General features: G+C 35.9%; 3 protein-coding genes and 2 pseudogenes across 7 annotated transcripts in view; 4 read left to right on the top strand and 1 right to left on the bottom strand.

Annotated features, from left to right (window-relative positions):
• Positions 1-26,187: 26,187 nt before the first annotated feature.
• LOC143600014 (11S globulin seed storage protein G3-like) lies at positions 26,188-28,833 on the top strand (annotated as a pseudogene). Its single transcript, XR_013147401.1, has 3 exons — positions 26,188-26,483; positions 27,673-27,928; positions 28,001-28,833. The product of XR_013147401.1 is annotated as an 11S globulin seed storage protein G3-like (transcript).
• A 610-nt stretch (positions 28,834-29,443) lies between these two features.
• LOC143600003 (dolichyl-diphosphooligosaccharide--protein glycosyltransferase subunit 2-like) lies at positions 29,444-39,097 on the bottom strand (annotated as a pseudogene). Its single transcript, XR_013147398.1, has 21 exons — positions 39,047-39,097; positions 38,801-38,946; positions 38,161-38,347; positions 37,325-37,414; positions 37,153-37,218; positions 36,950-37,019; positions 36,130-36,194; positions 35,851-35,905; positions 35,637-35,639; positions 34,763-34,884; positions 34,550-34,665; positions 33,876-33,945; positions 33,673-33,774; positions 32,853-32,942; positions 32,628-32,770; positions 31,823-31,937; positions 31,658-31,741; positions 31,354-31,434; positions 30,879-31,103; positions 29,872-29,993; positions 29,444-29,760 (listed from the first exon to the last, which is right to left on the bottom strand). The product of XR_013147398.1 is annotated as a dolichyl-diphosphooligosaccharide--protein glycosyltransferase subunit 2-like (transcript).
• Positions 39,098-54,415: 15,318 nt separating this feature from the next.
• Positions 54,416-60,579, top strand: LOC143599982 (casein kinase 1-like protein 7). 3 transcript variants are annotated; one of them, XM_077077812.1, is made up of 14 exons: positions 54,416-54,500; positions 54,590-54,630; positions 55,328-55,397; positions 56,183-56,331; positions 56,426-56,521; positions 56,607-56,677; positions 57,495-57,554; positions 57,673-57,738; positions 57,869-57,953; positions 58,738-58,864; positions 58,975-59,048; positions 59,139-59,202; positions 59,727-59,809; positions 60,325-60,579. In XM_077077812.1, exons 1-14 carry the CDS (start codon positions 54,425-54,427, stop codon positions 60,577-60,579), a joined length of 1,317 nt encoding a protein of 438 aa, XP_076933927.1. In that variant the 5' UTR covers positions 54,416-54,424. The 3 variants fall into 3 exon arrangements, with proteins under 3 accessions (XP_076933927.1, XP_076933915.1, XP_076933921.1); XM_077077800.1 differs by having other exon boundaries at positions 54,425-54,500; positions 58,975-59,042; XM_077077806.1 differs by lacking the exons at positions 59,727-59,809; positions 60,325-60,579 and having other exon boundaries at positions 54,425-54,500; positions 56,183-56,209; positions 56,288-56,331; positions 58,975-59,184.
• Positions 60,580-64,166: 3,587 nt separating this feature from the next.
• Positions 64,167-65,981, top strand: LOC143599973 (large ribosomal subunit protein eL14y-like). The gene is made up of 4 exons (XM_077077792.1): positions 64,167-64,295; positions 64,800-64,929; positions 65,022-65,134; positions 65,806-65,981. Exons 2-4 carry the CDS (start codon positions 64,821-64,823, stop codon positions 65,857-65,859), a joined length of 276 nt encoding a protein of 91 aa, XP_076933907.1. The 5' UTR covers positions 64,167-64,295; positions 64,800-64,820; the 3' UTR covers positions 65,860-65,981.
• Positions 65,982-69,195: 3,214 nt separating this feature from the next.
• The window catches only part of LOC143599963 (glycolipid transfer protein 1-like), a 4,849-nt gene continuing 1,955 nt past the window's right edge, over positions 69,196-72,089 (top strand). Inside the window, exons 1-2 of the mRNA XM_077077784.1 lie at positions 69,196-69,344; positions 69,600-69,655. Coding sequence (XP_076933899.1) covers positions 69,227-69,344; positions 69,600-69,655 — 174 coding nt within the window. The 5' untranslated portion in view covers positions 69,196-69,226. The remainder of the gene's footprint in view (positions 69,345-69,599; positions 69,656-72,089) is intronic.

Raw genomic sequence — 72,089 nt, 5'->3', positions numbered from 1 at the left:
ACCACAGTCGTCCAACCTCTTCTAAACTCATTATTTCCATCAGATATCAATTAAGTTATTAAGTTTTTGTTAATTGAATTCTTATTAATTGATTTGTTCAATTGAGTTGTTAATTTATTAGTTTTTTTTGTTCAATTATAATTTTGCATAATTGTTCAAGTATTATTAGTTTTTAGTTGAAAAAAGTTTGTAGAATGTTTAAGATTATAAAAAGTCTATAGGAAGTTTTTAATTGAAAAAGGTTTGTAGAAAGTTTAGGTTTATGTCATCGGCTTGTGAGTTGTTTTAAGCTCGAGTTTTGGCTCGTTTCATTCATTATGTATGAGCTATCTACTTTCGAAAACAATTGAAGAAACTTTTGGAAGAAAAAACATTCACTTGGAAAATTGTTAATGTAAGTTTTATAATTTGCTAGCTCAGATGTATAAAATTTAGATTTATATATTTTTAATTGTTGCTGGATAATTTGTGTTTTGGTATAGAGCTTTATTGAAAGTTTTAGCAGTCTGCAGACGTTAAAAAACAAACAGTCTTCTTCTTACAGAGTGCAGAGGTTTGGTCCACCTCTTCTGCTACAGATGTCTGCAGATGTGGTCCGCAGACTGTAAACATTTTACCTCTGAAAAAACAAACAGCACCTTATTCTCTTATGTGTCTTTCCAGTTTAACAAATAATTTATCCACTTTAATCTAACTTCTTGATAGTTACCATTTTCATCATTCCGTAGTTTATTCATGTACATAACTTAGTTGTATATAATTACTATGTCAAACCAGAGGATATGATATGCGCATGAGTTCATCATCATCATCATCATCATCATCGTACTCAGTATATCCCACCAATAGCAATGCTATGGTAGGGTCTGAAGAGGGTAAGATGTAGACAGCCTTACCTCTATCCCATAGGGATAGAGAGGCTGCTTCCGGTGAGACCCCCGGCTCGATAGTAGTTTTGAATCAAGCCTTGGACATAAGACACATAACACTCAATCATCGGGACACTGGCTGATTGGTGCATGTGCCCTTGTCTTTCGGCTATCAACGCCACCACATGATGCCTGATTAACCTTCCGCCACTTTTAACGTTATTTTCACGTGATTAGTAAAATAACGTCAAAATTAGTGCAATTTTACTTTTGCCCACCGAAGGGTTCACACATATATACATTATATGTGCGCACCGCAAGCAGGGCGTTGCGGTATTAAAATGTTATGACAAGTATGTATGTTATGACAAGGCAAATGATGAATTTTGAGTTGTGGTATTAAAATGTTATGACAAGGCAAATGATGAATTTTGACCCGTATGTATTGTTAAAATAGATTTTGGTATTTACAAACTCATGATGTTTTAATCTATGCAGTCGATACCGTCAATATATCACCGATTAATCAGTGATATATCGGTTATCAGTCCCTTGACGATATATAAGTCAGAATATCGGTTCAGAATATCGGTACCGATAATATCAACGATATTGACCGATATTTGATCGACATTCTGACCGATATATCACCGATATTTCTGATATCAGTGTTTTAAGTTTTAATCATCAACTTTTAGTGTTCAATGTTATTGTTGTAAGTCTTAATCAATTCTTACTTGCTACGATTGTTAGTGTTTTGCAACTTGCAAAAGGTTAATTTGTAAATGGTAGGAGACTATGCTGAATTATTAGTGTTAAGTTGCTATATATATGAATTTTACATGATATTAAAATTACCGATATCCCGCAGATATCTCACTGCGATAACCGATATCTCAGATATTGGTCCTTGACCGATATCCGATATTTTTCCGCATTAACTGCTTAGGTTTTAATAGCTTTAAGTGGTAACCAAGTTGAGATAATGGTTTAAGTTGTGGCTTTAACCTATATGTTGTGGAATGGTTGATTAAAGATACGTAGTTGCTCGTGATTGATTGACCGAGTTGGAAAGACTAAAAGTCAAAATTGGGGTTGCAGATCGACCTATAGTCAGCGTAGCCTAATCCAGCGATGGAGTACCCAAAGTCGTGGCTTATGCCAGTGGCTGCCGTCATACGCTGGGTTGTACACCAATGTAGTTTTTGCACAGTTCATCACGAGTTTTTAACACTTAGTATCATAGTTATATTACTTAGCCTAGGCTAATGATTAGATGCATGTTTGTGTGTGTTCACAAATAGATGACCCACTAAGGGATGATCTTAATATAACAAGAAGGGTTGTTGATGTTATAGTTAAAGTCCCAAATGAGATAAGTTTAAGGCATGTTCATTGCAATTATGTCGTTAGATTTGCTTGTACGTTGTTTAACTAGTATTAATATTATGATATTATCTTAATGTTGTAATACCTTATAAGGTGAAGACCTAAACATGAATTTACATGAATCCAACGTTTTTCTGTTTTAAGTGTTGTTTTATATAAAGTAATATAAGATGATGCTAAATGTACCTTCATTTGTCTCTTTTTTAAAACTTATCCCATTCAATTCCTTCAGTTTTACATGAATGCAGTTCAAACTTTGTTTTGGGTCTTTTTTGTCATTTCTTATCTTTTATTATTATTGTTTTTAAAACACAACTTTTATTAGATTTTTTTGAACTTTTTGTTTTATTTCAAAAACGAATTTTGAAATAGCCACAAACACTTTTTCTTCTTATTTAAAATAAACATTTTTTATTATTTAAAAACACGTATTTTTTTTCTTTAATTGCTTATTTAAGAAAGTGTTAACTTTTAATAGTTTTTAGAGATATTTTGAACTTATTAAAACAAATTTCATATTATTTATTAATAAATAAAAAAAATAAATAATATATTTACATAATAAAGTGCACAAATTTTATGATTTGAGAATGAAATGGCCAAGGTTATATGATTATTTGCATTTAACATGAATATAGTGTTTATATTTAAAAAGGTAGTTTAACCTGGAAAAAAAATTCACAAATGTGATAATTTTTATTGTTAAGCCATAACACAAAAACATTTTTTTATATTTCAAAAGGTGAAGTATTAAAGGGAAACTATAAAATGAAAAAAAAAGGTTAGAAAGGAGTAATATGTCAAATAAAATTCTCTAAGGAATTAAAAGTTTGGGAAATAAGGTATGACAAGTAAAGGACAGGGTACGTTTAGCCCAGCCCAGTAATATGATATAATTCTATTTGAAGAGTGTTGATATCTAAGTTGCACAAAGTTTAATTACGTCATAGATAATGAAGGGAAATTTTGGGACCTGCTTTCCACGATTATATTATGATATAGTTTTAGAGTCATTTTAAATGTAGAGTGCTACATAAGTTATTTAAACATTACTAGTTGGCATCTTAATAATTTTATTACTTTACTTGTAAAAATTGTGGAGTAATAAAATTACGCTACCTGTAATTTCTATAGCGTAATTTCATTACTCTAGTTATAGTTTGCAACATAGTGTTATAGAAGTATTTATTAAAATGTCACTAACGTTTAATTTTTTCATTTAGTTTGCACGCTTCGCATCGAATAATAACCTTGTATTGATCCATCTCCTATAATATATAAAAGTTCAGCCGTATCATAATTTAAAACTCGAATGTTCCATCAAATTTCCAAGTTAGGATTATACATTTAATATATGCAATTATTAATTTATATATTTTTTAAAATTATATAAAAATAAAGAATATATACTAAAGAATTATAAATCAAATTCAAGAGCCAAAAAAACAAAAGGAAACTAAATTTACGTCTTGGAATCAAAAGAATCTAGCCGGCATATTCCTTACTGTTCATCACACAAGAAGTTATATTATCTGGATCATCATCACCCTGCATATATACAAACACATTTGTGCCATGTCTCACCTCCATGTGTTGATCTTTTCATGGCATAACCTCTTACATGTCACTTCCTCCTTCATCTGAATTCTTCACAGTGTCGAATTGTCACAATTATCAATTGTGTTGCGTAACATTAATTAGTAATTCCATAAAAAAGAATATAACTAATTAACCATTCTATACCTCATTTTTCTTAAAACATTAAAAGTTCTTATATAACCGTTTTTAACCACGTACCTATATGTAGAGTATGGGGCAGCCGGGGCCTAAAAAAGAAAATTATAATGTTATTTATACCTCAAAATCCCTATTGTATTTATAAAATTTTGGTTATGGCCCCGATCATCCTTTTTGAAAAAAAATTCTTATGTCGGTACTAATTAAGATTTACCCATCAACATAATATTTACCTAAGATGATGTATCACGTAAGGTCCCGGGACACCAATATTTTTTAAAAATTTCCTAAAGGCGGTATATTAAATTTTTAAAGTACCCAATATAAATTAGTAGATGGAACAATATCATACATGTTTGATATGGTGTAATGGCAAGTCTCCTATATTGCATTTGGGCAGGCCGCATACTCGACCCATGCACCGACTCATTTTTTATTGTTTTCCAATAAGGTATAAGAAATAATGAATGCCTTTTTTTCCTTTGTAGCCACTCGATGTTTACTGCATACTATTAAAAATAGATAAGATATTTTTTTTATAAATGGAATAAAGTAACTATTAATTTTTACTAAAATGTTATTTATTTATTAGTTACCTTTTCTTTCTTTTAATTCTTATTTTATTAATCAGGTTATTAGATTATTTATGATTAACTTTTATTCATTCATTTATCTTTTTCTAAGTTTTTCAATCCTTTCAACAAAATATATAAATTAAAGAATAATTTTTACTATTTAATATTTGCATTTAGATTTATTGAATTTGTTTGACTTTTTTTTATTTTTTTCTTTTAACAAAGTATATAATTAAGGAACATTTTTTAGAGACATGTTTTTGGGATAATACGATAAAAACAATTCAAGCTAAGCTTTTGATAAAAGATACTTATACGATGCTTTGGAGGTTATTTATAGTATAAAAAATGTTTATGTCGTAACCCTTTGATTGAAATGTTCTGGTTTCGCTACTGATTTTATATTAGTACTCGTATGTTATATCAAAAGAGAGCTTTTTGTCAACGTGGATGTCGAAGATGTAATGGTTCGTTTTCAAAATATGAAAAGTTGTAGGAAGGAACTTTAAACTTTGTAATGTTTTTTTTCTCTCGTTTCGAATGGCATCGTATTTTGTGAGTTTTCTAATGACTAATGATCATATATATTTCTTTTTATTATGATATTTTTATTATTTTTCTCATTTCGACCTGACTCGAATAACAACCGACCCAATAAATTTGAACACCTAAAATATAGGATCCCGTTGGATAAAAATCCTAGGTCCGTCCGTCACTGTGTATAGATGTGTGACACATGGCCAGTAATGGAAAAAACTTTCGAAATCACATATGAATTGCCATTAACAATCAATGGAGATGTCATATTAGATCATAATTACTAGGACTGTTCAAAGGGTAAGACCTTACCCCTTTGTAACACCCCGACCAAAGGCGGATTATACATCGGGGCGCCACATATTGTTTCATTACTCGTGACACTATTGGGTGTCAATATTTAATAAATACATTCATTCGCGCACGCGCATGTAGACACAAGATAACATAAAGCAACATAATTCAATATATTATAAGGCAAAATATTCGAACAACAATAACTTGTCTTGATACATTTTAATCTAGGTCCGAAAGTAAAAACGTCCTACGTGTCCGCAAGCTCCAAATGTAGCTACAGCAAACCTGAACATGTGTTAAAATAAACGTCAAACACTTGCGTGTTGGTGAGAAATCAAGTTTAATACAATACATAGATAACAATAAGTCTGCGCGCAACATGTGTATGTCTGGTTTTCAACAAGGGTGTATTCTGATCGGGACCAACTCTAAGATTCATAGACTGCCAGTGCTCACAATTGAGCTCACAAACAAGACAAACTGTGCATGTGCAAACAAAAGAGAAAATCATAAACGATAGTTCTCCCGTGTTCATCTAATGGTACCATGAGAACTGCGGAATAGACCGACAAGACGGTTAATGATCCACACATACAAATAAACAGCCAAGTCTACGTCCTCAACACATGGGATACTGCGCGACTAAAGTTCATAAACAGTTTAAGACTCTAAGTTTGTATGAACACATGAACATCCCAAAACATTAAAAGCAAAAAGGGATTAGGTACGAGATTACTCACTTGATAAACGATGCGGTGTAAGATAAAGCAAGAACCAACTTTAAACAAGCACAAGTTAACCTATAAATAAGATTATTGTTTTAATGATTGGTTTTAAGTCTTGATTATAAGTTAGCATAATTAATAAGTGAATTATTATATATATTACCGGAAAAGCAGGGCAGAACAGGGAGGAAGACGGAGGCAGAGAGGAGGCGGCAGAAGGACAATCGGCAGAGAGCAAAGGAAGAGAGATAATAAGTGTTTGTGTGTGTAGTGTTAAGAAAAATAAGATTATTATTTATAGGGAAACCCTAAGAGACATGAATCCAGAAAAAGGGGAAAAGATTCCAAGACAAACAGAACAAGACAAAACAAAAGATAACAAAAGATATCAAAAGCAAGTAAAAGATATCAAAAGATATGGTAGCAGGGAAAAAAGAGAAAAAGGCTGACAGGGAACAGTAAAAAGGCAAGGGCGGTTCAGATAAAGGTACAGGTCAGGCATGGAAAAAGCAGATCTCAAAAGATAATGTCAGTCACTTTTTCTGCCAACCAATGGGGTTGGTGCGCATGCTGCGCCGAAAGTAACTTTTCAGACATAAAGCAGATTAGGTCAACAGCTCAAAAGATAAGACAACACAAAAGCAAACGGCTAGATTAAACAGAAGAAAAGACTCAAGACATAGCGCGAGAAGGCTGGAGCGCGAAGGCAGACACAGAAGGTCAAGAGAGCGCGAGCGCGAAGGCAGACAGAACCAACCTTAACGCGTCGCGGAAAGAACTACATTTCTAAGCGCGCCGCGGGAAGAATCACATTTCTTAGCGCGCCGCGGGAGGAACTAAAATTCCTTAGCGCGCCGCGGGAAGAACTATAATTCTTCGCGCGTCGAGGGATGAACTACGATTCTTAGCACGCTGCGAGAAGAACTACAAATCCTTAGCGCGTCGCGGGAAGAACTACCGTTCTTCGCGCGCTGCGAGAAGAATTACAATTCTTAGCGCGCTGCGAGAAGAGTTCGTCTCGCGTATCGCTGGAGCAGATGGTCTTCACGCAGGCTTCCTTGAAAGGAGTCTGGCGCGTGGAGCTGCGCAGACAACCTTAGGCGGGAAGGAACAAAGGACAAGCAAAGAGTTAGAAGAAAAAGAGGGAAACAAGGCGTAAGGGCGGGACGGCGACAAGAGGGAAAAGAAGGCGGAAAGAGAGAGAGGGAGAGGCGGGAAGGAAATTATATATTATTATTAAAAGTAAAATATAAGTATAAATAAATATTAAATCATAAAAGAAAGAGATCGGATAAGGGAAACGGGTACCTGGGTCGGGTCGGATCGGGCAGATGTCACACCCTTTACCTAATACACTACTCGGACCCTTTACTCTTTTAGGAAGAAATGTGGATCCAAGACCCTACCCTCTAAACAATAAAAGGGTCGGGTATAAATAAGGATCTCAAGGGTCCAACCCTTTAAAGCAGTAATCGCAGCTTCTTTTCTGCATTTACTAGTTGCATATCTCATATTAACTTTAATATATGAATCCTAGAACAATTATGCTTTCATTTAATAATACAGTAAACTCTAACTTCGAAAGTTTATCAAACATTTGAACCGATGCAAATAATATTAATATTCATAAATAATGTAGAGAACAATTCAGTTATTTTCACACACACACACACATATATGTGTGTGTGTGTGTTTGCGATCAGTAGTATGACCTTTTATTTTTATTTTTCTTAGTAGTTGGGAAATTTATGATGAATCATATATAAAATACAAACCTCTCCAACATTTTAGATTAATCGCGAATCTAATGTATATCTATCTAGAAACTAGTAAAAGGGTCAAGGGTTTGAAAAAGGGTCGGACTCTTGAAACCCTTTTACCCTTTAAGATGAAATTTAAATCCCCTTTACCCGACCCATATTATATATTCGGGTCTAATTAAGGGTATTACGAACCGGGTAAAAGGGTTTTAAGGGTATGACCCTTATCTTGCTCACCCTAATAATTACAATTAATATAGATGCGGGACGATTCGTGTAAATAGGTTTATTATATAATCATTTAAAAAAAACAACCTAGACACAACAAATCAATACAACTATACAAGGTATTCAGAAGGTATTATCATGGTCTTCTCATTCGCCACAACACCAATTCTCATCTATGTAGGTCCTCTAAAAACTGGATCTAATATCAAACAGATTTTGTTCTTGATAAGTGATTGAGGCAGGTGTTGTATAAACAAACGATCGAACAAATAATATAAAGATAATATTAAACGACTCCGTAATCAATAATAAAAAATTCATAACATTAAACGAAACGATCCCACTCAAAATGAGCTCCCTTTGGGTGGTTGATTACACACTAGAAAACGCTCACAAATAAATACAATGCAAGTCCCTATTTATAGTAAAATAATAAATATTCTAGAAGCTCTCTCCCATTAAAGCTAAACACGTGCGCCGAACCTCTTGTTTGGGATCCGAATTTCTCGACAACTTTACCTTTGATTTACCAATATATAAATAACGAGTTTCGCCACATCGATATCGCAAGTAACAATTTTTGGCCTTACAATCACCCCTTTGGCTTGTGATATCAAAACTTTGTTTAACCGAGTCGCACCCGGTTGAACAATGACAAAAACCCGATAGATTTTAACTCTTTTAATCAACCTGAATTATAATCCTATCTCGGCTTAAAATTCATTGCACATAAGTGGCCCAAATAAATGAGTCCTTACAAGCATTGCATCCGGCCCAAAAGAAATTCTAGCAGCCTAAGTAACTAGCCATTTTTTTAGTAGGCCCAACATTTAATTAAATTAACCTGTTGCTTCACAAACCCTAGCATCATCCATAATCAGCCGCCAACAAAATTACCAAAGCCGCTTCTGCCGGAAAAACCTTGTTCCGGCAGCAGTCATCCATCACCGGTCACCGTTCTTTTGACACCCCCCCCCCCCCCGGCCAGAAAATTGAGCCATCAGTCATTCACCAAACTCCGTCATCCCCTTTCACCTTTAAACGCCACCACACATTGTGGCCTCCGCCGGAAAATCGATTACCGGTGACCTTTTGCCGGAAATCGATCTCTGGAGCTCCGGCACCTATTTTCGGCCACCAAACCTGTAACATCCCCAAAATTTCGATCCAAATTTGACAAGTTAACAAAAATGAAGGGCCAAAATTATTTTCAAGACAAGTAATGGGAAAAAATGAGATAAGAAATAAAACATAGTTAAGGAAATAAGAAAGTTTATCCCACATGGAAAGAAAGAAGAAGGTGAAAGCATTCCAAATGAGTATAAATAAAAAAGAGAATTTCCTTCCACATTGGAAAAATATAAAACTTGAGAACTCTTTATAAGGAAAAGATTTTCCAAAGTAATATTCTTATGTCAAGATGCACCCAGTGATCTTAGCAAAGGGTGCGAAGCACCTAACGCGCATGGGCATGGGCATAATGTGGCGTTTTGATGGCGCACGTTGCACTTCACACGCTTGCATTGTCACTTGAGAGCCTATAACACCCCGGCTTAAGCGGAAACGCCCGAGTGTGACGTACAGATTGTTCAAACACACGTGACACTATTTGGTGACAATAATAACATTAATTCATTTCAAACATCATGTAACACAAGTTCAAAAGTAAACAAATACATCCAAATAAAAGATAAACAATAATAATAATAATCCATTTATTTGAATACCCTAAATAAACTAAGCGTCTTCAATACGTCAACCTCTAATCACGGTACCTGTAAATATATATAAAATATGGTCAGCTATAAATATAGCTGTTGAGATTTCCACAGTTTGATATACTACGTAAAAACCATAGAATTCCATGAAAACTTGTAAAATGAGCAAGTAAGGGTTCTTTACACTCGATGCAATGGACCTGAGTGTAAAGAACAAACGAAGGTCCTTTCCAGTTGGGGCTACCAACGTACTTGGATATGAGGTCACTTTTCCACTCGATACAAATGGACCTGAGTGCAAAGGGGGGCGTATGATCATACTTATTGAGGCAACCACTTGAAATCCACATATATAACAAATAAGCAAGTAATCATACAAGTCCATGATACGAATTGTAGTTTGTAAGCAAAGTTGTAAATCTTGAAGTTTAATAATAGATACATATGCTACCCCAAAATATGAAAACATTTAAAAAGGGGTTGTGAAAACTCACTTTAGTAATTGGAGTAAAAAAGGAATAAGAATAACTCGAAGGCGTCAAAGGAAACCGAAGCGGTCAATCCGTACGCACTATAAATAAGAATAAACACGACTTTTAACGACTATTCTAACGGAATTTTAAGGTTGATTAATTGTATGAATAATTTTAGAAGTTAGTTATTATTTTATTATAATGTATTACCAATTTTATGGCTCTTTGATTATTATATTACTATTTATGTTTAATGGTAACTTGTTATTAATAAGATATAAGTGGTTTAACGGCGAGAATATGGAGTTTATACTTCCGAAATACTTTAACTATTATTTATAAGTCGTAATTATAATTATTGCTTTAACGAGACGATGTTTAGAAAATTAAAGTGTACGTTACGTTTAATAAACGATTTTTAATAATGGTTTACGGAAACAAGAAACTTGATTTTTAAATGTAAAATGGTGAGATGTACTTCATAGTTAATTTACATAATTTTTATTTAATTTAAAAAGATTTTTATAAATTTATTTTGATTTTTAATTGATTAAAATGATTAATTAAGTATTAATAAATTGGAAATTAAATTATAAAAAAACGTGTCTGGCCCGGGTTTCGAACCCGGGTCTGGAGGTTATAAGTTTTGTGTTTAACCAGTTGGACTAGGCCTCATGTTCGGTTCTTAATATTTAAATACAGTAACAATTTAAATGGATTTTGAATTAATAATAATAATAATGAAACAGTTTAAAAACAAAAAGAAAAGCTTGACTCGGGTTTCGAACCCGGGTCTGTTGGTTACTGGACAACGAATTAACCAGTTGCTCTAAAGATATATTCGTTTTAAACTTGGAAAAGATTATATATAATTAATTACCAGATTCATCATCTTCTTCATCTCAAACACATAAACCCTAATTTTCAAATTGAAGATTCTGTTCGTTGATTGTCAAAGTTACTTTGGGGGTTTTGTTTGTTGATTCAACGACGTTAATATGCATATAACAATTACCTTAAATGTTGTTGTTTTGGCCGAGACCCGGTTGCCGGAAAACTAAGAAGAAAAGCTCCCAATTATAGAAAATCAGTGTATTAGAGGGGGGTTAAGAGGCGAGTTTAGCTTTAGGTTATGCTTCTATTTATACTAGTAATCGTAGCGTATACGTGTTAATATTATTAATTTGATTTTCCGTAATTCCGGCAAAGATTTCGGGATTGATTCATGACTTTAAGTTCGTTATAACGTAATTAACAGTTGGTTAGGATTGTGATGTTGACGATTAATGTATTTTATATAATTTAATCAAGTAAAAAATGTTTTAACGGGGTAACGGCTACCTCCGACGCCAGATTCCGGTGGCCGGAGGCCCGTCGGAAAAGCACGACCAGGGAGGGCTGGGTAGGGTTTAATTTTTATAATAATATAATTTAAATTAAAGTTACACAATCAGCCCTTAGGGTTTGATAAACATTTTAAATGAAACTTAGTATCTTTAAAGTATTTAAAGTTTACACTTTTAATCCTAAACTTTATAATTAAATTATATATAGTTTTCGGTTTTGGATTACTTACGCGTTTAACCGGATTATCGATAAGCCTTAAGATTTCATAAGTAAATTGAACGTTGTAATAAATGGACGAACGTTGAACATAAATGTCGGGAATACTTTATTAATGGCAAATAATAATGACAAAGTATTCAAACGACCCAACGGGTCGGGTTTACAAATACAAATACGAATCGAAAATTGACGAATGTCACAGAGCCACCTTAGTATTTTTGGAAAAGTACAAGGACAAAAAGAGTAAAATATGAAATATTGATCCTTCGCGCTACGCGAACGGATAAGGATGCGGCCCTTTGCGCTACGCGAAGGAGCTGGAATAAAACCAAGGTTTGAACGGCATCGCGCTACGCGAAGTAACTGCCTGTGATTACTTCGCTTAATGCAAAGTAATTCTTATGCATGTGTGACATGTGGCAGCATGTGTCAGACCACGTGGCAACGCGACAGATGACTCATCAATATTGAGTCGGTTCACGCTACCCGAACGGCTTGATCTATTCTCCTTCCCGCTAAGCGAAGTATCATAAAATTTCCTATAAATAAGTGGGTCCATGGCACCTTCATTCTCACACCAAACGCACTCACCATTTACACATAGTTAGCCTCGGGAAGCGTGCCGAGAATCGTACAACGTGCCAAGATCCAAAGTTCTGATGGTTTAAGCTCTATAACGCGATAGAGAGTAGAAGTGCTGCTCGATCAATCTTAGGCATCTAACTCCGAAAACCCGTATAAGGTAGGGGTTCCACTTAAGTATTATTTTATTATTATTATTATTATTATTATAATAGATTAGACCATAGTCAGGGGTATAGCCCGAATCTTGATCACAGTTAAGCATAACATAACTTTTTATAAGCAGAAGTTATAGTCAAATATTCTTTCTTCATGATTAAGAAACGTAAGCTTTTACATACAATGGGTATAGTCAAAAATAATATTTCTTTATGATTAAGAAATATAATATTCATATACAATGGTTATAGTTAAATTAATGTTTCTTCATGAAGAATAAACCCAATATAGATGTTTCTTCCTAAATAAGAAGCGTAGCATATAATTGATAAACAAAGGAACTAACGGTTCAAATGTTTTATATAAGCAAATGATTTATCAATGTTAAAGCTATACAAAACAGACTACGGGTCTAAAGCTAGATCATTGATCTAGATATTTATACAAAGGTTATTCTCGTACTATAGGTCCGAGGTAGCAATCAGAAATCAATATAAGAAATCAATATCATAAATCAGAAGCAGAAAGCAGTGATCATAGAAATCAGTAACAGAAACTGATTACAAACAGAAAAGGTGAATACGCCCTAATCATTTGCAGACTCTTTAAGAGTCAAAATGTTTGCATAGGATCTATGAATCCTTAAATCTTGTGTTACAATAATAAGAAACAGACACTCCGATTAAAAGTAAACATGTGTCTAGATCCATTATACATGGTGACTCGGATTTACCTGAGGCCATGCATATTATCTATACACCTCTGGAAGTCAGCTGGGCTGTTCAGAGAAATGATATTGTGTATATGATTAATTGTACATGTAGTACATGTACTTAGGGTAATCACAACCCATTAAGTTGGGTGCCTGATGAGTTGTCACAAAGGTATTATTGTTGATTTCACAATGGTATTGAAAAGATTTTACAACAAAGTCAGCGTCATTCACCGGTTGTATGCTTACGTATATTCCCCCACATTTCAGGGAAACAATAAAGGTTAGATCAAACAATCAAGACAGATTAGAAGATTGGAAATATAGTCATTAGACGTCATCTGATGGCTCGGATATTTTATTACAGAATATTAATAAGAATCATATTTTCAAAAAGACATGTATTTGAATTATCAAACGAGTATTTAAATCCCGATTTTTCAAATAATAATATTTTATTCAAAGACTTCCGCTAAAAGAACGTAACTCTTATATATTTACAAAACAGATAACAACTAACGGGTGTCACGCCTAGGCCCTAGATCGGGGTGTGACAAAACCCCAACTCCGTATCACCACCATAACCTCCATGGTCTCACCATCACCTAAAATCCAAAATCCATCGGTCCGAATCGAAGACTGTTGAACGAACAGATCTTCGACGTTGTTGTCCGAAGTGAAGAATCGAAGACTGTTGAATGAACAGATCTTCACGGTGCCGGATTACCTATCTCCATCAGCAGTTGTCATTGCAACCCTTTTCTCTTTTCCCGTTTATCATATATTCCGGTGAGACTAACTCGTTCACCGACGAGGTCACCAGCCACCCTCCGCCGCCTAAGCGAGGTCACCGGCCACCCTCCGCCGCAAACGAGGTCACCAGCCTCCGAATCAGACCTGAATTTGTGCTTCTTCAACCCGAAAATACCAAACAACAACCTAAAGAACTTCACCTAATGTCGTGTAAACTTTATATCTACAAGACGAACTTCTAGCACAATTATTTCCAACTTTATTTCAACTATCTTCAAACTTTATTTCCAAAACTTCAACGGATACCATTTGTAGTTAACGTCTCGATTCGGATAATCGCGGAATTAGAACCTGAATATCAAGAACAAAGTTGAATCAGTTTATTCAAACCCGCTCTGATACCATTTGTAGGTTCCCTAATAGCCGGATCTATCATCGAATGGATTTTGTTCTTGATAAGCGATCGAGACGGGTGCGGTATAAACAAACGATCGAAAAAAGAATATAAAGATAATATTGAACGACTCCGTAATCGGTAATAAAAGATTCATAACATTAAACGAACCGATTCCACCCAATGTGGGCTCCCGTTGGGTGGTTGATTACACACTAGAAAACATACACAAACAAATGCAATGCAAGTCCCTATTTATAATAAAATAATAAATATTCTAGAAGCTCTCTTCCGTTGAAGTTAAGTGTGCGCACCTAAGCTCTCATCTCGGATCCGTATTTCTCGACAACTTTATCTTTGATTAACCAATATATGAATAATGAGTTTCGCCACATTAATATCGCAAGTCACATATTTTGGCCTTACAATCTACAAGCATTTATTGATGCCCACTGGCAGAGCACTTCGAATATGAAGCCTTCTCGAATGTCGACTGGGTTGGTTGCACGAATGACCGTAGATCCACAAAGGGGTTAGCTATCTACATGGGATCCAATCTTATATCCTGGATCGCATGAATTAGAACACAGTTTATCTATCATCTATAGAAGGTAAATACAAGACTTTGGCCATGTTCAAGTAAAAGTTAGATCTTCACTCAAACTGTCAGAACCATCAACTCGTCTTCTAAATCCGAGTTGGAAAAATTTTCTTGTGAGAATTCCATGTTTTTATATACTAGACGGGAGCCCGCGCGATGCAGTGAGAAACGCGGACTTTGGTAATCACATTACAAGTTTATGTGTGTTCATTGTTCGGTTTGAAACCGTGAAATTGTTCAAACCGGTCATTGGTTTGATTTCACGAGTGATTTTTTTTTCTTTAATTTTGGCCAGCCGATTTCAATTTTCAACAGGGTGGTTTCAGTTTTCGATGACACGGTTCGGCTCCCGGTTTAATTTAAAAATGATCAAACCAAACCGCAAACACTCATACGTAAAATGTAGTTTTTTTAACTGAAAAAAACTATAGCAATATGATACTCAAATTAAAGATAATAAAACGCTCGTTTTTATGGTGCAATGTTTTACTAAAAATATTAACGTATAAAAAAGTTATGACCGTTCAAATTTTGTGGTGGAAGTTGGGTTAAAAGTGAAAATAAAAGGAGTATATAGGTAAAGATTAAGGGTCATAGCTGTAAATATCGTTTAAATTTACAAAAGATGATTAAATTTAAGGGGGCAAAATTGTAACTATGTTTAGTGATTTGAAATTTCACGTAAAACTAATCATTCAAAAGACTATGCTACTCTTTCCAACATGCTTTGTTATATTGTAGGCTATGTATTAAATTTTGTAATTTACTTAAAAGCAAACGTCTTAATTTGCCCATCTCTCCCTCATTATATGTAGTATAGATATAGATTTGTGAAAAGTATGAGAGATTTTAAGAGAAGAATAGGAATGTCTTGTATAAAATTTGAAGCCTTTTGTGTGTTTATATATTTAAAATGTTTATTTATTTAAACATAGCCAATGACTATATTCCATCCACCAATGGGCAACGACCAATTTTTGGGAAAGAGGAAGTGGTCGTCACCACTACAACTGCATGGAGGGGTGGCGCCCTCTTAATTACACTACTACGAAATGGTGTTTGGTGCCCAGCCAACTTACATGGCCAAGGGGTGGCGCCCTCTTTTTTAAGACATTCTCTACAACTTTTAGGCACAAGATGCCTTATATAGTTTCTAAAATTAAAAACAAAATATATATATATATATATATATTAAAAAAATACATTCCAACCTCTTTCTATTGATTCATTTTTCTATTTCCACAAATAACAAACCATTATAGAATTTTTTTATCAATAAAATATTTCCATAATAAAATAAATATTTAAAATTAAATTTAATGCATTTTTAGTAATGTTTTAATTACATGTTTTTACACCTATATTGAATACATTGAAATATGTTGTGTAACCCTAATTATTTTCAAGAGATGGTCATACTTGTACCTTTGTTGTTTTAAATTTAATATGTTTATTGGATGATTTCTATATTTCCACCCGTGACGGCCACGAGTCAATTTGATTTACTTTCAAAATTCATATTCTGGCCAATTTTGCAAATCTAGATACTATCAAACAATGAAAGGTATCGAAATCAAAATTGATAACATTATGCCATATCCAACACATTTCATATTAACCTATTATCGATCAAATAAGTTGTGACATCCCTCGATTTCGGGTCAAATGGTATTTATTTTGTATTTGTTTTTATGTTGTAAACCGACCCGATTTATATCCCGAACATTTCAAATATATAAAATATTGGATTTTATGTTACTAAAACATTCCCGCTTGTCTAATTTGAAAAACCCCTTTTACGGATTCGAAAACGGACTTAAAACGCTTAAGATACATCAAAAACGAACTTCCGGACGCGAACCGACGTGCTGACCAGCAGCAGATCAGCAGCAGCCCCATTTTTTTTTTGTTTTTTTTTTGTTGTTTTGTGACTTGTCTTGACCCCTCTTGCATGCAAACCTTGATATCACACCCCATGCTTGACCCTTTCAACCCACCCTATATATACACCTCTATCCCCTTCATTAATCCTGACTCATTCATCTCTTTCTCTTCCAATTCTCAAGCATTCAAAGGTGTTCTTCATATTTTTTGGCAGTTTGACTTTCCAAAGTCAAACTGACCATAGTCTTACATTATAATCAACTTGTTAACACTTATTTATACTTGAAGATTGTTATACAACATATATATAATAGCACCCTTTGTACCGTCGGTGGGCATTTCTCCGGTCTCGGTCGGTTAAGTGTCCGGCCCATAAGACAAAGCTACATGGAGGACTCGTAGTAGTCCTTGATTCTATATATTTTCCGCATCTAACTATCAAACTTGTTATACTTGTTTAACTTCTGCTCATCTTAGTTCTATTTTACATTTTGAGTTCCATGGTTATGGGTTTGTAGAGACTAGCCTCAGTTATTCCGTAAATAGCTCCAAACCGGAAGTCGAACTCTTGTTTACTAGTTTGTTTAAATAGTTGTATAAACATGTTTTATGTAAGATTTGAGTTTCTAAAATCATTTTAATTAGTTCCATGGTTATGGGTTTGTAGAATCTAACCTCGGTCTTATCCCGAAACAAGATCCGAACCGGAAACCGAACTTTCGTTTAAAGACTTTGTTGTTGACTTTCTGTATGTAAAACTTTGGTATTATTATTTATAAATTATTTTACAAGTTCCATGATGTTTGGACATGTGTTAACCATTTTTGGCCTTATTCCAAGATAAAAACCGAACCAAACCGAACTAAACCAAGTTTACTCTCTTAAGACACACAAGTGTGTTTTTAACCATTAAAGCTTATATATTTCTTTAAAAATACTTTATAAACTGATTTTAATTATTTTCACAAAGTACTCAGAATGTTGAATCCAACTTGATCTTATAATAAAGTTTGGACCGATTAAACCGAACACTCGCTTAACGGACGTTGTTAGTTCTAAAACAATAGAACTACATACTTGGTTAAGTCTCTTTAAGATTTATTGAGTTATCTCGTACATTTATTATTTTGGGAAAGTTGACTTTGGGTTTGGTCAAGTCACCAAGACCCGAACCGACCACCCGAACACTCGTTAAAACCCGTTTTAGTATCTATATTATAAAGGGATTTGCTTTCTTGCATTTTTACCCACCTTATTACTTAACATAGGTTGAGTAAAATTAAGGGCTAGATACTTTAACCCGATTTCGAGCAAACTTACATTTTTAAAGGACTATTATTATAATTTCTTAAATATTTACATTTTAAACCTTAAACTTTTAAATTGTTTACATTTCTTATCATTTATTTTCGTTTAAAGACTTCCAAGACAACTTTTCTAATACAAGACTTCTTCTCCTTTAGGCTTCGTTCGTTAAAATCATTGTTCCGGTTAATCTCCAAATCATCAAATCTTTCAAGTTTATTACTTGAATGTGAGTACTGTCATCCCCCGTTTTCACTCTTTTATATTTTGGGGGTGACATTGCAAACTTATTCAAATCCAAATGATTTATACTTGAGTCTTAAACCACAAACTTTATTGTATACTTTACTTAAATAAATGCTCGATTTGGTGATTATATGCTTATATGCTTGAGTGCTAATGTGTTTACCGCTTTTGGATGGTTGATTCATAAATCCGAGTATATCTGGCATCCCCTTATAGAAAGGTGTCGTTAATGTATTCTTATTAACGTTTTCTTACAAAATCCGAGTATATTTGGCATCCCCTTATAGAAAGGTGTCGTTAATGTATTCTTATTAACGATTTCATTTATTTAAATTGTTGCTATTATTTATTATTTTGTATACAAGTTGTGGAATTTCATATTATATATCTATTGTTCAAAAACTATGAAATGGCTCACCAACCTTTGTGTTGACAAAATCTATTTATGCAATGTTACAGGTTTGACTTTAGGTTGACTCGAGGACTTGAAGAAAAAACGTTATCGAGGCTATTAGGATATTAGCAAAACGAACATTATATTATTTACTATGATTTGAATTCGGTTATTGTATGAACAAGTTATGTGACTCTTTGTGTTTTTATGAATTTAAATGAGTTGATTAAATATTGTCACTTAATAGTGTCGTGTGCGATGAACAATCGGTTGCGCCCCGATGTTTCCGTCATGGTCGGGGTGTGACAGACTGGTATCAGAGCCCATCAACTATAAGATAGGTGGTTAGACGTAATGACCTAGTATAGTTTAGGCTTTAGGGTCCTTATACGTGATGCTTATACATGTTTACCCTACTTGATTGTTTATTGCACTTATTTATTTATAAACTTGATTAAAATTCATTTTTAAATCATAAATGTACACATACACACACTTTCATAGTATTCTAAGGAATCCTTACCTTAAAACGCAAAAATTAGTTTTTTTTTATTATGTTTTATGGATCACAAGCTTAACTTGGATTCCGTTGTTTAAAATCTCCTTAAAGATCGGCTCTATAATATTCGTTGCGATGACCGTAGGTATGACATTTCCTACTTTAGGAAATTTCGATGGGAATCACGGCGTGGCGCGGAGTTTACATGGGAACGAGAAGACTCGATGAAGGAGAAATATCCATATTTATTAATATCATCTTAATTTCGGGACGAAATTTCCTAAAGTAGGGGATACTGTGACATTTGTCAATTTTGGGTTATTTTATACTTGTATTCTTAATGTAAACCCGACCCGTTTTGTTTCCCGAACCTTTCGATATTATCAAAATGATGAATTGTATGTTAAATATTTGTTTTATAGTTGTTGGATAAAAAAAACACCCTTTTCGGTTCTTAAAATTCCCCGAAAACGCTCAAAACGAACTCCAGGGATTAAAACTACCAAAATGGAGACTTGAATGACCCATTTGTAGTTTGTGCTTCTTGGGTCTATAACCAACCCATTTTCATGAAACACCCTTTATGAAAGACCCATTTAACTTACTCTATATATACACACCCATCTTCTTCATTTGTGCTTGCTCATTTCTTCATTTCTCTCTCAAATTCTTGATTCTAAGGTTGTTCTTCATAAGCTAATATTTCATTTTAACTAACTTCTCAACCCTTAAAGCTTGATGTTACAACATATATATAATATACACTCCTTGTTTACCTTCGGTCTTTCATTTCTCCGGTCTCGGCCGGTTGAAATGTCGGGCTAGTAAGGCAAGGTTACATGGAGGACTTTGTAGTCCTTGTTTATATATTTAACAAATCTAACCATATAACTTGTTATACTTGATTAAATTCTACATATTTTAGTTTATTGTTCATATTTGTCAAGTTCCATGGTATTGGGTATGTGGTGACTAGCCTCGGTTTCATCCCGAGTTGAGAACCGAACAAAAAACCGAACTTTTGTTTAAAAGCATTATTGTTAACTTTTTGAATGTAAAACTTGAGTATTATTATTTATAAGTTATTTTATAAGTTCCATGGTAATTGGGTATGTGGTAACCATCCTCGGTCTTATTCCGAGTCAAGGACCGAACCAAAAACCAAACTTTTGTTTAAAAGCTTTATTGTTAACTTTTTGAATGTAAACTTGAGTACTATTATTTATAAGTTATTTTACAAGTTCCATGGTAATTGGGTATGTGGTAACCATCCTCGATCTTATTCCGAGTCAAGGACAAAACCAAAAACCGAACTAAACCGAGTTCACTCGCTTAAGACACACAAGTGTGTTTATAGCCACCAAAACTCATATTTTTCTTCAAGATTATATTTTAAATCAATTTTAGTTAGTTTCTAAACATACTTGGCATGTCGGTAACCAACTTGATCTTATAACAAGTTCGAACCGATAAGGTCGTATACTCGCTTAACGAACGTTAAGGTTCGTCACAATAGAACTACATACTTGGCTAAGTCTATTTTGATTTTATTGAGTTATCTCATAACATTTATTATTTTGGGAAGTTAACTGTGAGCTTGGTCAATTATCAAGTCTCGAACCGACAAACCCGAACACTCGTTTAAACCTCGTTTTGGGTATTCTTATAACCAAGGGTTTTGCAATATCGCATTTTAACCCACATTATTACTTAACATAGGTTGAGTAAAAAAAAAGAAAAAAACTAATGAATAGAATACCGAGACCCGGTTTCGAGCAAACTTATTTTACAAAACTCGTTTATTTAATTTCTCAAATATCTACATTTTAAATCCTAAACTTTATTTCTTTACTTTATTTGTCATGTATTTTATTTTAAACCCTTCCAAGACTACCTACTAACACAAGACCCGTTTAATATAGGTCTTGCTCGTTAAACTGATCTCTCTGATTATTCACGACACTATCTTTCAAGTTACTTGTTAATGTGAGTACTTTTTCATCCCCCGTTTTCCATCTTTCATTTTGGGGGTGGCATTGCATACTTATTCAAATTCAAATGATTTATACTTGAGTCTTAAACCACAACACGTTTTGTATATGTTTACTTAAATAAATGCTCGATTTGGTGTTATATGCTTTACATGATTATGTGCAAATTCTTGAATGCTAAGGCGGGTAGCCTCATCAAAGTATGATCATACGTTAATTCCGAGTATATATGGTATCCCCATATAGAAAGGTGTCGTCAATGTATTCTTATTGACGATTTCATTATTGTCGTCAATGTATTCTTATTGACGGTTTTATTATCTAAATTGTTGCTATTATTTATTATTTTCATATACTAGTTGTGGATTTCATACTATATACTTATTGTCCAAAACTATGAAAATTGCTCACCAACCTTCGTGTTGACAAACTCTATTTTATGCAATGTTACAGGTTTGATGTTAGCTTGATTGGATTACTTGAAGAAACTTATTATCTTGGCTTTAGGATATTAGAAAATAAAAGAACAAGTTATTTTTTATCTATCTATTTGGCATTTTGTATGAACAATTGTTGTGTTATTTATGATGATATGGATTTAAATGAGTTGTTTAAATATTGTAACTTTATAGTGTCATTGTGCAATGAGCAATCATGTCGCGCCTCGATGTTTTCGCCTTCATTGGTCGGGGTGTGACAGTAGGGACTGAACACTTGGAAACGGCCTTTTGACAAAAATATTCCAAGAATCGAAGGTGGTATACTTACCTGGGAAGGTCGAGTTTAAGTGTTCTTTTCTAGGCCAAACGACTTACGTTATATGAGACGACAACTTTAAGTAGTCGAATGCAAGCGTTCCGGTTGCCTCCATATTTTGGTGTTGAAAACATGAAAGCCACGGTGATACGTGGACTAGTGTTTTTGACATCTCGTTGTATCTCCGTTTTATTTTATGTTATTATCGCAATTTAAGTCAACGACATAAAAGACGCGGTGATACGTGCATATGTTCGACTCCATATATATATTACATTTATATACAAATTTTATTGTCGGGATATCAAATCATGGTGGTTCATGTACGACTTCCCCGACTATATGTAAATTTTTATACTTCAAAACCTCCCAATTTTTAAACTCCAAAACTTTGAAACATATACTTATACACATTTTATCATTTGGTTTATGTACAAACTTAAAAAAAATTAATAAATAAATAAATAAATAAAAATTTCTTACTAACATCTCATAATAACTCTAGGAATTCACAATCAAAAATCTAAATTTTATTTTATCTTTATACACCCTCATATTTATTTCCAATTACTTCAAACTCATTCTATTTTCTTTATAAATTTTTTTTAGAATGCCTCCACTACGACGTCAACCACGCAAGAACTCCAATCGGCGTATGGCATCTTTCGTCATCAAGCAAATGGCCGCTGTGATTCCCGAACTACTTGCCCAACTTCAAGCTACCCAACCTCCTCCCGTTGCACCTTCCATTGTTGTACCCGTTGAACCCAAACCCGCATCCTATTCTTATAAACAACGGTGCTAACCCAACCAAATTCGTCGGCACGAACTGTGCAACTACCTTGTTGCAATGGTTTGAGAAAATGGAGAGTGTGTTCCGACACAGCGAATGCCCCGAAGCGAAGAAAACTAATTTCGCTTCAAGCACGTTTGAGGAAACTGCTCTTACATGGTGGGGTTGTGTTATGCATCTCCAAGGGGCGGAAATTGCCTTGGTGCTTCCATGGACTGAACTTAAGGAACTAATGATGAAGAAGTTTTGTCCCAAACACGAGCTCCAAAAGCTTGAAGCCGAATTTTGGGAATTGAAACAAGAAAGTGGTGATAATGCCGTTTACTCGCTCCGTTTTCATGAATTGAGCACCCTTGTACCTCATTTGGTTACCCCGCTCGAACGTAAAATCGACAAAAACATCGGGGGTTTACCCATGCTAATTCGGGACTCAGTCATGAGTAGCAAACCGGAGAACCTTGAGGACCCAATTACTCTAGTCGGTGCGCTATCGGAGAACCACGTTAAGGCGGGTACCCTAACCATCAAGAAGAAAAGTGATAAAAGCAAAACCGAACCCGCACCTCAAGCCAAAGTTGACCCACCACCTCAAGCCATCAACTGCTCAAACTCTTCCCGCCACAACAACAAAAAGAAACCCAAACAAAACCACCGAAACTATGCCTTTACCCAACCGCAACCGCAACAACAACCTCAAGCTTCCCCACAAAATCGAAAACCCTATACCGGTACTTTTCCACTATGCAACAATTGTCAACTTCATCACCTATCTCACTTACCTTGTCGCCATTGCACCATTTGTAACCGATTTGTCCATCTAAATAACACATGTCGTTCCGCACAACGTACTCAACCCAACCAACCAAGAACCACTCCACAAAACACCCAAAACCGCTTTGCACCTTACCCACAAAACCCTCCTCAACAACCCCGAGCTTGCTTTAACTGTGGTGACCCAAATCATTTCCGCAACAATTGCCCACGACTCACTTTTGCAAACCAAGCCCAAACCGTAACCATACCCTACTATCAAACCCAAGCCTACCAAGTCCAAACCTACCAACCTCAACTTCCCCAACTCAATGCACCACTCATCCAACCCATGCAAGCCATCCAAGCACCTCCTCCTCCACCACCTCATGCACCTCAAGGAAATCCCGGTAACCAAGGACGAGCTTTTATGATGAATGCTAATCAATCTCAAGTGGCAAACGATGTTGTGAACGGTATGTTTTTAGTGAACGAGCATTTGGCTTCTATATTATTTGATACGGGTGCCGATAGAAGTTTTATTTCATTAAAGTTTGAATCTACTCTTGCCGTACCTCGCACTAAGCTTTCTCGACCCTTTTCTGTCGAAGTCGCAAATGGAAATTCTATCACCATAAACTCGGTCCTTCGTAATTGTTCTCTCACACTTTGTAAGCGTAAATTCTTCATCGATCTCATTCCGATGCAAATGGGAAGTTTCGATGTCATAGTAAGCATGGATTGGTTATCTTTGCACCGTGCCAAAGTCGTTTGTTATGATAAATTCATTCGGATTCCGCTTGTCAACGGAAAAATTCTCAAGGTCTACGGCAAAATGTTTCCTAAAAGGCTCAATCTCATGTCGTGTTCTCAATCGCAAAAATACTTACGCCAAAAGTATGTTTCGTTCCTAGCCCAAGCGGTGGTAAAAGACCACAAGGAAAGAAAAATCCAAGATATCTCCATTGTTTGTGATTTCCTCGATGTCTTTCCAGATGATGTTACCGGTCTTCCACCCATTCGTCTGGTTGAATTTCGAATCGATCTTGTGCCCGGCGCAATGTCCATGGCCAAGGCTCCTTACCGTTTAGCCCCGTCGGAAATGCAAGAGTTATCAAACCAACTCGAAGAACTTTCCGACAAAGGCTTTATTCGTCCAAGCTCCTCACCTTGGGGCGCTCCTGTCCTCTTCGTGAAAAAGAAAGATGGCTCGTTTCGCATGTGCATCGATTATCGTGAACTCAGTAAACTTACTATCAAAAATCGTTATCCTTTGCCATGAATCGACGACCTCTTCGATCAACTCCAAGGCGCAACGTGTTTCTCTAAAATCGATCTTCGATCGGGATATCATCAGTTGCTTGTTCGCGAAGAAGACATTCCAAAAACCGCATTCCGTACTCGATATGGACATTTCGAATTTTTGGTCATGCCCTTCTGGTTAACCAATGCACCCGCGGTATTTATGGATCTCATGAACCGCGTTTGCAAACCGTTTCTAGATAAATTCGTTATTGTCTTTATTGATGGCATTCTCATCTTCTCTAAATAGAAACCCGAGCATGAGCATCACTTGCGTTCCATTCTTGAATTCTTGTGGTGTTGATTTTACTATGCTCTGTTGTGATTGTGAAACGTTTTGGTAAAGAAAAGAATGATACAACAATTAGAGACGTACAAATATAACTATATATGATCTTTCATGATAAAAAAACATTTTAGTTTATGATTCTCTCTCTCTCTCTGTATATATATATATATATATATATATATATATATATATATATATTATTTATTAATCATAATCTATTATTTTACAGTTGAACAAATTTTATAAGAGCATCGCTTTTCATTTTAAGGCTATGTCATCCTAAGGTACTGCTAAATTGATGCATCAACTATCGTTTTAGGTCAAGCAAGACATGGATGCATCAACATTGTCTATAAGGAAATATTTGGTGGCTTATGAAGTTTATGTTATAAAGTTTTAAATTTTGTTTGTAAACATTCTACTATGTAACTTCATTTTTTGTGAGCTCATGTTTTGCAGTACTTTCTTTCTGTATAAATATCAATTGCAGTATTATATCATAGTGACATCTCAAAAACCATTAAAAAATATCTTGTCGTTTGAAATTATATGTATGTACTTGACAACTTCTATATATTCACCCATGTCGTACACGGGTCAATAACCTAGTTAGGTATAAAAAAATTCAAATTTACCAATACAAATAAAAGGAATCTAGCCTCTACATATGGTTCCTTGTTAATTAATGTTCATCGCGGGTCCAGTTATACATGAAAAGCATCACCATAGACCACTCACCATGCATGCATATGCATGAATACAACCACACTTGTTCACATTTCCCTCTATATCACATCCAAGTGTTGATCTTTTCATGGCTAAAATGTCACTCCCTTCATCTTCTTTCACTATAACGCCCTGCTTATTTCACAACACCTATTCACCAATCACATTCCACTTCACACTACAAACAATATAATGGCATCCAAAGCTTGTTTGCTTTTAGCTTTCTCCCTCTTCCTTACCACCACTTGCCTCGCCCGCCACCAGAAACAGCAACAAAACCAGTGTCAGTTTCAAAAAGTCGAGCCGTTCCTGTCCTTTGACATTATCAAATCTGAAGCGCACCGAGGTCTGGGACACCAATAACCCACTGCTCCGGTGTGCTGGTGTCGATTTTGTTCGACACACAATTCTGCCTGGTGGACTCTTTTTGCCTTCATACGTTAGCGTCCCCATCTTGTCCTTCATCGAAAGTGGTATGTATACACATCTCTAATAATATCATTAAATAATAATTATCGTGCAATCTGATACAAATGAAGTTATAAGTGGAGTAATTATTAATAATTTACTTCGTAGTTTTGAAATAGAGTAATTACACCAAAAAAATTAAAGTAATAATTACTCTGATTCGAAAATTATAGAGTAATAATAACTTAAAAAGGAATTTTTTTTGAAAGGGGGGCTAAATTACAAGGATTAATCACTTGGGGGGCTGGAAAATTTTTTTTTTTCAAAAGGGGGGTTGCCTCTATTTGTAATGGCGGAGAGTTTTAAAAATATAGGGGTGTCGGAGTTATGTCAGAGAATGTAAGAATTCCCCACCATTCTTAATGGTGGGGATTACAAAAGTATCTCCCCTCCCTTTCTAACGGAGGGGAGTCTGGAAAAGTTATCTCCCCTCTATATGTAACGGCATGAAGTTTGCAAAAAGAGGAGAATCTTTTTAACTTAAATTTAAATTAATCTTACAAAAGTTCATGGCTCAAGATTTTAAAAGCTGAAAATTTAAAAACAATATTACAAAACAGTTTTTTGTAAACTTTGTGTGTATTTCTTTAGTCGCCACACGTGATTTCTTAACTAACATTTTTTCTTGACTAATTTCTTTTACGTGAGTACTTTGCAACGCATGAAACGATGTTTTAAAATGAGGTTCATACATGAGATATATCTATCTTCAAAGCAGGTGGTTCAAGATTTTGATGGTTGAAATTTAAAAACATTACAAAATAGTTTTGCAGAACTTCAAATTTTAAAGTAGCATCAGTATTCAAAACTTTTGTATAAAAAAATCATTTTGTAGACTCCCCACTGTTACAAATGGAGGGGAGATAACTTTTCTAGACTCCCCTCTGTTAGAAAGAGATGGGAGATACTGTTGCAGTCCCCACCATTAAGAATGGCGGAGAGTTCTTACATTCTCCGACGTAACTCCGACACTCCTATATTTTTAAAACTCTCCGTCATTACAAATGGAGGCAACCCTCTTTTTGAAATAAATATTTTTCCAGCCTCCCAAATGATTAATTGTAATTTAGCCCCCCCTTTCAAAAAAAAAAAATCCTTAAAAAGGTGTATTGTAATAATTACTTTTAGCGTTAACATAGATTATTTCTATGTACATTTCTATATATGCTAAAAACTGTTTGTATTTATTTACAGGTCAGGGTATTCAAGGGGTCATATTGCCGGGATGTCCGGAAACCTACGAATACTCTCCGGAGCAACAGTTCGACCGTAGAGGACACCAGCAGTTCCAGTTTCATGATCGTCACCAAAAAGTAGAGTACTTAAACCCGGGTGACGTGATTGCCATCCCCGCCGGAGCAGCTCACTGGCTTCATAACAACGGTGATACCGAACTTGTGGTGGTTGTCTTCTTGGACACTCAGAACAATGATAACCAGCTTGATGAAAGATGTAGGATAAATAATAATATATACATCACAATAAGAGTTATTGATAAAAGATTCTAATTTGAATAAATAACGTTTCAGAGATTCTTCCTGGCTGGAAACCCTCAAGCACAGACCCAGCCAGAACGTCGCCACCAGCAACAGTATCAGAACAACCGCAACATCTTCATCACTTTTGATGTCGAGCTCATAGCCCGAGTGTTCAACATCGACAGAGAGACCGCAGAGAAGATTCAAGGACAGAACGACCAGAGAGGTCACATTGTTAATGCTGGACAAGATATTCAAATAATCCAGCCACGACAGCAACCCGAATATTACCAAGGAACCGGAAGCAACGGTCTTGAGGAAACCATTTGCGGTTTGAAGGTGAAAGAAAACATTGACAACCTTTCCCATGCGGATTTCGTAAACCCGCAAGCAGGACGGATTGCAAACTTCAACAGCTTCAAATTCCCTCTTCTCAAGCAGCTTCAACTCAGTGTGGAGGGAGGTGAGCTCTATCCGAATGCAACTCAGTCCCCACACTGGACCGTTGACACCCATACTCTTCTCTACATAACCAATGGGAGCTTGTGGGTACAGATTGTTAACAACGAAGGAAACTCGATTTTCGATGGTGACATTCCTAAGGGACAGGTGGTGGTGGTCCCGCAAAACTTCGCAGTGGTTAAGAGAGGCGGTGAAAAAGGGGGGCAGATGGGTTTCTTTCAAGACCAATGATAATGCTAAGACAGTAAACCTTGTGGGTCGTGTATCAGCGATCAGGAGCTTGCTGCTGGATGTGGTGGCGAACTCGTATCAGTTGTCTAAAGAGCAGGCTCATCGACTCAAGTTTAGCCAGCGGGAGACGGTTTTGTTTAACCCAAGTTACTTTCAGGGCCAGCAGAAAAGGGCTTCCGCTTGAATGAAGTGTTGAAGATTGTTTTACGGCTTGAAGAATAATAGATGTTAAGAGAGTTGTATGATAATCTAAGAGTAATAAGAGCTTAATGTATGCATATGCAGTCACCTAAATAAAATATTATCTATCTTTTGGTTATTGTCTAATGTAGCAAATAACTCGCATTATGGCTATTGTCACTTGACGGCTGCTGATCTCCCTCCGCGGAGGGCGGATGATTAAAATCGATCAAGGATTCTTGAATAGCTCTTATACCAATTCAAGTCAAAGAATCGATAAACACACGATAACCGGATGAACTCACTTTATAATAATTATGGAATACAACTTAAAAAATTTCTATTACAATACTCTCATGCATAGCACCTTGGCCAGAATATACAACTTGATCAACAAGGAAAGTAAATAAAAACCTAAGCCAGGCCAACGAGTGGAACCCATGCTCAGAAATACGCGAACAATGTTATTAGGTTTAACTCGTCAGATTTCATAAAATGCAGCATTTCACAAGTCAGGATCCTGTAAAATGCAGCATTATTATAAATCGAGATCATGTGAAAAGCACCGTTTCATAAGTCACAACTCCGTAAAATGCAACACTCTTTAAGGTCGGGATTCCATAAAATGCAGCATTTCATAGGTCTTGGTAATTCTACTAAACAACTCATAATTTAAAAGTAAAACAAAATCTACAAAATACCAACTCTACTTGTCGATAACTATCAAGAACTGATTACCACGAACAACATAACTCAACAGTTGATGCTAATCTGAATTCCTGTTTCAGAATTAACAATTTGGTTTGTTGTTTCTTCAAGCGGATTTTACCTTCGCTGATGCTGAAGCGAGGTGAGAGAGTGTCTTATGTCCCACAAACATCAAGAACATCCCCAAAACTCCCAATGTTTTCAATGTGGTGAAAAGATCAAGCTGCATAAACAAGAAACAAGTATATCACATTAGAGCCAACTTTTTAGCCGTCTGATACATTACCAAACAAATAGTCTGAGTTGCACGTTTTTGTATAAATTGGAAACAAACCTTTAACCAGAAAAGCACGTAGAGCCAAGAACCGCTGCAATGCCACCATGGAATAAGATGGCGAATGTGGCAGGTACAGTTGAAGTAGGGAAGTTCTTCGTGTTTACGCCAAGACGTAACAGCTGTAAAACAATTGAGAATCTTGCAATTAGTACTCAGCCCGAACCATTCCACCACGAGCTAAAAAACATTATTTTAACCAATTATGTCTTGATGCATTACAGGGTACGCATGGTTTTCGAGCTTTGAAAATTGTTGGTTTCAATCTTTTCAGTTTTCACTTTTGGTTTCGGTTTTTTTTGGTTTTACATTTGGGCTTGAAATTTTTGGGACGAAAAAAAAATTGGCTTAAAGTTATAAAGTCAGGCCTATATCTTTTTGTTGATTAATAATTAATTTATTTGTATACACTTGGGCCTAAAAATATTTGGTTTACACTATTAGTTAACTTCTTATAAATTACTTAACATTCAAAATTAAAAATAAAAATCCATAAATTTGCAACTGTTTGGATAAGTTTTTTCGGATTTGGTTTTTGCGGTTTACCATTTTGACTTGAAATTTTTGAATGGTCAAAAAATAAAAAACAATAAAAAAATTAAAAAATCGGCCTCAAAATAATAAAGTTGGACCTAAATCTTTTTGTTAATTAATGATTAATTTATTATTATATATAAGGACAAAAATATTTGGATCACACTAATTAATAATTAATTATTAAGTTATTATAATTTACTAAAAACTCAAAATTAAAAAAAAATATCAACAAATATGATTCGGTCCGGTTTTTTTCGGTTTTAACAACATACAATTCCGAAACCGAATTGAAATTTTGGTTTTTAGAAAAACATAAAACCAGCCCATCGGTTTTTGTTTGTGTTTGATTTTTCCAGTCACAGATCGGTTTCGCGTTTTCATGCACACCCCTCGCTTCCCAACCAGCGCATTTGTACCATCCCTAATCATATGTTTAATTTAGTAGGTGGGATCTCAGATAAATTACTTACACCGACCAAAAATGCCAAAAACGGAACAAAAACTAGACCCGCAAAAGCATAAGAGAGTTCTTGAGGAGGGCGTTTCTCTTGGGGTCTAAATATGTGAGCAATCTCGGGCTTGGGCCCATATCTCAAGTAAGGATTAACGGGTTCTGAAGGCGGGCGGGCTGCCTTTTCAGGTGCAGCGGGTAGATCCAACTCAATTTGGCCAAGAGGTTGTAAGAAAGAGTTCTCCTGAGAAACAGAATTCAGCTTAAATAACGACTGGTTAATGTAACCAAAGACGCGCGCATCATGTACGTAAGGCATGAGGTGCTTATATAATACTTTTTATATTTCTGATAGATTCTTATCATCATGTACACAAATTTTAAAAAGTAAAACCTCCATACATGATTTAATATATAAATAACCTTCGTGTAGTATGTAAAACCTAAAAAGCTATATGTATAACCTAAGATCATTAAAGGAATAAAGCATTTACCATCGCGGCATCACCCACGGTCAACTCCATGTCATATTTCCCAGAGAGATAAAAGAGTTTCTCAACAAGTCCCAGAAAATCCTGCAACAGATAATGTAGAGTAAGTATAGTGTAAATATTATGCCCAAAGTATGACAAAACATTGTTAAATTTCTAGATAAGATGTTTATAGAGATAGACAGTTTAAACCAATTACATAGAAACGGGTTGATCTGGGCTGTACCCTATCTCAAACAGGTCAAATAGGTAAATTAAAAGACTCAACAAAAAAAACAGGTCAAATAAATTAAGTTAAACGACTGACCAGTGTTAGCTCAAACAGCTTGCCGGAGTTCCCGACAACAAAAATATGGTCAACTTCAGATTCATGTTTCAACTTCAACAATGCCTGTAAGTAGACAACACTTACATAATAAGCATAAAGAAGACAATTAAAGATATAAAAGAGTGTTTGGGGCTTATTAGAGACCTGGTGAGGTTTGAATGGGTTTTGAAGTGGGGTTGTTAACTGAAAGGATACACGAAGCTTTTGAAGATGATTTGCTGTCAGTGCCACATCATTCTTCTTTCCAGGTAAATCAAGCCTAGTTAATTAAAAAACCCAAACTGAATAAAAACAATTAGATTATTATTGAAGAACATGATTTTGTTAAATCATGTTCAACGTTAGATATAAATAAATATATTATAGACAAAGTGTTTCAAGTGAACCTGGCATGTACCCAAAAATAATTTTGGCCCAAACCCAGTTTCAGCTCGTTAAGATAAACAAGCCGGTCTAGCTTGGCTTGATCGGCCAGTTTACCCAGATTGTGCTCAGGCTCGCCTCGTTACAAATCGAGAGGATTCGGCTAGGCTCGTTCATCTTAATTTGTTGACATGTTGAGCTTGAGCTCGGCTCATAAAAAGCTCGAACCGGATTGTGGCTCGTTGAGCCAGCTCGTTTAATTATCTTTTTTAAATATTTTTATATTTCTACACATGTTGATGGATACAAAAAGAAAACAAAAAAATTATTTTTAAGCCCAACTAAAAAAGTACAAAATGTATTTTTATATATTAAAAAATTTGAGTTATACTTTTGACTTGCAATTTACATATATATTAAAACTCGGTCTTTAACTTAAATGAGCCCGCAAGCCGGCAAAATGAGCCTGACAAATGAGCCGACGAGCCTTGGCTCATTTACAAACCAATCCGGCTCACCTAAGCTTGGCTCGTTTTAGAACAAGCCAATTTCGAGTAGAGAAAACATTTCAAATAAAATAGCATACTTCTGTTGAGCCTCTACGCTGTCACCATCAAGTACTTCAACTTTGGCATTTTCAACTTTAACAACTCCTGTAACATAAATTGGCACCTTTGTTCTTCCACCAGCTACATAAACTTTTTTATATTCTGGATCTGATAACACAATCTAAAAAACAGAAAATATAATTCAAGGTGATAGATGATTTGTTAGAACGGTAATTTGCTATAAAGCAGAAAATACTAAGTACCTCAAAAGCAAAAACATATTGCCCAATGTCAACACCTGCCGGCAAAGCATCCAAGATATGGACCGCTTCTTTATGGTCAAACTTGAGTTCCTGAAAACAGAGGAAATATCAGAACTTAAATTTTCATAAAATAATGCATAGGGTTGTAAACAAACCGCGTTCAGCGAACCATTCGGCGAGAGTTCACCTACGTTTGTTCGTTTAGTAAATACAAACATGAACAAGAAATACTTTCGATTGATTAAATGAATAAACATGAACATAGGTCGCGTTCGTTCAGTTGTGTGCGTGTAGGTTAGGTAATGTGTTCATTTATAACCGTTCATTTACGTTCGTTAAGGTTCAATCTTTTTCGTTCAGTCATTAAAACTTTTTTTTATATTTTACAAACTTTAATTTATTATCCTAACATTTTAACTTTTAATACTTCTAATTAGTTTATACCGCATTAACTTTTATACTACATTTATAACTATTATGTCGAAGTAATTGAGATAAAATGTCACTTACTTAAACTTATACTTATTTTGGATAACTATGTTTAATACTTGAGTATAAGAATGCTGGTTTTTTACTTTCAAATTGATATGTGTCCGTTTATGAAATTAACGAACAAACACGAACAAAATCATTTCCTCAATGAACGAATGCAAACAAGAAGTCCCATTTGGTTATGTGGTCATGAACCATTTGTTTGTCCGATAAACACTAAACAAACAAACACGAACAAGGTCTTGTTCGGTTCGTTTACATCCCTACTGATACATAGCTGCAGCATTAATATAAACAAATGATTTAGAGTAATAATATTAGTAGCTACCTGATTAATGATTGAAGCGTCCTTTGATCCAGGGCTGAAAACTTGCATGAGTTTTACTGATAAAGGAGGTGTGGTAGATCCCAGCACAGTGGTCACTTTAACCTGTAAACAAAACAGAGGATATGTGAGAATCTGGAGCCATAACCTAAAATATAAAATAATTAATTTAAAAAATATAAGATGAAATAAATGAATCAACAAACCTTAAGTTTGTCTTGGCTGGTAATCGAAAGGACACTAGCAGGAAGTGATAAAATAAGAGGAACCAACACCCTGCACCATAGAGCTTCTTAACATCCAGTAAAACTAATGTGTGGATGTATTCAAGTAAAAGGTAAAAAGTCAAAAGACTCAGGAGTCCTCTTTGATTCAAATTATTTTATAGCCTTATATCATATTATCTAAATAAAAAAAATGATGGACAAAGGTTTTTTGGTCAACCAGACCTGTTTTGACCAGTTACCTAGAAGTGTTCATCGCGTTGGATATCGGTATACTCGGCTATACGGTTTTTTATTTTTTTTTTCTTTTGGCCCTAACCGAGAACCGAACCAATCCGAATTAGAAATGTCTTTAACCGAATTCAACCGCTTTATTCGGTTGGTTATCCGATTAAACCGGTTAATACTTTCGATTGACTTTGATAATCGGCCCGGTTATCCAATTAAAACGGTTGTTATTCAGTTTATTCGATTAAATTCGGCAATCAGTTCCGTTATCTGAATAAGCAAGATTTGTCGAATCGAAACCGAACTTACAATTCGATCGGTTTTTTCCAGTTACGAATATGGTTTGGTCGAACCCACCCATTCAACCACCTATAGATTCAAAAATAAATGTTCATGAAATAACATCCAATGATCACAAAACCACTTGCCTGTTTTGATCTAAACACGCTAAAGCGTCAATTTGGTGATATAAATCTTTGCCACTGCCCAGGATTCCAATGCCAAGGAAAAATCTTGCCAGACCCAATATCTTGTCCCCGGGTATCTGCAATCAATCAAACAAAGAGATTAAAGTCAAATGGTCAAAATTAACTGTAAAAAACAAACAAGACCCGCAGCAAAATAATAAGACCGTGTCACACATTTAAACTTCCGGAAGCGGAAGCCAAAGATGTCAATCCACGAACAACTGATGAGGTGGCTGAAACAGGACCTTGATGTCCACTTGTATCAGCATATTGATCATCAAAATAATGGGCCCCATCTACAAAAATGCAAAAAAAAATATAGCTAAAGAAATAGGATCCTCTGTACAAGAATTAGCTAGTAGAATCAGACTGCAATGCATTATTATACCACGTTACTAGGCCTAGCAAACTGTCGAGCGGGTTTGGGTTACGAGTCAAAGCGATTTCGGGTCAGAACAAGTTCTAAGCAAAATGAGTTCGGCGGGTTCAAAGCAAAATGATCCGTGTGACCGTGTCAATACAGGCTGTTTTGAAAAGTATAAATTTAATTGGGTCAAAACAGTTATGACCAAGATGTAAACAGGTGAAAACTTAAAATGGGTTGTTTTAGAAAAAAGTACCCCCCCCCCACCTAACCCACTAGTCACTACCCCCACCCACCCACCATCCCCAGCCTACCCTTGCTTGTGGTGGGTGTGGCGGCCGCGGAGGTGGGTGGTGAAGTCGGCAGTAATTAGGTATCGGCGGTAGTGGTAGAGTGTTGGTGTTAGTGGCAGTGATGGGTGTGGTGGAGATGTAAGTGGCGGCGGCACCAAAAGTAGGTGAAAGACAAACAATGGTCATGGGTGGTGCTAACCCATTTGGACCTTTTTTTAACCCATTTTGGCCCATTGACAATTTAAGGTAACCCAATTCGACCAGTTGACTAATTTAAGGGTGACCTGTTGACTAATTTAAGGTGACCCAAATGAACTTATATACAATTTAGTTTTGCCCAAGTTAACCATTATTTGAACAATGGGTCATGGTTGCCACCTATACACGTAACCATCTATTATGACATCTTCCATGCTAGAATATTACAAAAAGTTTTCCTTATTTTACATAGATACATAAAAGTTTGTGGAATATGGAGATCTGTAATGATAAGAGTAGCTGTATGTAAATGGTGAGATGAGATAAACAGGTATTACAGAACAATTTCTATCTTATCTGCAACATGCAAGCTTCTTGAATGAGCAAAAGACAATGCATGTACTAACCATATTTTTTAATATTGTCAAATTGCTTCACAACATCCGTTTTCAGTGCGTCAATCTGCAAAAGTAGATGATAATTAAACAAAAACGAGAACGTTTATTCAACAATCAATGATATGATCAGTAAACAATAAAGTTGACCAAAAGCCAAACAGCTTAAAATTGTCAAATATTTCAGAAATTATGTAGTAGACTTTAGCAAAAGACAACCAGCTACATTCTTTAAAAGTAAATAAACTTGGTATTAACTATCATATAGACCAGAATATGTAATTAAATTACCAGATTGCCATCAATGTCTGAAGACTTCAAAGTAATAATGCCAGCAAGTGTTTCAAGTGCTACTCCTGAGTCAAAGAAAGATAGTAAATCAGTGCCATTAAATAAAACAACCCTCTAAAGACTAACCACAAGTGGCTAACAAGATTTTGAAAGTCAAAGAAATGAAAGACATCCCGATATGATAAAATCAAGTATCACAATAACCATAAGATACCAGTAGGCATGTAAATGAATAACCAAGCAAACGATCAGACACAAACAACTAAACAAATGAGGTTTCTTGTTCGTCTCCATTCGTTCAGAAACTGAATGTGTTCGTTAATAGTCGAACGGGTTCGCCAACATAAACGAACACAAATGAACATAAACGGAAGAACAAAACTGAACATAGGTGAACGATCATAAACGGACGTGAACATCAATTTGTTGAGCTTAAAAGAATAATAAAACTAGACTAAATTGTAACGATTGATATTTAAATTTCATAAACTAAACCGTCGAATATATTAAATTTCATAAACTAGACTAAATTGTAATATGCCTAAACAATTTAAATGAATAGATATAGAAACAAACTAAAACTAACTAACATAAACGAACGTAAAGAACGGATAGGCATATACAAATTTAAATGAACAAATATTCACAAACATAAATGAATGAAAGAAGCATGTGTTCATGTTCGTTCATTTAACTAAATGCACAAAAACTTGTGTTCATGCTTGTTCGTTTATATAAATAAACTTCCCGCTGAGCGGTTAACTGAACATTTGGTTCGTTTACAGGTGTCTACCAGTCCCATTAAGTGAAAAACGCTTACCGGCTGCATAAGTACTTGACTCAGGATTGTTAGAGCTGTAACGCCACTTTCCATCACTCTGTCTGAGATCCTAACAAGTAATAAAACCATTTGATGTCAACTCACTGAAGATATTTACTTAGAAATAATAAAAGAAGATTCTAAAAGTGTTTGAAGGGGAGAGAGAATGCTCTAGAAACTTCTAGAACATATAATATAGAAACCAACCTTTAAAGATTAAAAATTCCATCGGAATCCTCAAGAAGCACATCAACTTCAGAAGTTAGATCCTGCGTCATTGATTAAAATGAAATTGTGTCACACAAAAATACATGAAGTCATGAAGAGCATCCCACTAAAGAAACAAGATCTTGAATTTGTTGTAAAACTACATACCTTGATTAGTACTAAACCTCCTATTGAATAATGAAAATCCAGAAGCGACTTTGCGTCTTTGATGGAATCTTTAAGCCTTAATGCAACACCCTACAAACGTAAAAAGTTATTAATGGCATTTACAACTGTAATTCTGAACAGAAATGTGTAACCAATTACATTTATAACTCTAACTCTGGAAATAGGCTTGTAATTGAGTTGAACTAACAAGAACAGAGCATGTTCGTGTTCGTTCGTTTTAACTTTAACCAAAAAAACGATCAAACATAAACAAGTAATGGAGTCAAGGAACAAGATTTTCTTGCTTGTGTTTGTTCGTTAAAACAATGAAAGTGTCCGTGTTCGCTTATGTTCGTTTGTTAACAGTACAAGCGAACAATTCACAAACATAAACGAACGTAGATGAACGAGTGTGAGCTAAAGCTAATTAAAAGTGAACATGAACAACAATGTTGGGGTTTAACAAGATGTTTAAACTAGACTAAATTGTAATGGGCCTAAAAATTTTGAATGAAGATATTAACAAATGTAACCAAACGAGCTTACACGCATGTAAATTAACGAACATAAATGAACGTAAGCAAACAAACATAAAAGAATTTAAATGAAAGAGCAAGACAAGTGTTCATGTTCGTTCCTATAACTAAATGAACGAAAAGTTTGGTTCAAGTCCGTCTACTTATTCAAAAAAAACAAGCATAAACAAACTTCCCACCAAACGGTTCACTAAACGTTCAATTCGTTCACAACTTACAAGCCTATTTGAAAAAGATATATGCTAGTGACTTTCCCAAGTATGACTTAAATAACTTTATTCAGAATAAAAATAGGCATACCCTTAGAGCTTCTCTACTGATCTTGCATTTTAATACCGAACTGACTCGTAGTGCATGGTAAAAATCCTTTGGTGATCCTGAAGAAAGAGCATCCACCACAGTTTTACAAGTGGAATCCTTTAAATCAGGCTTTATTTCTATTCCAAGAACCTCAAATGTCCTTAAAGCTTCAAATGCTTCTTCCAAACTGAATCAAATAAAACCGAATCATATGTCTAGAAAACGATACTAAAAATATAAAACCCTAAAAATCAATCAAACTAGACACGTATTGGTATAACATATAACCTTTAGTATAGTTAACTAGATGGCATAGAACCAATGAGAGAGTCTGTTTCAATTTTCAAAAGGAAGATATTTTATCAAACAATATTGCATTGCATGATAGACAGAAAAGCATACAAAGGAGAGATATTGCAGAACAATTTTCAGATTTCACTCAATTACATAATAAGATAAGAAAATAGGCAATGCATCAACCAGCTAATCAAGCATATGACCAATTGAACATGCTAATACATAACAAATTGCATATCATTAACTTGTACATCTACCAGCTAAATTAAACCTAATAAACTGTTGAATCAAATATAAATAATAATAATAATAACATGCAATTAGTCGTTAGGGTTTAGGTAACCTGGAAAATGATCCAGCGGAAGGAGAAAACAATTCCAATGCAGCAGAGCGGTGAGATTCAGAGATCGGATTGAATATTGCAGCCGCGTCACAGATCGATACCACTGCTAGTAATAAAACGGCAAATCCTAATTTCGTCGCCATTGCCTGTAAAAAAACAACGAATTGCGAAGTAAGTCAGCAATGTATATGTTATATGCCATGAAGAATAAATAATATTATGGAGGTGTTTTGTTTGAGATACTACGAATTTGATCGCCGGTGAAGTAACGGCAAATGCGAGACCACACCAGTTGAATGATGATGAATGAAGTAACACACAAGTGACAAGACCGTGGAATTTACGTTTCTACCCCTGCCTTGCCTTGTTTGGGAAATCTATCTATCCATAATAATATATAAACGAAACCCCTGAAATCCTATGTGTCGTGATGTGGTTACTCCCTCCTTTTATGGAATGCTCCCTCCTTTTATGGAAGGCACCACATTATTTAATTTTTAAATAGAGGTCTCTCATTGATTTAACCCAAATTCATGGGTGTGGGTCTTACCAATTTCAGATAACTCTTAAACGGGTTATAACATCTCATTAAATTAAAAATTTTATTTGATATGAAAATCCTATAAAATAGGGATATAATAAAATTTAATATCCAATTTAAAAAGAAAAAGATATTATTTATAATTAATAAACAATTTTATAGTAAAAAAACATAAGCGGGTCATGGGTCACCAATTCCAGATAGCTTGTAAACGGGTTATAACATATCATTTATTTATGAAACCCTTTCATCATCAAACCATAAGTATATTATTAACTTTCTTACAATAAAGAAAATTAAAATCCAAAAAATAAATATTAAAAAACGAAAAATGTTAAACAACCATTCTCTTAAGCCATCAGATTGTTTTATTTGTAAATGAAGATTTCTCACGCATTTGACCTGAATTCATAGGTAAATGTCTCACCAAAACCAGATAGCTCTTAAACAGGTTATAACATCTCATTATATTAAAAATTAATCTCATGCAATATTTGATATGAAAATCCTATAAAATAGGGATATACTAAAAATTAATATCCTATTTTATTTTAAAAAAAGATATTATTAATAATTAAGAAATAATTTTATAATAAAAAAATAAACGGGTAATGGGTATCACCAAACCCAGATAGCTTTTAAACCGGATTATAACGTATAATTTATTTGTGAAACCATTTTATCATCAAACCTTAAGTATATTAATTATTAACTTTCTTGCGAGAAATAAAATTAAAATCCAAATATACATTTATAAATATTAAAAATGAATAATGTAAAGCAACCCCCGTAATACGGGGGGTAAAATCTAGTAATATATATAAACCAAAACCCTAAAATCCTAGGTGTCGCGATTTGGTCGCTCCCCCCATTTTATGGAAGCCACCATATTGTTTAATTTTTAAATGGAGGCATCTCATTGATTTAACCCAAATTATGGGTATGGGTCTTACCAAAACCAGACAGCTCTTAAACGGGTTATAACATCTCATTAAATTAAAAATTAACCTTACCGATTATTTGATGTGAAAATCCTATAAAATAGGGATATACTAAAATTTAATATCCAATTTAAAAAGAAAAAGATATTATTTATAATTAATAAACGATTTTATAGTAAAAAACATAAGCGGGTCATAGATCACCAAATTCAGATAGCTTTTAAACAGGTTATAACATATGATTTATTTATGAAACTCTTTTATCATCAAACCCTAAGTATATTATTAACTTTTTTATAATAAAGAAAATTAAAATCTCAAAAATAAATATTAAAAAATGAAAAATATAAAACAACCACTCTCTCAAGCCATCAGATTACTTTATTTGTAAATGAAGATTTCTCACGTATTTGACCCGAATTCACGAAGGTACTATACCATTTCATTATATTAAAAATTAATCTCATAAAATATTTGATATGAAAATCCTATAAAATAGGGACATACTAAAAATTAATATCCTATTTTATTTAAAAAAAGATATTATTTATAATTAAGAAATAATTTTATAATAAATAAAATAAACGGGTAATGAGTATCACCAAACCCAGATAGCTTTTAAACCGGATTATAACTTATCATCTATTTGTGAAACCATTTAATCATCAAACCTCAAGTATATTAATTATTAACTTTCTTACAATAAATACAATTAAAATCCAAATAGACATATATAAATATTGAAAACGAAAAAGTTAAATAACAAGGGGATAAAATCTAGTTATTATATATATTAAATAACAAGAAACTCTCAACTCACATATTTACTGTTTCTTCTCATTAAGGCTTAACGGGGTTGTAACTTATGCTTTGTGTAGGCTTTTTTTCATTATATTAATACCCACTGGAAACCGAGTACAGGAAGTTATGCTTCCAGCCTGCCACCGCTCTTATTTTCCGATCAGGTTCCTCCACCATTCTACTCCGTTGTGCCTGTTCTCATTAAGTTTAGGGTTTCATCAATCTCTACACATCTATTACTCTATCGCTGAGTTTTCTAATCGAGAGAACTAGACGATTCGTTGACAGAGAAAGAAAGACAGAAAAGGTGCCTTGTTTGCTATGTGTTTTCCGCGATTTACTGGCGGTATGTATTTTTCTTCTTTGATTCGTTTGTCATATAAATGATGCCTGCTCTTCTCTGTTTTCCTTCGTCCCAGAACGTGTATTTGTAAACAAATCAGGTTTTGTTTTCCTTTCTGCTTAATTTAGGGAATGCTCTAATTTAGTGGCTTAATTTGTGGACAATTAAGGTTTAATTTGGGGAATTGTTTGATTTACATGTTTAGTTTTTTGAGTGCTTGATATGGTATCTGATTGAATGCTGACTTTAGGAATCTTAAGTATTCTGTACCTGCTAATTTTTCAACTACATATACTCATAGTAACAAAAAAGCACCACTCGATTACTTTTACAGTTTTATGTATGTACGGGTCAATTATTGGTGAAGTTGGACTCGGTTAATAAGCCCTCCAAAATCAAAAGTCGTGTCTCTTGGAATGGTTCATCGTTGTGTTGCTAAGCATCGAGAACATTATTGGAGTGTACGATTTCATCCCAGAAACGAATATGGTCCCAATATAATAGATAAATTGATAAGATGTGTTTGTTTTTACAAGTTAGAACATAAGACTTAAAGTATGCATACCTTTGTTAGTATTCTATTTTCAGTTGAATGACTAAATACATAGATTTTGTGGTTCTAATTTTCTCCAATTATTTATTTTTTCTTGAGTTGTGTTAGGCTGATATCGTAACGAGATGATAATGTAACCAATCGAACCAATACTGATTGATTCCCGCGCGCAATGCGCAGCTTGATTGCAACTAGCGGTCATCAATCAACTTTAAACAATACGTTTTTTTTGGGTGTTGTATGAAGTAATCCAATTAGGATCGTGAGAAAGTTTTATCGCTAAGGTGTCCATTTCATTATTTTATAGACCATGACCATATTTTACTATCTTAGTTTATTGTAAACTTATGCAAGCATTAAGTGATTATTTTTAAACCTAAATCCATGCACAAATAAACTATTGGGATTGTGGATTTTGTACTAGATGTTAGACACATTTTATATGAAATGTATATGAAGCAGTAGCAACTAGCAATTGGGAGTGTGGATTGATAAACCAAATATGAGGCTATTTGCTTTACCATTAGGTTGGTTTATAACAGCCCATTTGGTTTCGGATGTGTGTTCACTGTGTTGTATCTATTTGTAGTTGTTTTGTGTGTGTTGTATTGTTTCAGGTTGGCAAAGATGGATTTGGAAATATCATCTTGGCTTTTAACTGTTGTTGACACCTTTTGAACAGGTGTTTCACTTGATCAACTTGATCGCCAAAATTTGACCATCGGCTATAGCTTGTTGCGGGGGGTCGAAATACTAATTAACTATATATTGGAATTTCTAGAAAAGTGGGTATTGAATAACGTACCAAATCTAATGGTGTGGTTTCGGTACTTGTTACAAAATGCTCATTTCTATATGGTGTTGGTGGCGTACCTATACGAAAAATACCGATACCGGATTTCTTGAAAAATGAATATTGTATATTGTATCGAATATCTATGGCTGCATTACCAGTACTCGAAACCAAATGGTCATCCCCATATATATGTGAAATGATTGCTTATATTGTTGTTCTTAAATTGCTTTGACTTTTGAAGTATTAAAACCATGGTTTGGAATTATCGACATGAGGGTTTCCGCTTTCATCCGTACATGAAAACAAGCTATCTTAATATAAACGAGTGATGTGTTGAGTGTTGACATACGGATTAACCCCCATAACTAGTTTTTAAACGCTAAAAATCATAAAAATATGTTAAAGACTCCAATAATCTATGACATTTACCTAACACAATGGTCGTTAATCATATAATGAGTTATGAACGTGTTTTAAAAGATCTAATTGTTTTTGTTAACCAACAACTTAACTAGTTTTCAAACGCTAAAAATACTGTTTTATGCAATACTGAACACTTAAAATAGTTAGATATACAACCACATTGTTAGCTCATTTGCAAATACAAACTCCAACCTCATCAAAGCATTATAAACTTAATCATACAACAAGCGTCTGTACAAGTCTTAATTAGATAATCCTTTTGTAAGTCGTTATGTCATCAAGTCTTGGAAAACCCGTCATTTTAATCACCATTATTGCATTAGGGTTTGATCCATATATCTCACGAGTGTCTACTTGCATCTTATGACTCAAGTAAGACCTAACATGCTGCAGACAACTTTGCGGAATTCGTGACATATCAACCTTGTTAACAAGTTAGTTTTCGCTACCCCACTTTTACATGATTGCTTTCGGGGGGGTAAAGCAAGTTAATCTTATGCATTTGTTCATGAATATTGATAATTGAGTTTGAAATATTATTACACTTAAGATCGCACGTTCCCACAATTACATAACCATTTAACTTGAAATTAGGTCGTGAATATATTAATAGTAGTACTATTTGTGTTGACACCCCTTTCATGGTTGGTCACGCCAACTTTAACACTTGTGTCAGATGAACGCATATCATCCATTATTATTAATGTTACGTGATAAGACTGATTTGAGACATACAAGAAAGTCAATGTTTGGTTATGAGCTCACTGTAATTACATATGTGCATAACAAAATGAATTATTTACTAGTGTCTATAAACCCGCGAACTCACAATCTGTTTTTAGTTTACGTTATAAGCATGTTTTTCAGAAAACATCAATTGAGCTAGCACAAATAGAAGAACCCAATTTTAACATAAGGAACGAACATATACGTAAATAGTACCCCTTTATTCGAGAATGCATTGTGTAAAGAGATCAAAGTGGAACACATAAGCAGGGATCATCATAGGGCCAACAATCACGAAAGCATTAGCAAGACCGAGTTTATCAAAATGAAATGACTCGTTGAGTCACAACTCACAAGATTAGGGGGTAATTGATATTTTACAAAAAGTGTATTCACCAAGAACGAATACATAGAAAAAGTTAAAAAAGAAGGGTGAAAAAGAGGGAGGAAAAAGTAAAATATCGACGCCTGCTTTTCTTCTTTATCGTTCTTTTTCTTTAGTTTCTCACGAATATTTAGGTAGTGTTTGTTATGGAGGAATGGAAGATGGAATGTAATAAGCCATTTCAAATGAATGAAAAAAAAACATGTTTGGTTACCATGCATGAATGTAATGGATCATTCCAAATGGAATGAAACTCCTTCCATTTTTAGGATTTTCATTCCTTTGGGTATGGATGTTTTTTTTTCATTCATTCAAGGAATGAAAAAGTCAAAAAGTCAACATCATTTTTACTATTATAAAATTATAATTATATTATTATTATTATTTTCTAATTATAGTTATTATATTATCATCATTGGCGCCATCCGTGCATAAAGCTAGAACTTCATTTTTCTCCAGTTTTTTCAAACTTCTGGAAAGATGGTTAAAGAAACTCCGGTAACCACAACCCCAGCTACTGGGGGGAATACCGGCTACACAGTTTTTACAAACACTACCCCGGTTACCCAAGCCGGGGCAAGTGAAGTAAATTTTACGAACACTACCCCAGTTACCCAAGCTGGGGCAAGTGCAGTAAATAATCGCTCACTGGGATTCACCGATACCCAGTTAGAGAAACGAACAAGACTCCCCCGCCAAACACTCGATGAAGTTAAGGCATGGGCGGAGGCACGTCAAAAGGAATTCCAAGCTGAGTTGGATGAACGCTTGCGTTCCGTCCAACAGGCTGACGAATTCGAAGAATACTTGGACGATGACTCGGAGGAATCCGACACCGACGCGAACCCTCGCCATAGGGCAAAAGGGAAGCGTAAGGAAACAGACTCCCAACCGAGAAGGCATTTTGGAGAAGCCTTCAAACCAAAAAACACAGGTGGAAGTCCACGTGACTTCTCCAAAACATTCAGACCAAACGTTGCAAATGCGGGAACGTCCAAATTTGCAAGGGACATTGCGGAAGCAATTGCCCCAAAAAGTGCCAAAAAAATGTCCAGCATAGGCACATATGATGGTATATCTGACCCAGATGATCATTTGAACAGATTCATAGCGGGGGCAACCGTTAGTAGTTGGACGGAACCTACGTGGTGTTACATGTTCCAAATGACGCTTGTGGGGGCTGCTAGAGCGTGGTTCGATCGTCTACCGGTCAACCACATCTACGACTGGGCAGACTTCCAACAGAAGTTTAGCCAACACTTCAGCCAGCAAAGAAAGTATACCGAGGAGCAATGGACAATCATCAAATGCATTCGAGAGGAAGATGAATCTTTGCTAGACTTCATCACTCGCTTCAACTCGAAGAAGCTAAGTCTGGGTAACATTAGCGAAGATCTTGTTCGCGCTGCTTTTATTCAGGGCGCGAACGACCCAGAGCTTATCCGCACCTTAACGGGTAAAGATGGCATGCCATCCACATGGGATGCCATCATGACAGCAGCTAAAAGCTTTGCGGAAACGGAGAAGCAACTGGGTAGAGATCTCCCACAGAGCACAAACCTCTACACCCAGAAAACAAGAGAAGACAACGTCCTTACCGCCCGATTAAACAAAAAGCGGAAGCTAGGCATTTGGCAGTCAAGGGTAAACTTTGACACCTCATCCGGCTTGCAACATCGGTTAGGCGGAAGGGGTAACGTACAGTCGAACCAGAACTCCAGATGGACGCCGCTCACCAAAAGCGTAACCGAGATATTCGCCACTGAGGAGCTCCCATGGCCAAAGCCTCCAATAATCCGACATCGTCCCAATGCTGATCGGAGCAAATACTGTGACTTTCACAGGACAAAAGGCCACAACACTGAAGAATGCACAGACGTGAAGGACATGGTCGAAGCATTTGTCAGAGATGGGACGCTCGCGCACCTCGTGGCGCAATGAACGCTGAGCAAGCTGATGCGTGTAGAACCCCAGCTGGGGAAAACACGAATAAAAATTCCAGCTTCAATATGGAGACTACATGCTGCGTAAAGAACGAGATCCCGAACCAGGTGCGTATCGGCTCGATGGCACTCCCATCCCAACAACATGGAAGGGAGCTCAATTACACAGTTTGCATGTAGATAAATTCCAAATTTGTAAAGAAAAGGCCAAGAGCCACTTCTAATGGAAATGATTCTCCTTAGAACATCGACGCTGATGATTTTATATTTATACTATATGAACTATCAACACTAATATGCCGGTTTTCACCGCATAATTACGTGAAAAGTCGTTGCATGGGGAAGGCGGCAAAACCCGCATAAACCCAAAAAACGGCAAACCTTCACGCAGGTCAGTTGAAGGGGAAAAGTTCAGTCATCCTACTAAATGAAAGTGACGGTCTATCCGAATGAATCATGATAGAGGAAACTGAACACTAACCTATTAACAACCGCGCGTCGAATGGTTAATTTATTCAACACGGATATGCCGGTTTTCACCGCATAATTACGTGGAAAGTCGTTGCGTGGGGAAGGCGGCAAAACCCGCATGAACCCAAAAAACGGCAAACCTTCACGCAGGTCAGTTGAAGGGGAGAAGTTCAGTCATCCTACTAAATGAAAGTGCCGGTCTATCCGCATGAATCATGAGAGGAAACTGAACACTAACCTATTGACAACCGCGCGTCGAACGGTTAACTTATTCAAAACAGATTTCTAACAAAAGGATGAGGAAAACCTACACGCAGGTCAGATATAGGTAAAGTTTAGCCATCCTACTAAGTGCAAGTGACGGTCCTACCCGCACAATCACGAAAGAGGAAGCAAAACTTCAACCTATTATCTACCACGTTCAAAGGTTAACTTATCCTAAACACTTAGAAATTTCAAAAAAGATGAGGAAAACCTCCACGCAGGTCAGATGTAGGTAAAGTTTAGCCATCCTACTAAGTGCAAGTGACGGTCCTACCCGCACAATCACGAAAGAGGAAGCAAAACTTCAACCTATTATCTACCACGTTCAAAGGTTAACTTATCCTACACTTGGAAAATTGCTAATTTAAATTAAAGTATGCAAGTCATAACGTTTATAAAGCAAGGAATCCAGAGAAAGTAGCGGTCTTACCCGCACAAAGATTTATATTTCACAATGATTCATTACAAAAATGGCCGGGTAACTACCCGCCTACAAGAAAATAAATCTATACAAGATAAATCTATCCTAGCAGTGGGAAGGGATCTTCAGGATCAAGCTTCAGGGCCACTTCCACTTGGACCAGCACCATCAGTAGATCGTGGCAGTTCAAGGAAAGCTTTAAGGATAGCTAACCCATCATCAGCAGCAGCAACTTGATTCACCTTCTCCACCACCGGATGCGGGAAGGCGGCGTACTGATTCACTGCTTGGTCGTATACAGCTTCAGTATCTACATTATACAAAGGGAAGTTGGAAGGCGGGATGCCTTTCTCAACGAACCCTAGACCAAGCAGGAAGCCGGCCTTTTCCCCATCCTCGTGAGAAGCGTTGAGGGCTGCGCTCATAGCATCGTCATAAGACGTATCAGCAAAGACTCGATGCACAACCTACAAGAAAATATACAAATATCAGAACCTTTTCTATTTACAAAGAAAAGCGTAAAGACATGAAAAGCATACCTGAGACAACGCTTCCCGAAGAAGCCATTCCTTGGCAACCAGAGCTTCTTGGAGGGCAGCTTGAGCTTCGTTATGGGCGCGTTCGGCTTCACTCTTGTTGAGGTTGGCAAGCAACACTTCTTTAGCCGCAGCCTCTTCGACGCCCTTTAGCTTCCGCTCAGTATGGTCAAGCACCCCCCTCTGGTCCAAGATCTCCTGGAGCTTTTTGGCGTCTTCCATCGCCAAGGCATCAAGAGCCTGCTGGAGAGCCTCTAATTTGGCTTTAAGCTCTTCATTCTCCACGCGTAGAGGCTCAGCAACAGCTTCAGCCTTGGTGGCCCTCTCGGTTGCGTTCCCTGCAGTTTCCTTAGCCAGCCGAAGCTGTTCATTAACAGCTTGGGCAGCCTTGGAACGGGCCTCGAGCCGGGCCTGAACTTCAACCTCGAGGGCCTTGAAGGCCTTCTCCTTTTCCGCAGCAGCTGCGGTAAGCCTTTGGTTCTCCTCCCGGACAGCCCGCGCCTGAGCTACTTTAATGCGAGCTGCTTTTAACTTGTCGTTTTCACGACAAAGCAGCTCGACGCGCGGCTGCATCCGGGCCAGGAGAACCCGAAGCTCATTGGTTAGCCTACCCTCTTGGTAGCTAGCCATGGCTTCCCCCAACACACCACTGGGAGCAGCGTGACGAGCCCACTCCACGCACTCCACAGGGGTGCGAAGGGTTGTTCCTCGGCGAATGTTCCATCGTGGAACATACACTTCATTGGAATCCGACACTGCAAAAAACATAAAGCAGTTAGGAAAAGATGATAAAAAAATATATAAAATGGGCCAAAAGAACCCTACGCACATGTAGGGTCAATAACATGCCGATAGCCGCCAAACCCATCACCTGAACCCAAGGGAAATCGATCCAAAAGGTCAGGCAGATGGGAAGGAGGCAGAGGTTGGCGATAAGCCCCATGCATACCTGAAGGTTCGGCCATCGTTGCCGATGACGGAGGCATGGTATAAGCCGCCGCGGTCGCCGCCGCGGAATCCGCAGCAAAAGTAACCGCCGGCTCGGTGAAAGATGCGGTAAAAACAGCACTCACAGCCGGCGGTGACGTCATCACAGCTGGAACAGTCGTCTCAAAGGAGTGAGCAACTGAACCAGCGGAAGCAGGCGCAGGCGCCTGGGTTGTCGCCTCAGGTAGGCTGACCAAGCCTACCGTCATTGGCGGAGAGGTACTCCTCTGCGCTCCACCCTGGAATGCGTCAACATCCACGCCTGCGTAAAGAAGATAAGTATTAATGATGGAAAACTATGAAGTTAAAAGATAAAGGAAGTTCGTACTTACGGGTTTTCTTGAGCCTAAAGGTACGGAGAGGCGGGGACGAACCCGATGGAGCCGGCCTCTTTGCGCCGCTCACCGTCGTCTTCTTGGGCTCTCCGGAGGTGACAGTCGCAGCCTCCGGAGCGGTGGTCTTATCACCACCGGGATTCCCCGCCACCTCTTCGCTCTCGGTCTCCGAATCAGACCGAGGCACCGGATCGGCAGTGGGGGCCACCTTCTCCTTCCCCTTCCCGCCGGTAGCCTTCTTCTTCCGCACCAACGGAGGACCATCTGCGGATTCCTCATCAGAACATACGATTAAAGGAATTCCAGCAGAGGTTTCAACATTAAGGGGTCGAGGGTTGAATAGCGCCTTACCTGGCCGCCTGGCGCTAAGGATCTCGTGGCCTAGCGGATAGACCTCCACGAACCGATCCGCCGTTTGTTCTAGGATGGGCAACTCGTTCTCGTCTAGAGCGCGAGTACCCATCCGAGCGGGACCGTCAGCCTCCCGCGGGTTCAGGAGCGACTGCAAGTCGTTCCCCTCTGAAATAAACAGGAAAAAAGTTAGAAGAGATTCTAAATCAACAAAAAGAAACAGAGCATACCGTAAGGAACAGAGTTCGAACCGTATTCAAGGACGATTGGGATCTTTTGCGCATCCGCCTCCTTCCACACCCGGCTCATCCCCAGCATCACCATCCCGGACTCCGCAAACCGGTAAACCGGAGATTGGACTCGGGATATCTTCGAAAACCATTCCGCCTCCTCGTAGTTGGAGGCGTGAAGGCTGGGAAGTGCTTGCCCGTTCTTGAATTTCATGGCAAGGGGGATGGCGCGAGCGGAGATGTAGAAGAACTCCCGCTTCCACGAGCGAAGACTGCGCTCGGTTGCGCAGATCTTCAAACCCTTAATCCGGGTTATCAATGTATACCACCCCTGGATGCACCTCCAAGAGTAGAAGGTCATCAGGCGGTCAACATAGGGCTCAATGCCCAGAATCCGGCACACCCACTCGAAGTGCCGAATCTTGGCAATCGCCATCGGGTGCACCTCGGTCAGGTGCACACCGTGCCTCTCCAGGACACGGAAAACAAACTTTGTCAATGGGAACCTAAGATTCCCATAAACAAAGAATGCAGCATATACCCCGATCTTGCCTCTGGGGGCATCGTACACCGTCTGATGGGGTTCAGGAAACTCAGGCTCGAGAGACTCGAGCATGAACTTCCTGACGACGTACTGATACAGATCGACAGGCAGAGCACACTGGCACTCGCCAGCAGTACTCTTGTCATCGGCTGTAGATTCGAGATCACGAGACGACATCTTGCAAAAGAAAGAAGAAAACGATTTCAAGAGAATGCTCGACTGAAAGATGAGTATTCGCCGGAAATCGTTCTAAAGATGAAGAGAAGAGTGAAAGTGTGGATTACAAAAAACCCTCTCCCCCTTTATATACTAATCGCAATTAATGCGATGCATTTAATGCGGAAGAGAGAGAAATCGAAGGTGCAATGAAACTATGACACGTGGCAAAAAGCAAGCTGGCAACAGCTGTTGAAAGGACGCGTACCATTAATTTCGCGGCCACGCGCCCGAAAAATCTCGCCCACGCGCCTGAAAAAGCGTCTGGAATGACCATGTACTGTCACGTCACCATAACTTCCTGCACGTCCTGACACAGTCAAAAGAAACCGTCGCACGACGTTTCAGAGGTTTGGACTGTTCTTATCCTCACCAACTCTTCGAATTTCAAAATTCAAAAAGATTCAAAAGTAAGCGGGAAAATACCCCTTACCTTGGCAACCAAGTAACCGTAAGACGGATGCGGGTACAGTGTTAAGGCAAAACCCTTCACATACCTAGCACCCGCAGGGAATTGAAGCCAAGAATAACTTGGCAACCAAGTAACCGTAAGACGGATGTGGGTACAGTGTTAAGGCAAAACCCTTCACATACCTAGCACCCGCAGGGAATTGAAGCCAATAATAACTTGGCAACCAAGTAACCGTAAGACGGATGCGGGTACAGTGTTAAGGCAAAACCCTTCACATACCTAGCACCCGCAGGGAATTGAAGCCAAGAATAACTTGGCAACCAAGTAACCGTAAGACGGATGCGGGTACAGTGTAAAGGCAAAACCCTTCACATACCTAGCACCCGCAGGGAATTGAAGCCAAGAATACCTCGGCAACCAAGTAACTATAAGACGGGTGCGGGTACAGTGTTAAGGCAAAACCCTTCACATACCTAGCACCCGCAGGGAATTGACGCCAGGAATACCTTGGAAGTAAAGTAACCGTAAGACGAGCGCGGGTACAGTGTTAAGGCAAAACCCTTCACATACCTAGCGCTCCGCAGGGAATTGAAACCAAGAAGGATCTTCTGGCCAATGCTTGCGGAAACGGAAATAACATCCCCGCATAGCGGGAACGTCGAGAACTACATTGTTTGAAGCTCCAGGATGGAATTGGTGGTTTTAACATAATTGATCACTATGTTCAAAACTACCAAAACCTCATGGAGAATCCACACAAGTGGGACTCAACGCTCCTGACTTACGAAGAGGTTACAGACCTACCCGCATCATACCCAAAGATCAAGCAGGAAAGTCGAGAATTTCTGCAAGTGACAAGGACTTCCGCGGGAAGAATCCCCATGGAAAACCTTAAAAAACCCTTTTCAAAACCCTTTGCTTAAGTCCAAAAGTTCACCTCACTTTATTAAACACTCATGAGAAGAACATTGGACTGGGGGGACTTGAAGAGGTAGGTCCCAGCAGAGCCCAGTTGGACCCGCAAGACTCACCTTGAAAAGGGACGTCTGCGCAGAAACCAACTGGATCCGCAGGACCAACCATGCTCAGAGACGTGACGTCCTTACGCGCAGTACGCAAGCTGTTCCCGCAGGAAATGCCTCCCAATGGTGAAGGACTCTGCCTGTTCCCGCAGTTGCGGATACAAGCCATCAGGGAAGGCCACCCGCGCAGCAAGGCTACACGCACAAGGCACTTAGCTCTCAATCACTCAGTGTCACCTGAAGGAACGAGCAAAGCCGGGAACAATCCCGCACAAGGGCGGGAGGGGGAATACTCCCGCCCAAATAAGCCAGTCCGTACGATACGGGAAGATCTTCTGTACTGTACCTGACGAGGTATGGGCAAAAGATCTGACTAAAGATACGACAGCTTATTGACAACAGTATGGCGAGCAGCATGCTCCTGTACTGTATGTCACTATTAGCCGCTGCCTACTCACCAACTCCTGTCATACCACGTGCATAGCCGGCAGTTGGTGGAAAAGGAATAGTACACAGTAGGCCTGGTCACTATCAGCCGCTGCCTACCCACCAACTACCAGCAGGGCACGTGCGTAGGCCACTGTTGGTGGAACAGGAATACTATTGCAGCCGGCCACACCTCCTTGGAAACCTACCTTCGGCTATAAATACCACAAATGGTATGACCATCATCATCTTATCATATTATCATCATATTATACCTGATATCTGCTCTAGCAATCTCTTAATATACATTTATATTTAAAGAGCAATCTAGTCTGATTCTCACGCCGGAGGGTGGTCACAAGGAGGAACCCCCCCTTCTCAGTGACAAGCTCACGGTGTCTGTTTTGCAGGTTATCAGAAGAACCATCTTTACCGGGCCTAACCCTTCGTGGGAAACATCTATCTAACCCCCAGGTTACCCGTAATCTGCCCGGGGTCCGGTTAGTGTTTCTTCAGGTTATGAGCTCACTGTAATTACATATGTGCATAACAAAATGAATTATTTACTAGTGTCTATAAACCCGCGAACTCACAATCTGTTTTTAGTTTACGTTATAAGCATGTTTTTCAGAAAACATCAATTGAGCTAGCACAAATAGAAGAACCCAATTTTAACATAAGGAACGAACATATACGTAAATAGTACCCCTTTATTCGAGAATGCATTGTGTAAAGAGATCAAAGTGGAACACATAAGCAGGGATCATCATAGGGCCAACAATCACGAAAGCATTAGCAAGACCGAGTTTATCAAAATGAAATGACTCGTTGAGTCATAACTCACAAGATTAGGGGGTAATTGATATTTTACAAAAAGTGTATTCACCAAGAACGAATACATAGAAAAAGTTAAAAAAGAAGGGTGAAAAAGAGGGAGGAAAAAGTAAAATATCGACGCCTGCTTTTCTTCTTTATCGTTCTTTTTCTTTAGTTTCTCACGAATATTTAGGTAGTGTTTGTTATGGAGGAATGGAAGGTGGAATGTAATAAGCCATTTCAAATGAATGAAAAAAAAACATGTTTGGTTACCATGCATGAATGTAATGGATCATTCCAAATGGAATGAAACTCCTTCCATTTTTAGGATTTTCATTCCTTTGGGTATTGATGTTTTTTTTTCATTCATTCAAGGAATGAAAAAGTCAAAAAGTCAACATCATTTTTACTATTATAAAATTATAATTATATTATTATTATTATTTTCTAATTATAGTTATTATATTATCATTATCGTTTTGTATATTATAATATAACTATTATTATATTAGAACTATTACTACATTATCAATACATTTTATTTTTAAATTATATGAGTTAACATTTCATAACGCATATACAGTTTAACGATCTCGTTGCAGCACGAGGTCTTAAAAATACTTATTATAAATATTCATTTATTATTAATATTATTTATTTATTTTTTATTATTATTACTAATAAAAATATTAATAATGATAAAAGTAAAAATTAACAATAGAATGGTAATAATCCATTCTATTATATTATCAAGTCCATTCCATTCTTCCATTACCCCCGTACCAAATATAACCTTAAATTCATACCAGATTACCGAATTCATTCATAATATTTATCTTATTTCCACAAATCAATCATATTATTATTACTAATATTTCCCAATAAAAATCTTGTCATTTTCCCGATTCCTCAATCCTCTTTCATTGCAATAAAAATATACAACGAAATTGGGGTTGAATTTCAGAGGGTGTTCAAGAATTAAAATGTAGTTTTCGTCAAAATCAAGATTAGGATTTGGTAATTTTCGTGTTTCCTGTAATTGGGTATTTTGAATTTCGGTTAATTTTGATGAAATGGGTTCAATGCTGGAGACCTTAATTGGTGTTTAATTAGGTGTTTATATAAGATTGAGTAAGCAATTATGGATCTTGTTTTTGGTGGGAAGTTTAAGCTTGGAAAGAAAATTGGGAGTGGATCATTTGGTGAACTTTATTTAGGTATTAATTGCAAATATTATATATATAAATATATAATAATGTGTGTGTGTTTATGTTGATGATCATATTCTTGTTTGATGATATTGCAGGTGTCAATATTCAAACTGGTGAAGAAGTAGCTGTCAAATTGGTATTATTGACTTCCATTATTCTTGTTCATTGTTTTGTTTCCTACAAAGAAATCATTTTTCTTGACAAAACACAAAAAAAAATGTGTTATTTTGTATTTAAAAACCGGTCAAGTAACCTCGTATTGATTGGCCACTGGCCGGTATATTTATCTTCATCAAGTTAGGTTGCTGTACGAGTGTGATTGTTTTGATCTTGTGAATTTGTAATAATGGGATATAGAAAGGGAGTGGAGCATGCGGTTACAAAAACGTTTTATCTATTACATTTAAAGCAATGTGTACAAGTGTAACATAACATTGGCTTTCAAAAGTGCGCCACTCGTAGCATACTTAGAGGTGCATGGGTCTGCCAAAAAGCGAAATTTCCGTTTTTGAGCTTTTAGAAACTGGTTCATGTATGATTTCAGTTTTTTCAGTTTTCACATTTGGGCTTGAAATTTTTGGGCGAAAATTTAAAATTTTTATTAATTACATAAAATTAAAAATGAAAACACATAAAATTCAGTTTGGTTTTTTGGTTTTAATTGCACGTAAAGCCGAACCGAAAATTCGGTTTTTACGAAAACATAAAACCAAACCAACGGTTTTTGTTTGGTTTTGATTGTTTCGGTTATTGATCAGTTTTTTTCAGTTTTATGCACACCCCTATGACAATCTTCCACTTAGCTTATGCTTCTTTATTATTTCGCCTTACAGGAATCCGTTAAGACAAGGCATCCTAAACTTCATTATGAATCAAAAATATATAGACTTTTCCAAGGAGGATGTGAGTTTATCTCTCTTGTAGCTTTGTTTTTACATTTTTTTCAATAATCGCTTTTCTAGGTTCTTTTAAACTTAATTAATCGATAACGAAGATCATAATAACTTTTGCCGAACTCTCGAATTTGATTAAGTGGTGGGCAAAACGCCGGTTAGGCAAAAAATCGAATTTCGGTTTTAGTGTTTTAGGATAGCGTTTGGTTTCGTTTTTCGCAATGGGTTCATTTCGTCCTTTTCTGTTTTACCATCTGGGCTAGAAAATTTTGGGCTGAAAGAAAAAATGACCCAAAAATAATGAGTCTGAGCCCATTTTTTTCTGTTGATTAATGATTAATTGGCTATCACACATTTGGATCTTAAATTCTTGGGATACGACAGTTAATAATTTCTTATAAATTAGTAAAAATCAGCCTTTTCGATTCTGTTCGTTTCAATCAGTTCGGTTTTGTTTTTTAGGTTTTTGGTTGACACAAAACCAAAACGAACCTGAAAATCGTTTTTTTCGAAAACATAAAACCAAACCGTTGGTTTTTTATTGGGTTTGGTTATTTTGGTTTCATGCACATAAGTAACTAAAAGTACTCTTTTGGCAAGTTTCTACCCACTGCTTTTGTAAGGTGCTTTTAACCCATCTGACCCGTTAAAGATAACAACATAGCCCGAAGCACTCATTACATGTGTTGAAATCAACACATTTACTAATATGTATTCATATTCGTTTCATGAGGTTACATATTTGTCTAAAATAATCATCCTTTCTAATAAATTTAATCATTTTCTTTATTGAAGCGGGAATACCAAATCTTAAGTGGTTCGTAGTCGAGGGAGAATACAATATTATGGTCATTGACCTTCTTGGACCAAGTCTTGAAGGTCATTTCAATAGTTGCAATAGAAAGTTATCCTTGAAAACGGTTCTAATGCTTGCGGATCAATTAGTAAGTGCTCATAGAATCATAGCCACTCCTCATTAAAATGTGAAATACCTCAATATATATAAATCGTTGCTTAAATACGTTTATGATGTTACAGTTAAACAGAGTTGAGTTCATGCATGAGAGAGGTTTTCTTCACCGTGACTTAAAGCCAGACAATTTTCTTATGGGCCTTGGTCGCAAGGCTAATCAGGTAATCTTGGGAAATTTTAGTTTTTATTTCTGTGCAGGCTAATCAAATTTTGTTTTGTTTTGTTTTTGTTTTATAATTATGAAAGGTGTATGCGATTGATTTTGGGCTCGCGAAAAAGTATAGGGATCTTCAAACTCATAAACACATACCATATAGGTAACTTTTCAGTTGGTCCATAATAGTCTAGAGGTGGCAAACTGTCTAAGATGGGCCGTATCGGGTTTGACCTGCCAACACTTTTTTTCCGTTTTTAACTTTTGGTTTCGAAATGATATTATGTATTAAGTATGGTTATAAGAACCGTGTTATAATAAATAATACCTTTTGTTGTTCAAACCTAATCAAAGATTCGATTTTTTGCGTATTTTAGTTTTTATTTCTGTCCTTTTGGTTTGGTTTTACCATTTGGGCTTTGGTAATATTGAAAAAAGAGTTAGTCCCATATAATGAGTTTTTTAGTTTTATAACTTTGAACCTAATTTTTGTTAATTAATATCTGATTAATACATTTTGGCTTAAATATTTTGGTTACATTATTTATTAAGTTTTTATAAATTACTTAACATTCAAAATCAAAAAATGAAAACCTATAAATTTGGTTCAGTTTTTCTGGTTCTAATTAGATGGAAAAACCAAAACCATACCGAGAATTCGGTTTTTACAAAAACATAAAACCAAACCGTTGGTTTTTGTTTGGGTTTGGTTATGTCGGCCTTTTTGTTTATGTTTGTTTCTTTTTTTGGTTTCATTACTTTCATACGCCAACCCATCCAAATGAGCCTGTTTTTTGCCAGTAGTTGATTTGGATGCTAATTGAGCTTAGGCAGCTGTTCTGAAAAATAAATAAATAAAGTTTGAGTTTATGTGTAACAAATAATGTCTATAAGTAATGCTTAAAAAGGCAACTTTTTTATTTTTAATGGTTTCAAACAAAAAAAATTGTTTTTTAAGAACTCGTTTGAAATTGTACCAGGGAAAACAAGAATCTAACAGGCACAGCTCGCTATTGCAGTATCAACACACATCTTGGAGTTGGTAAGTGATTTTTATAACTTGCATTATTATTCCAAGTATAACTTTGATAAGAAATGAGTTTTTATACTTTTTTATGCTTTGATGCCATATAAAATACCGCCTTTTCTATTTACGGCGGAACAAAGCAGGCGGGATGATCTTGAATCTCTCGGTTATATTCTTATGTATTTTATGAGAGGAAGGTATGTAGATAGTTTTTTATATTTATTTTTCACTTTTTAATCTTTTTATTATTATTTTTATTATTATTATTATTTTTTATTATTATTATTATTTATTTTCGATCTAATACTGTGCATGCTTTTGCATTAGCCTCCCTTGGCAAGGACTGAAAGCAGGGAACAAGAAACAGAAATATGACCGGATTAGTGAGAAGAAAATGTTTACTTCAATAGAGGTATTGTGAATTTAGGCGTGTTAAGCGGGTTGTGTTCGCAGGTTGGCGGGTCTAACCCGACACAAACCCCAAGAATCATGTCAGACATATGAACCCAAACACGACCGTTTAACCTGATTTTTAAAAAAAATTCTGCGTATGAATATGTCAGGGTGGTCAGGCATATTAACCTGAACACAACGCATTTAACCTGATTTTAGTTTTTTGCGTATTAATACGTCAAACATATCACGAATACGTTAAACCTGATTTTCTTTTTGCTTTTTTTTCTGTTTTTTTTTCTTTTGCATATTAATACTGTTATTTGGAATATCAAATAACAAATACTTAAGAATTAAGTTAAAAAGAATGATACAAATGTATATAAAACAATTAAATTTTATTATAAAATCTTATATGCCAATTTCCCTTTTAAGTTTTAAATTTTGGCATACAATACCCAACCAATTCAGTTAATGATAAAACATATTTTGAAAATACAAATAAAACTTAATGGGAACATGACCCGATTAGCTAAGCAGGTTGGACCTGAAACTGACCCGTTTAGCTAAACGGGAAAAACTGACCCAAACCTGACACATTTAGCTAAACGGGTTTCGACTGAAACTGGCCTGAACCCATTCATACTAAACTCAAACCTATAAATTTTGTGTTAGGTTCGTGTCATGTCAGAAATTCACACCTTAGTACCTTACGTATGCATATACTACTATGCTTATATGTACATCTATATAACAGGTGTTTGGATTTGAATTTTGAATCTAATTTGTAAAAGTTTTTATAGGTACTATGTAAATCATATCCATCCGAGTTCGTCTCATACTTTCATTATTGTCGATCGTTAAGATTCGAAGATAAACCGGCCTATTCTTACTTGAAGAAGCTTTTCCGCGACTTATTTATTCGCGAAGGTGATCGCCACAATCTTTATTTATTAATTAATTTATCCATCGTTGATCACTAATTTAGTCTATATGTGTGTGTGCTTATGTATTTATATGTATATATTCGTATTTGTCAGGCTATCAATATGATTATGTATTTGATTGGAGCTTATTGAAATATCCTCAAATAAGTGCCACCTCCAGAGTGCGGGTTCGTACCACACATATACTTTATTATTATTACCATTATTATTATAATTATACATTCATGCTGTTTTTTAATACCGTATAATTTTTTCAGCATATTAGTGGTAATTCAGGGTTAAATGGTGGACCGTCGACTGAAAAGCCGGGAAGAGTTTCGGGTATTTGCTTATAACTTAGGTTTTAATTTATTGGTATTAGGCATGTAAACGAACCAAACGTTTAGTGAACCGTTAGGCGAAAAGTTCGGTTATGTTAACTTATTTAAAGACGATCCAGCATGAAAGCATGTCTCGAACGTTCGTTTATGTTCACTATGTATGTTTTTTTAAGTTCGTTTGTTTACATTCGTGATTATATTTATATAAAACTTTTAGGCCCATTGCAGTTTAGTCTAGTTTTTAATAACCTTTTAGGTTGAAAACGTTGTTGTTCGCATTTAGTTTTAATTGGTTTTAGCTCAGTTATGTTCAATTATTTTTGTTTGTTTATACTGTTAACGAACTAGCATAAACAAATACTAACAAGAAAACTCCACTCGTTTAATTGTTCGTGTTCGATCCATTAAAGTTGTAGGAACGTACACGAACCTGTTTTGTTCGTGTTTTTCGGTTCATTCACATGCCTAACTGATATATACTTACGCGTATACAATTATATTTATTTGTCATGTGTTGTTAAATAGGTGGACAAGATTCGCGTGCGTTGGAAGCATTGTCGAGAAGAAATCCAGAAGTCGGTGGTCGTTATGAGCATTCAAAAGATGTGGTAAAGTTATTATTTTGAGGTGGAAATATGGGTGGGTCGGGGGATGGATTAGTGGGTTGGTAATTTTGGTATGGGTTGAAATGGTTGGGTTGGTCCGAATAACTTCTTGTTCAATGATTTATCTTTCAGCAAGTACGATTACGAAAAAGGCCCCCTTACAGAAACTGTATTATTTTAAATAAAATAATTTAGGTGGTTTTATGTGTTAAAAAAACACTTTGGGCCTATTGCCCGAGCCTTTACAAAACCTGTATAATTCTAAACCAATGTGATAGTATATATTTAAAAAGACATTTGGGCTAGTTTTAGGGGTGTGCATGGGTTGGTTTTGGGTTCAAACCGAACCAAAAACCAAAAATTCAGTTTTTGAGTTTCTAAAACCGTTTGCTTTCGCTTTTCAGTTTGGATTCGTAACTACTTTTTCGGTTCTACCATTTGGGCTGAAAATTTTTTTGGCCCAAAATAAATTTGGATCTAAATCTATTTAATATTTATCGTGATAATATTGTTTACAGCAAGCCGATTCTGAAAAGGTGAGAACGTCTCGACATGTGAGCTCATCAAAGTATGCAGGTCTATCGGTAACCAGACCTGGCTCATCGGGTGAAGCTACAGAAGGCCGGTCAAGCAGAATCTTGTCGAGCATTGGGGCCCGCACATCAAGAGCACAAGTTGGCTATGGGACCAAAGCAACGGGGCTTGCTCGCATCCCAAAGGGTGGCCGAGAAGATCAGCTCCGAAGCTTTGAGTCTCTCCAAATCAAGAAGTAATGTTTTTGACTCGTTATGATTATAATTACCCAATTTAGTGTTTATATTTGAATGTGATGGCTATTTTATTCCTCAACTATATGTGTTTTGGAATGGCAAATTTTATTATAGCTCGAGTCTACTTAATAAAAGATTTACACTTGGAGGTGAAGGGTTTTAACGAACTTTTTTTTTCTTTTCAAATAGCGAACCCCTTAAGTTAATATATATTTTGTAATGAGTCAACATCAAGACATCAAAGTCGTTACTTAGGGCTTGAAGGCCGAAATCTAAATCTCCACCTTGAAGTAAGAAATGGTAATCGATATAGCCTCTAAACCAACTTCATGGTGTAGCGTATCCATCATAACGTCCAGCTCGTGCACAGAGAATAGGTCGATATCAATCAAGCACACAAAATCAACCTTACCTCCCACATATGTACGCGCTATAGATCAACTAAAACTACCATTATGACGCAACTAGATGGAGAAAAGATTAGGATACCAACTGCAGTTTAGCACAACTAATAAGAAAGAAAGAATATTTGTTGTTGTGCATATAGGCCTCTCTAGTCCTTACCCAATAAATTCTATGTTCAATACACAAAAAGAAAAGGATAGTAAATGCTTGGATTCGAACTTAAATCGTTAATAAATCACGAAGTTTTTTTTTATTTTGGCACCCTAACGTTTTTGGGACCTGTGCGGTTGCATAGCCCGCACGAGCTATGGGTCGCGACGGGTAATTACCCGACTAATGCCCGGCGGGTTTGGGATGAGCTTTACTAACCGGTTACAGGTTTACCCCTGATGCTCGACGGGTAATTGTTTGTTTTACATTTATGTGAAGAGGAGTATTTCTCATTGACCTAGACATTCCCCTCTTGTTATTTTGTCTGCTATTTCTTTGGTTGTCAAGGTTTTTGTGAAAGAAGTTATTGGTTTAAAAGGTGGTTTAGGAAGTAAAGGAAGATTGGCATATGACAAAGGTGTAGGATTGTAGACAAATTTTGAATAAGATTCAATAGGTTTATAGGAAGATTTATAGGGTGGTTTGGAGTAAGGAGTTGGTAGTAATTTGAGGTTATCATCTTGTTGTCTGGCCCAACCTAAGGCGAATTACCGGGTCGTGAACTTGTGATTGCTCACAGCTCACAAGACACTAAATAATTTTATTAAATAACCCAAGTACATGTTGTCTCAACAAACACAATAAGCCAAAAGAAACAAACAAGCATACAAACTTGTCTTTTTATTAAATAACATAAAGTTCAAACTAAGTCTCCAAATCTTCGTTTCAACCATGTATATCACCTTCAATATGCATGCAAAATGCAATAGGTTTGCCAACATAAAGTTGAGCAAGTAATCATCAGTTGATAATAAATATAATATATGATAAAAAGCGCAAATCATTATCGTGAGTATCAGCAATTAAATGGTGTCGTTTGACCATGTCTCACGAACACGGGCTATGGCTACTAAGATGACGTAAAACAATTAAATACAAATAATGGTGCGGTTGGCCATGATTAAACGAACACAATCGATGGCTACTAAGGCGGTCGTATGATCATACTATAATGTGATTATGAAGGACCTCTTCGAATGCGATGAATAAAGAGTTGAGCAAGCGAGCAAGTAGCATATAAGCATTCAATTGATCAACCCACAACATTCAATGTTTGCAATTGAGGTAGTAATATGTATGTAAATACAATACGATACGCATAAAATCCCCATAGAGTTTTAAAACAGTAAAAGAGGGGAGTGATTGCTCCCTTTTGAGTTATATGCGAGTGGATTCGTTAAACAAGAAAAACAAGCGAGTTGACCCAACCCAGAAAAATAATCCTAAAATTTTTACAGATGATAATATAGTTAAAATCGAGCAATTAACAATTGGAATCACATAAAAACTGAATACGGTTTTCAATTTATGATAAAAACAAGATTTAAACGAGATGATGTGGGTCAGAATCCGAACTGTGAAACGGGTTTCAGGTTCTGGTCCAACACATGCAAAAAGTAAAAACGAAACTAAAACTCTTTTGGAGGGAAAGCTAATTTTGATTAGAAGATGAGTTAATTGGAAGAAAATGGCTTTGACTTTTTATGAACCCTAAACGGGTCAAAGTAAAATTGTCTAGAAAAACCCCTCCGCTTAGTAAATTTGATAGAGAGCTTTTATTAATTAGATAAAAATACACAACTTTCATGAACACAACTTACCCGAAAAACGAATGAAAATAGAAGAACCAAGAAAAGAAAATGAAGAACGTTGACTTTTGAAAGCCAAAGAAGAAATAACACTTGATTCCTAGCTTAGATTTCGATTTGGATGTATGTTGGTCATGAAAAGCGTGGCAAAGGTATTAGGGTATAGATATGAATGAATATATCTGGGCATAGGTTTAAACTATATTGATTAAGATTTGGGTTTAATGGGCTTTTTACCAAAATAACTCTAATTAATCAAGTAAATCATAAAACTTGTCGTATAAGTTATGGAATTAAGTTAGGGAAAATATTTAATTTCAATAACATTTAATAATTTTAGAAAATACATGAAAATGGGCCTCTGAATCAACAAAAACGGAAAAACGAGCTGCTTGATCTGCACACCCGTCGCGTTACGTGACGAGAAGACCTACAAACCGGTCATGATGCGTGACTACACAAAAGGAGAAAACAATCAGATTTTTAAAAGTCACGGTTTTGATCCTTGAACTTTATAAAATGCGAGTTAAACTTAAAAACAAGCAACTTCAAGCGTGAAAATGGATCTAAAATACCTAATTAATATAATGAACATTTTTTTTAATCATAAATGGACATAAAATGATATGTAAAAATTTAAACGAGTCGGATTTTCGAATTTGAGAAATAGCAAATGTTATGACCAACGAATGTAAATCGAGAAATTTGATTGATTATACCATATAAACTAAAGTAGACAAATATGATATTTTGTTTTTTTATTAGTAGCATATTTATTATTTTAAAATAGTTATTTTAAAAGTAGCGTATATTTTCAATTAGTTTGTATATAATACTAAAAGCATTAATGTTTTAAAATTATTTTGCCAGCATTCACCATCAATTCACCTCAGAGATTCAAATGAAATACCGATTAACTGGTTTTCTGAGGCATCGGCTATTAACTAAATCGGTTCTTGATCAATTAGTCAAAACTGGTTAATCTCGATAACCAAGGTTTAAATGAAAAACTGTAACCTATGTAACCGGTTAGATTCTGTTATTAAACGGGTCCGTAACGTGGTTAATATCGGTTACAAACCTGTTTCAACTTTCAAGCATACATGTTTCGGTTTGGGTCGGTTAGGATTTGTTGCTTAGACTGGGCCGGGCCACACTCAAATAATGGGCCCAAATCGGAATTAGAAAGAAGCGAGCCCAAACTATTTAAGCCAACGACCAGTTGAAAACCCTAGCTGGCTTTCATCGTCTTCAATCAATCACCACAGCCTCCGGCGATCTGCAACTTGAGAAGAAAAATGGTAAAATGTGACTCCGATTTTGATATTTATTATTATAAGCATTTGCTAGCTCATCAATCTTAATATTATTATTATTATTATTATTATTATTATTATAATTTGATATTTGTAGCCGTTCAAGAGGTACGTTGAGATAGGAAGAATTGCTCTTGTTAACTACGGAAAGGATTATGGAAAGCTCGTCGTCATTGTTGACGTCATCGATCAGAACAGGGTATATTCATTGTCCTTTGAAGCTGTTATAATTTGCTCAGTTTTTACTTTGGTTTGATTGTTAGCTTTTATGTTTGTTTTTAGCTCAATTTAATCACTAGTTTGATTTTAATTTCTGGTTTGAATCTCTGTGTTTAACAGTTTGGAACTGTTAGATTGTATTAAAGTTTTTAAATTGATAATAGACGGTTCTTGGTACAATATTTTTACATAGATACATATTTTAAAATTAAAAAGAACATAAGAATAGTTAAGTTTAAGTTTTTGGTTCCGTGGTTTAAATCGGCAAAATCGAACCTGTATATGCGAAACCTGTTGAACTGGCTTTTTGGTTTTAGTTTAGACGGTTTGTTCGGTTTAAACAGTTTATGAATACAACTAACATAAACTTTGATGTCAGTTCTCAAATGATGATTATTGTTTATATACTATATTCTAGCTGGTTGAAAATCCCATTATTTGTTTTTGCGTTAATTAATGTAAGAATATGTTGTATTAAATGTAGGCTCTTGTTGATTCTCCTGATATGGTTAGAGGCCAAATGAACTTCAAGAGGCTAACACTAACTGACATCAAAATTGACATCAAACGAGTTCCAAATAAGAAGACTCTTATTTCTGCAATGGAGGCTGCTGGTAAGTATACGTTATTGAAATATTAAAGGTTATGTTATGTTAGTTGTTGACTTGTTGGTTTGATTACTGAGCTTCTTTTTGTTATTTTTCAGATGTGAAGAACAAGTGGGAAAACAGCTCGTGGGGAAGAAAACTCATTGTTCAAAAGAAGAGAGCCTCGCTTAACGATTTTGACCGGTTTAAGATTATGTTGGCAAAGATTAAGGTTAGTACTTTTGAGCTTTACCTTCACTTTATGCATATTAGTTAAAGGTTATGTTGACCAGTTCTAGTCAAGACTGAACTTGTCTATATTTGAGTTTGGCGTGTGGTTAGTTTTATTCATGCTATTTTTTTTTGCATTAGATAGTTATTAAGTATTTTTGAAGTATTTATGTATATATATTATTATTTCAATTTCAATAATATAATTTTAGACTCACGAGCTCTTTTGATTAGTCATTAAGTACCTTTTATTGCATTTTTCGGTTTGTAAGTATCTTGTTTATAGATATTTTAGTCAAGTAAAAGACTCTTTTTGGTTCTTGAGTTCTGTTTTTTTATCAGTCTTCCAAGTGTTTTATATGTGTTTTCAATTATTTATTATTTATTCTTTTTGTATTTTGTAGGTTTTTGTAAGTATGTATGTAATATTGTATCAATAAAATTATACTTAAAACAAGTAAAAAGGCTTATTTAGGCTCGTGTGCCTAATCAAGTTCCATGATTGAAGTTTTGATCGGTTGACCACTTTTTGGCATGTTTCCTATTTACTATTTAGTTGTTTTCAGTTTTACTCATTTGATCGATTAGAGATTAATTTAGAATTAAATTAACTCTTTATTTTACCTATCCGACTAATTTGATTTTCTGCCTGTTTGTTTTTTGAACTTGCAGAAAGCGGGAGTCGTTAGGCAAGAGCTTGCAAAGCTAAAGAAGGAGACCGCTTGAGGCTTGAGCGTTTGGTGGCTTGTTTGAATTGTTGTTGAGTAGATTATTATTGCTGGGTTTTTAGGATTTTATGTTTTGACCTTTTACAAGGTATTAAAGGGATTCAAGTCTTGTTTGATTCAGTTTTGGACTTCTATGCTTGATGGTTATTGTGTTTACTCACCTTTTCTATTCATTCACTTTCAAGATTCTTGTGGGGTTGTTAACAGGATGAGCAAGATCAACTTGTTAAATGAGTTGTGTTTACGCTATATTTATTTTCATATTTAAAAATATAATATGTTTATATTTGATGATTCATGCATTATATAAGTTAATCTGGACTGACTTTGTTAGAAGAGCTTTAATATAGGAATAGGACTATAGGTTTGTGCTCGTCTAAGCTAGACGCAACAGTTTGTAAAGATTCAACTTTTGGTGTGCCCATACATAATAGTAAAGCTTAAAATAGTTGAAGTAAAGGATGAGAAATCTCACTAAATCTTAAAACAGGTTAAAAGATGACATGAAAACACAGGCGACCCTTGCATGTCAACTAAGGGGGTGTTTGTTTTTTCTTCAAACATCTTCAAGGAGCTAATGTCTGCAGGCGCGCAGACATTACCCTTGAAGACTGTTTGTTTTTTTTCTTAAAACAGATCTGAAGTTATCTTCTTTCATCTTAAAAGAAAAGCAAGGAAATCTTGCTTAAAACATCTTCACAAAAAAACCTTTGCAGCCACCCTCTCATCCACTGCTCCTACCACCGTCCGCCAACACCACCACCCACCGTACGCCGCCACCACCACCCCCGTACCCCGCCGCCACCGTCCACCACCATCCACCGCCACCACCACCACCACCGTCCACCACCCACCATCCATCACCACCACCGTCCACCACCCACCATCCATCACCACCACCGTCCGCCACCACCACCACCATCCATCACCGCCACCACCACCATCCATCACCCACCACCACCACCATCCATCACCGCCACCACCACCACCATCCATCACCGCCACCACCACCGTCCACCACCCACCATCCATCACCACCACCGTCCACCACCCACCATCCATCACCACCACCGTCCGCCACCACCACCACCATCCATCACCACCACCGTCCACCACCCACCATCCATCACCACCACCATCCATCACCACCACCACCATCCATCACCGCCACCACCACCATCCATCACCCACCACCACCACCATCCATCACCACCACCGTCCACCACCAACCAAAACCATCCATCACCACCACCCATTGTCCACCACCACCATCCACCGCCACTACCCACCGTCCGCCGCCACTACCACCATCCACCACCACCACCTTCCACCACCCACCAAAACCAAATCGGCATGGCAAGCAAAGACTAAAAACTAGATGTAACTTGAATAAATGACTTCTATCTTGTGAGATAAGTTTGACAGTTATGCAGACAGTATCAGCTTATAAAAACAAACAGTCTTATATTTTCAGCTTGCAGATCTTCAGACCACATCTTCAGTTGCAGACATGAAAACAGATGAAATCAGCTTGCAGACAGTTTATGTCTGCAAAAACAAACAGCACCTAAATCTTTGATCAACTTCGATCATGGTATTTTAACAATTTTTATAAGTAATATAAACCATTAAACCGTAACTACACAATATAATATAACTACGCTCATTCTCTACCGAGAAGTTGACCTTGAACATAGCCCCGAAATAATGTTTACATTTGAGATTATTTGTCGTTAAAAAAAAAAAAGATGACTACACAATATAATATAACTATGCACATTCTCTACCGAGAGGTTGACTTTGAACATAGCCCCAACAACTTTTCTTTGCACATATAAAACAACATTAGTCTATGAAAATCGGAATGATTTTATTTAAATTACAATGTTAACTGGGTCAACCTCTTGGGTTAAAACTGTCAACTTAATAACAAAAAGAATACAAACAATAGAATTTAATAAACTAAGAATATGATACAATATAGCCTATAAACATAAGATGAGATGTAATGTATCATGAGAGAAGATATTACATGTGATGAGAGAAAATAACTTTTATATATAATACGTAAAGCTTCTTTTTATACTTGTTATTTTGTTTTAAAAACCGATCACTAAGAACAACTATATTTTTAATTCTTTATTGAACGGTCATCTAATAATGTCCGGCTACTCAAGATAACCTAATGAGAAAAGACGATCTCATACGTTCACCGGATATCTTTTGTTCCAGAGAAAACCGTCATCTGATTCACAAACTTCGATATAAATATTAAAGCAAAAGCTTGAGGGGGTGTTTGGGATTCCTTATTATCTCGTTGTAACTTTTCATTAAGTTAATAAGTTATAACATTGTAACTTATGAAACTTTTTCTCTTATAATATAAGCAATCCCAAATACCTTATTACTCTTTAAAAAGTTAATAAGTTATAACTTGGTGAAAATAATCGATCCAAAAGAACCACTGAATGTAAAAAATAATCATGGTTAATTTTATTTAAAAAAAAAAACAAACAAAAATCAAACCTCTATGTGCGGGTGAAGGAAGATATACGCAGAATCACAATTGACTGGTTTGAGACTTGACAGATTACGTCACAACACCGTTCACTGAACTTGAACTTGAGCCTACCTGCTGCTGCAGGTGAAACTTTGCACTCAATTTGTTCATTTGATCACGATCTACTTGTGTGTTTCCGTTGTGTCTATTCAGATCTACTTTAGCATCTTCTTCAATTTTTGAAATGTTTTTCATGATTAACCTAAATCTAGGGCTTACGGATACGATTTATATCCGTGCGAATACTCTATCTTGATTGTGGAACTTCGATCTGAATTCTGATAACGGTTACTGAATGCTTATCTGGATTAATGTAGTTCTGCGTGATATAATTCGTTTCGTGATATAGATACATTTGAATGTTAATTTTCTGATGCGAATGAATAGTTTTATCATGATTTGTGGAGCTTTGATTAGATTACGTTTGCTGCACGCCAATTATTATGCTCTAGAATCTGTAGGAATGATGTACTTCTGCTTTGCACTAATTCGTTTCATCATATAGATAAGACGTAAATGCTGATAGTCGGAATTCGTTTTATGAACTGGATTTTTTAATAGGAATTGAATGGCCTAATGTTTCCTGATCTGTAACTGTTGGTTTGGTGATGAGGTTTGCTATTATATTATTGGATGATTAATAATATTCTCTAATCAGGCGAGTTCTGTGGGTGTACTAGACATAATTATACCATTATCTGATGCTCGTGTTTGCTTTTTGTATCCAATTGTATAAAAGAGAGCAAAGTGAAGCATTAAATCTAATTTTAATATCATTTACTATTGCAGTAATATCAATCTCAAGATGGAAGGAACAGTGCTTGCTCCTGCTATAGAAGGAATGAAGCATGTCAAGTCTGAAGATGGAGAAATGCTTACCAAGCCTTTCTTAGACGTCTGCAAACACATACTACCTGTTATTGGTATGAATGCCGTATGATTTTCTAGATATTAACTTTTTTTTTCACATTTGAAACATTAAGTTTTTGTTGTCAGAAATAAAATGTATACAACGGTATTTTCAGTCTCATAAATAAGCCCCCCTAACAGTATTAATCTTTCAATATAGGAAATACAATATACATGACAATATGCCATTTAAATTGACCCCATAAACTAAAACTTATAGCCATTCATGTTTCAACAACTTATATTCTGGTTTTCTTACACGATGCTAGACAAATTTGGAGCAGCTATGGCGCTTGTCAAAACTGATGTGGGTGGTAATATAACAGTAAGTATTCTACTTCTTCCTTCATATTGATGACTGGTTTTAGTTTCAGTCATAATATGGATTGTGGCAACCATGACCCATTTTTTAAAGAATGGGTTGATTTTGGGCAAAATTAAATTGTATATGGGTTCTTCTGGTTCATCTTAAATCAGTCAACTAGTCAATTTGGGTTTACTTATATTAGTCAACGAGTAAAATGGGTAACAGTTATAACACTTGTTAACTTAAAAGGGTCCAAGTGGGTTAGCACCACTCGTGACCATTATTTATCTTCATCACCTACTAGTTGTTGCTGACACCACCACTGACACCGCTACCGCCACCACTAGCCACCATAAGAAACTATAGCGGTTAAACCTATGTTGGTACTTTTTTCTGAAATGACTCACTTCAACCCAACTTGATTTTGGCCAAACACCTGTTTTGACCTGAAAATATTTTGCTTAGAGCCCAGTTTGCCAGGCTTTAGAATAAATATACGCTGTGAACCTTGATGGCAACATATTTTCCCAATTCTGACGCGTGCATTTCTGAGTTAAAGTGAGTTTTTGCATAGCTTACTTGTATTTTATGGATAGACTACTTGTACACATAGAGCTGAAGAATTATCTTGGTTATATATGATACTTCTTCGGTGGTAACATAACGTATTTTTTTAATTTTACCACTTATTTTTTAATTTGTTTGTTTCAACCTCTTATTTTTTTAAGCATTTGAAAGTTAACAAGTTATAATATTATGCATAAATAATTTTTTAATAAGAAACATTGTGTAACATCCCATTTTTTTTTTTAATATAAATAAAGTATCTTAGTTCATACTCAAGGATGATTGAAACAAATGTTTAGTAGGTAGAAAGAACCTTTAAAACATGAGATGTTTAGATGGATGTCTATTGTTGAACGGGTAAGTAATGAGTAAAATGATTATTTGAGACATGAGGTGTTGAGACAAATGGATAGTACTATGATACCGTTTAATATGAATGAAATATGTTATATTTACCCATATTCTGTTTTTAATGAAACTTAGGTCAAAATGTAGAGAAAAATGAGTTCGCCATAACGGTTTATTTGTAATTTCATACAACGTTATATTTTTAAAAAACTATAGAAGAAAAAACAAGATTAGACCTAAATTAATCATAATAATATAATAATATGATGATAAAATTGTGCATATTAAAGTTTACGTGTGTAATTGTGTGCATATTATAATAATAATAATAATAATAATAATAATAATAATAATTATATGATAAATGACACATTCAAACTGTGCACGTGTGCATGAATGTGATGAAAGAAAGTTCTCATATTTTTGAAGATTAAATTATTTTAGGCTAAACCGGCTCAACAACGTCGGTTAAAAGTTTGTCTATATATACACATATATATGTGTGTTTTAAGTTCATGATATTATGCATTGTTTTAACCTAACTTCTCTAGTGACGACAATAAGGTACTTCTTTCCTCTAATGTTTTAATTAATTAATTAAATTAAATTATAAAGTAAATATTTAAATATTATTATATTCGAAATAACATGGGACTCTGGTATTACCCATAAAGTTAGAAAATGTACTCTTTTAATAATTTAATAATAAATTACCCGGAGACTTAAGGGTAACAACCCACTAGGCGTATGACCATAACATAACCTGTCTAGTATGTGCACAACTAGCTTTGTGATATGGTATGACCGCTTTGGTCATAAATGGTTAATATGAACCATGAATTGTAAAGTAGTGGGTATGGTTATTAACCATAACACTGTCTGGACTTGTATCGTTATGCACATTAATTACAGCTGTTGTGTGAAGGGTCTATGAGTATTAGAGCATTACTACCTATACATAAATAAGTAACCTAGTATATTAAATCATAGATTATAGTTAAAGTGGGAGGAGTCAAAGTAGCTGAAGAAAGTCTGTAAAGGTGAGTTACATAAACTATTTTCAAATCTCTGATACATGCTCATAAAATTATTTGGACTGTGATTGATCATGTATTTGCATGCCGCATATGATGTGGCACCCAAGGTGTTATATATATTATAATGATCATTATATTTTCCCGAGGGGACATGCACTTAATACAGCAGCAGACGTGCGTAAAGTCTGTATGTGCGAATATATAATGTTGACCTGGCTTTAACGTGAAGCGGGCGGGTTATAATTATGGCAGACATGCAATGAGCTCATACCTGATCAATAAAATTGTTTTAGTATCAGTTTATTAAATATGTCAGTTTATGTGACTCACCAGCTGTGTGTTGACGTATTTTTATCCCGAGCATGTATTACAGGTTGACAAGGAAGGGAGGTTAGCTGCTAAGTGTTGGACGAGTTTAAATGTTTTACCTTTTGTTGTATTATAATCGTTAGACATGTAACAAATGCTTCAGTTTTTATATAAGATTATATGTTTCCGCT

The sequence above is a fragment of the Bidens hawaiensis genome, unplaced genomic scaffold (genome assembly GCF_021521415.1).
Source record: "Bidens hawaiensis isolate Kalapana, Puna unplaced genomic scaffold, B.hawaiensis_p1.1 tig00001960_1, whole genome shotgun sequence".
Classification (NCBI taxonomy): domain Eukaryota; kingdom Viridiplantae; phylum Streptophyta; class Magnoliopsida; order Asterales; family Asteraceae; genus Bidens; species Bidens hawaiensis.
This window is presented reverse-complemented; position numbering and strand designations above follow the sequence as displayed.

Bases quoted from the DNA above. Each gene is read 5' to 3' on its own strand.
- LOC143599982 (XM_077077812.1), top strand. From the start codon at position 54,425: ATGGATCTTGTTTTTGGTGGGAAGTTTAAGCTTGGAAAGAAAATTGGG. The intron at 55,398-56,182 runs GTGAGTTTATCT...TCTTTATTGAAG, and splicing joins TAGACTTTTCCAAGGAGGAT to CGGGAATACCAAATCTTAAG. The intron at 56,678-57,494 runs GTAACTTTTCAG...AAATTGTACCAG, and splicing joins CATAAACACATACCATATAG to GGAAAACAAGAATCTAACAG.
- LOC143599973 (XM_077077792.1), top strand. From the start codon at position 64,821: ATGGTTAGAGGCCAAATGAACTTCAAGAGGCTAACACTAACTGACATC. The intron at 64,930-65,021 runs GTAAGTATACGT...GTTATTTTTCAG, and splicing joins TTCTGCAATGGAGGCTGCTG to ATGTGAAGAACAAGTGGGAA. The intron at 65,135-65,805 runs GTTAGTACTTTT...TTGAACTTGCAG, and splicing joins TTATGTTGGCAAAGATTAAG to AAAGCGGGAGTCGTTAGGCA.